A 72,089-nucleotide genomic window follows, 5' to 3' on the forward strand; every position below is an offset into this window, starting at 1 on the left:
CTCCTCCGTTCCGTTAGGGGATGTCACTCTTCTCATCACTCTCAACTCACACACTCACAAACCCATCACACATCCACAAGGCCCTCACTCACTCATTGCTGCTTCAAGCAACATCACCATTCACTCTCTCACACTCACCTTCATTGTCCTCACATAAGATGAAAGCAAAATATTGCGGGTGCTGGAAATCTGAACAAAAATAAAAGAAACAGAAAATGCTGGAAAAACTCAGCACGTCTGACAGCATCTGGGGAGAGAGAAACAGAGTTGATGTTTTGAGTCCGTATGACCCTCCAGAGCTACAGAGAAGTGGAAATGTGATAAAATTTATACTGTTTAAGGGGGGTCAGACCTGCTGGGTTTTTCCAGCATTTTCTGTTTTTGTTTCGGATTTCCGGCATCCACAGTATTTTGCTTTTACCTTAGTGTTTAATTCACTGCCACTTCTCTTCCAGGAACGCCTACCTTGAAGAAGTACCGCTCTTCTCTCCAACAAGATTTCCATTTGTGCCCTCATTAAACAGTATAGATATCATCACATTTCTACTTCTCTGTGGTTCTGAAGAAGAGTCATACAGACTCAAAATGTCAGCTCTGTTTCTCTCTCCACAGATGCTGTCAGACCTGCTGGGTTTTTCCTGCATTTTTTGTTTTTGTTCCATTGCCTTCATTCCATCCATGGGACCACTCACCACCCCCACATGCCAGGCACACTTACCATCTGGCCTGGCAGGTGTCCTGCTTACACTTTCCACCCCTACTCATCCAGGACAGGTCTGGCACCCATCAAGAGGGAGAGGTCACAGGACCGGTGGAGGAATGCCTGAAATCAAGTCCTCACGGACTTTGAAAACAGAGCCATCCAGCTGGCCGACGAGGATCTGGGCCACTCCTGTGCTGACAGTGAGGTTGGTGGTGCTCTGTCAAGTGAGGGTCCAGCAGTGCAACCTCCATCACACAACCATGCTGTGAGTGATGTGTCCTGTTTCACAGGCCACTGCCATGTACTAATTACCTCTCCTTGCTTCCACAGGCACATCTGGGAAACAGCCGATGGAGTCCACGACCCATGTCCTGAAGAAGCCTCTGAAGGGGAATCTGAAGGTACCCTCTTTAAAGCTCCATCACAGCGCTCACCCACACCCTCCACTAATGCAGTCACATATCTCAGGGGAACCTAGCTTTAGAGATGCCTTGGAATCACAATCTGATAAGCACATCGCACAGCAGGTGGTGGCAGATGTTTCTGTGGACCCTCGATGAAGTCAGGAATCTGTAACCAGCTGAGAATATAGGAGTCATGAACACTCCCTGGAAACCGTGCGTAAACCTGCACGTTGCATTTGTGATGGTTGCGCACCACTGCACATTCAACGCATGGAATCCCATGCGGTTGACATAATTGACCACTTGTTGCAACGGAGTTCTGAGCGCCATGTAAGTGCAGTCGATGGCCTCCTCCACCCTGTGGGAAGCCTGAGGTCTGGGCAAATCCAGTCGCTCTTGTATCCTGGCTCTCCTGGTCCCAGGCGAAATGTAAAAAGTCGTGTGCCCTTGCAAAGATGGCATCCATGACCTCATGGATGCATTGGTGGGTAGAGGCTTATGATATCCCACAGAGGTCACCTGTGGAGCCCTGAAAGCGCCGTGGCCACTTTCACGGCCATTGGCAGTGGATGCCCTCCATGTCCACGTGACGCCAAATCCTGCAGTAGCCGGCAGATGTGTGATGTGAAAGTTACTTGCCACTTGAGTGGCAAGTAACTTTTGCACCACACAAATCCCAGGCAATGACCATCTTCAACAAGAGAGAATCTAACCATTGCCCCTTGATGTTCAATGGCATTACCATCACTGAATCCCCCATTATCAACATCCTGGGGGTTTCTATTGACCAGAAACTGAACTGGACAAGCCACATAAATACTGTGGCTACAAGAGCAGGTCAGAGGCTAGGAATCCTGTGACAAGTAATTCACCTCCTGACTCCCCAAAGCCTGTCAACCATCTACAAGGCACAAGTCAGGAGTGTGATGAAATACTCCCCACTTGCCTGGATGAGTGCAACTCCCATAACACTCAAGAAGCTGGACACCATCCAGGACAAAGTAGCCCGCTTGATTGGCACCACATCCACAAACATTCACTCCCTCCACCACCGATACACAGTAGCAGCAGTGTGTACCATCTACAAGATGCACTTCAGGAATTCACCAAGCTCCCTAAGACAGTGCCTTCCAAACTCATGGCCACTTCAATCTAGAAGGACAAGGGCAGCAGATAAATGGGAACACCAACACCTGGAAGTTTCTCTTCAAGTCACTCATCATCCTGACTTGGAAATATATCACTGTTCCTTCACTGTAGCTGGGTCAAAATGCTGGAACTCCCTTCCTAACAGCACGGTGGGTGCACCTACACCACATGGAGTGCAGCAGTTCAAGAAGGCAGCTTACCACCATCTTGTCAAGGGCGATTAGGGATGGGCAATAAATGATGGCCCAGCCAGCGAAGCCCACATCCCCTGAATGAATTTTTAAAAATTATGTAAAGTCAGAGTTGAAATTGCGATTCTGTAATTGGGACTGTAGGGGTGAAATTCCTCCTGTTGAACCTGATATTCCAGCTAACTTCTAATGTTCTTCAAAATTAAAATATTAGTCCTTGCATACATTCATTTCCTTAGCTAACTAATGACAGTCATTTTGAATGCAAGAAAATTGATAATAAATTTGACCTTTAACATAAAACCTTCAGGAATCTGATAGTGCATTGTAAGCTTCTAGCAAATGGAAAATTGAATCATGGAACTAGTTAAGTTTAACATGCTGACAAGATTCATTACCAAACTACCTCTGTTCAATTGCCCATATCAATAAGCCATTAGTGGAACTGCATGGCACCCATTATAACCTTACCCACATTAGTGTGATTCAGCGACCTGCACAGATTAATAGAAAGAACCAAAAAAAACTTGGACAATTTGGGTTCAGAAGAATCAAAATTAAATTTTAACAAGGTGGCATTATTCTTTCATGGTGTTTAGTGGTGTCTTAAGGTTATGGTGTCCTACAAAGCCAGTAAAAACAGGAAAACAAATGGTACAGCAGCCGATGTCCTCCTTGCTGCGATTAACGTCGTTCGTGCTCTTCCACATTCATAGTTTTACAATTCTTGTGTCAGCGGCACTTAGGGAAAAGATTCATTATTATGCCACTGCACACCCAATGTTGCAATTCTGCACTTGTTCACATTATCACATGTTTAGTGAATGGGGTCCAAGTTGTTCCATAGGCAAGGTTTTTTGAACAAAGGACATAAGCTAGGAGTGACTGTTGGTGCTATTAATATTCGTATGACATCCTTCTCTCTTGAGATTTTAATTCAGGCATTAACCCATTCATTTTAAGCAGCTTATTTCTTCTATAAATGTCAGTGAAATGATATATGAAAAAATTATTCATTAATATTATGATCCCAATATGCAGGGACATACTTTGTTTTCACTGCCTGGATGGAAATTTAATAATGCATATCATCTGGGTGCAGTGGTATCGTGGTTATTTTATCAGACAAGTAATCCTGGGCTAAATTTCTAAAGAACAAGAGTTCAAATCCTACCTTAGCATGCTGATAATTTTAATTCAGGTTATGACAAAAGCCAGTATTGGTTAAAAAAAAAACAATCACTGCAAAGTTTTGTCAAGTGTCTTAAAGACCTGTCATCCTGATTTGGGCCTACGCATGAAGCATTTTTTTTATTCATTCATGGGATGCAGGCATCACTGGCTGGGCCAACATTTACTGCCCATGCCCACCCCTAATTTAATTGCCTTTGAGAACTGAGTGACTTTGCTCAGCCATTTCAGAGGACATTTAAGAGACAAGCACATTGCCATGGGTCTGGAGTCACATATAGGCCAGGTAAGGATGACAGATTTCCTTCCCTAAAGGGCATCAGTGAACCAGATAGCAATGGTTTCATGGTCACCATTAGAATTTCCATTCCAAATATTTTATTGAATTCAGATTTCACATGTTTTATTGAATTCAGATTTCACCACCTGCTGTGGTGGAATTCAAACCCAGGTCCCCAGAGCATTACCCTGGGTAGCTGGAGTATTAGTCCAGTGACAATACCACGACACCACCACCTCCCAATGTGATTGACACTTCAGTGCCTTTTAAAATTGTCTAAATGAGCCACTCAATTGTACAAGGCAATCAGGGATTGACGAGAAATGCCAGCCAATTTTCAGGCAATCTTTTTAAAGGCTTGAACGTCTTGCGAATCGGGGTCCTACACTGACTGCAGAATCTTATTGGCAACCTTTAGGTGGTAATGGGACGACAATATGTGACACACACTCCAGGCAATGAGCAATCTAAACAGATATCCTTAAAGGGACTGCTGATGCCTACCATAACATCCAAGAGATTGAGAATCACAACTGACACAATTTCACTCCAAATCCAATAGCTTGATTGCTAAAAGTTGGAACTAAAAAAAAATGCAATTATTTTAAGAGCTAAAAACAAAAAAACTGCGGATGCTGGAAATCCAAAACAAAAACAGAATTACCTGGAAAAACTCAGCAGGTCTGGCAGCATCGGCGGAGAAGAAAAGAGTTGACGTTTCGAGTCCTCATGACCCTTCGACAGAACTTGAGTTCGAGTCCAGGAAAGAGCTTACAGTTTTCCCCCTAGTTCATCAGACTAGGTTGACTGCAGGTTGATTGGATCCGATCTGACTAGGATCAATCTGCTAGGACTTCTCTGGTTGATGGTCTTGCTCCCAACGATGTCATATCAATAAGGGCTTCCAGCCTGATTGATACTTTGGCTGCACAGCAACTTCCTTCATGCTCAATCCTTTGGAGCCACTCAGTTTGTCTCCGAGGTGCGTGATCAGTCTTTGATTACAGTCAGTCCTCACTTAAAGTTGTGGTTGAATTCGTTTAAGTGAAACCATTTCAATTGAGACATTGGTTCCAATAGGAGTCAATGTTAAAACTGTAGTTAGGTTCAGTAGGACATTACTTATCAGGAAAAAAACAAGCATTAAAACATTATACCCTCTAAGTTGAAATATTTTACATTGCTAAATTCCTACATTGAAAAATGAAATAACTTTTAAAACAAAATAAGTTTGAAAATAGAAAATAAAAATGTAACTTTCTACTTAGAGTGCCTCCTGCTTACCCCAAATCATCCTTCCCGAAACTGCTCTCTGATCCTCAAGGTCACTGCAGGTCCTCTCCCTCCCCATCCCTCAGAGTTCTGGCCGCTCTTCCCCTCCCCAGCCTCTGAGTTGTGGCCTCCCTGAACCAACCTCTGGCTGAGCCTTCCACTCCCTGAATCACCCCCAGGCTGCTTCCCTCTCCTGCGCCTGTGTTTTCGTTTGAAGATCCAGATCTGATCCAAGGCCCGATCTCCGAAGTTGTGAAAGTGTGAGTCTCGATTGTGCAGACATGCCGAGCTGGGACAACCCATGGTTTTTCTTACAACAGTCCCAGCTCGGCACTTCTGCCCTATCGGGACTCACACTTCCACAACTCCAGGGCTCTGGCTTTGGATCAAATCTGGATCTTCAAACAGGGATGCAAGTTCAGGGGAGGGAAGCAGCGAGAGGGTGAGTCAGGGAGTGGGGGGTGTTTGACAGGGGGTAGATTGGGAATGGGTGGGAGGCCACAACATTGAGGTCAGGAAGGGGAGGGGCTGCAACCTGGGGAGTGGGAATGGGAAAGGCCACAACTTGGGGAGGGGCCACTCCAAAATGACACCATCTGAGTTTCACAGGAAACAACGTTAAACTGAATCTCACGACGCTCAACGAGATTGCAGGCCCCATTAAATTAATTTCTGATGTTAAAGTGAGGCACTGGGCAGAATTTTCTGTTTGACGTGCGGGTCCCAGGTCCCACACCTCAGCGCATAAAATGAGGCGCAGTGATGTCGGGCGAGCATCCTGACGTTACCGCGCACCATCGCGATATTTCGATGGGTGGGTGGGTGATGAAGTTTGACGTGCGCCCGCCATGAATTGACAGGCTAGTTAAGGCCCTTAATTCATCAGTCGACTGTGATTTTCAGGTGCCCATGCGATCATCGGGTCGGCGCACAGGCGCAACGGGGGTAAGAGACTTTTCTATGAGCCTCACCCACGAACGGGATGAGAGGCCTCAATGGGGTCAATTTGTTCTGTGGAGTATTTATTGGAGGAAGTATTTTGCCTATGTGATCTGTAGCAGTTCAGAATGAATTCCAGCAGCTTTCTGTGTACTTTGAACCTTCAGCTCAGCTCTCTGCAGTCAGGAATCTTTATCCAGCCTGCAGCTTTCCGGGGGCCTCCCTTTAGCCTGGGTATGGGTTCTGGCACGTCCACTGGAGGCAGCTCCTCTGAGGAGGAAGGAAGGGCTAGAGTGAGGAGGCCAGGAGTGCACATTCAGCCTCCAGGGGAGCCGCATTTAGGAGGACAGGCGCAGGCACAAGGGGTGCAGGACCAAGAAGCAGTCCAAGGTGGAAGGGGCCGCAGAAGATGCCACTATCCTGCTGCCAGGGTTTACAGGCGGCAAAGCAGCTACCTCAATATGACTGAGGTACAGTGCCGAAGGAGGCTCCGACTGTCAAGGGAGACAGTCACCTATATCTGTTACATGATTAGCCCTGAGATCTCCCCTAACCATGTGGACGGACACTCCATGCCAGTGGCTCTGAAGGTCACAGTTGCCCTGAACATCTATGCCTCTGGCTCTTTCCAGGGCTCGATGGGTGATCTTTACAGTGTTTCCCAATCAGCTGTACACACTTGTGTCAAGCAGGTTACAGACTCTCTGTTCAGACGGGCATTGACCTTCATCCACTTCCGTTGGGACCAGGCAAGTCAGACACAGTGAGCCAGAGGCTTCGCGGCCATTGCTGGCTTCCCCCGTGTCCAGGATGCTATAGACTGCACACATGTGGCCATCAAGGCGCCAGCAGGTGAGCCCGGTGCCTTCGTCAACAGGAAGGGCTTCCACTCCATGAACGTGCAGATAGTGTGTGACCACAGGATGCTGATTCTACAAGTCTGTGCAAGGTACCCAGGCAGCTCCCACGACGCCTACATCCTCAGACACTCCCAGGTGCCGGGGCTCTTCAGTGCTCCAGCCCAGCTGGATGGATGGCTGCTGGGTGACAAGGGCTATCCCCTCAGAAGGTGGCTCATGACTCCTCTCCGCCATCCAAGAACAGAAGCTGAGCAGCGGTACAATAGGAGCCAGGTCTCCACAAGGGCTGTGGTGGAGAGAACCATCGGTCTTCTCAAGACGCACTTCCAACGCCTGGACTCTCAGGGGGTGCACTCCAGTACTCCCCAGATCGCCTGTCACTGATAGTGGTTGCATGCTGCGCTCTCCACAATCTTGCGCTGGAAAGGGGGGACACAGTGGACGATGAACACATTGTCGCAGTGTCTGCAGCTGCACAGGATGAGTCCAGCAGTGAGTCTGAGGATGAGCAGGCACAGGGGAATGCTGAGGGGGTAGATGCTGACCCAGGACTACTCCAAAGAGGCAGGGACACCCGGGAGGCTTTAATCCAATGAACCTTCAGCTATCACTACACAAGTGGATCAGGAGGACCAGCCTTGCCTGGACCATCCATACTCGGCACCTAAGAGCTAAATCTGCCATGTCATCAGCTGCAACTAAAGGCCTTGGACATAAATTTGAATCTCCAAACAAACACTCATGATATTTTTCTTAAACATACACATGCAGAACAAACAAGCCACCCTCAGCCATGGTCACACATCTGAATTTTATTTTAAACAACAGATGTTCTCACAAATCCAAAACAAAACGTTAATCAAGGAGAAAAAAATTATAAGGACCGAGTCTCGGGCCAACACAAAAGCACCAGTGAGAAACCCGTGGAGTGTCTAAGGTGCCTTACGTTTCTGTTTCTGGGTGCTATGTCTTGCTGCTGCCCCATCGCTCAGAGTGACTTCTGAGACAGCCTGCTGACTCTGCTGTCCTGTTGGCATCGATGACCTTGCTGGTGTCAATGACCTTGGCAGTCATCCTCTGGCCCATGGAGCCTGTGCTGGCCCTGCCTGGGAGGGATCTGCCAGTTTCACAGTTGGCATCTCCCCAGTCATTGCAGCCTCACCAAGTGAAGCCGTCACTGGGAGAGGGGTGGAGCAGCTGGTGCCCTCATCTGGAGTGCCCTGAGAGGAGCCCGCAGATACAATGGGCAGCTGCTCCACCGACGTGAGGTCACCCCGGACCTCCTTGTTCACCATCGACGGATGGGCAATGAGCTGGGAAGCTTGAAGCCCACACCATCTCCCATATTGGCAATGACCAGCTGCGGCCACTGGCGCAGTGAGGGCTTGCAGGTCCGAGCGTATCCCCAGGAGAAGCTGCTTGTTCTCCTGGAGGAGCCTCTTCGTGAGAGTCACCACCCTCTCCATGGAGGAAGCATGACGCTCGGACATGAGGCTCATTGCATCAGTGATGCTCCGCGTAGACTCCTCCACCACAGACACCTAGCAAAGCATTGTCTCATGTATCACTCCCAGATGTTCCCACACACCTGGCCGCATTTCCTGCAGCTGCTGCACCGCGGACGGCTCTACAGGCACATTATCACGTCCTGACTCAGCATGTGCCTGGTCCCTACAGTCCTCCGACTGCTGGCGCCATCGGAACTGTCTGTCTCTGCCAGGTCCTCCTCCAGCGATTGTGAAGTGCCCTCTCCACTGTGCCCCAGGACACTAGCCAATGTTCCAATGCCCACCGAGGTGCTAGTATCTGTGCTGGTGCCTGCCTGGCAGAGATGGTGTGATGCAGGTGACACTTGAGGGCCCTCAGGTGTGAGAGGGGGCATCTGTAGCTCCTCCTGCTGGCCATGCTCTGATGATGCTGAAATGAACAACAAGGACAGTGGATCAGTTAGCGTCCACACGGTGACACACTTCATCCCTTTCTCCCAGGTTCATTATGCGCTCAACCTTCCAGAACCAATGACACTAACATTGTTGGGGTGGCAAATAGTGAGGAGGATAGCCTTACATTACAGGTGGATATAGACGGGCTGGTCAGATGGACTGATGAATGCCAAATGGAATGTTATGTGGATAAGTGCGAGGTGATGCACTTGGGCAGGACAAACAAGGCACGGGAATACATGATGAATGGTGGGACCGTGGGAAGTAAAGAGGATCAGAGGGACATTGCTGTGCATGTCAACAGGCCCCTTAAGATAGCGAGACAGGTACATAAGGTGTTTAAGAAAGCAAATGCCATACTTGCCTTTATTAGCTGAGGAATAGAATATAGGAACAGGGAGGTCATGTTCCAAATACAGAAAAAGCTGCCAAGCCCCAGCTATAGTTCTGTGTGCAGCTGTGAAGTGCACTTCACGGGAGGGATGTATGATTGGAGTGGAGAGAGTGCAGAGGTCTTTGACAGGGTGCATGCTGGGCTAGAGAGTGTGACTAATGAGGAGAGTTTGCATAGACTGGGGTTATATTCCCTGGGGCAGAGGAGATTGAGGGGTCACGTGATTGAGGTGTATAAACTTATGAGGGGCACAGATAGGGTCGACAGGAAGGAACTTTTCCCCTTGGCGGATGAGTAACCAGGTGGCATCGATTTAAGGTAAGGGGCTTGAGGTTGACAGGGGATGTGATGAGCAACTTGTGCACACAGAGGGTGTTGAGAATGTGGGATGTGCTGCCTGAAAGGGATGCAGAAACCCTCCTAACATGTAATAAGTTTTCCTTAGTTCTGTTGAAGAGCCATATGGACTCGAAACGTTAACTGTGCTCCTCTCCACAGATGCTGTCAGACCTGCTGAGTTTTTCCAGGTATTTTTGTTTTTGTTTTGGATTTCCAGCATCTGCAGTTTTTTGCTTTTATCTCAGTGTGAAAGTACACAATCCTGAGGAGATCCAGTAGTCATTAACATAGGTGTATAAATTTCAGCATTCAGAAAAAAATGTTTGAAATCCTCTTAGTGAACATTTTTTCAGTGATTTGATTGACTCCGTTTCTTCTTTGGCAGGTTTCTCCTGACTGGTACTGTAAGAAAAACACTTTCACAGGCTTTCAGTTTAAGAATAAGCCTTTCTATGTAAAATTGTTGGCAAAAGCAATTCTTCTGTTTCAAGGTTGAAACCTTGTTTATTTAGTTTGTCCTTGATGAATACCAGCAATGAGACACCCTGTTGTTGCTCTTATTGCTTTATGGGAGCGTGTCATGTAAGGTACTGTGCATTGAGGTCGTAAAACAGCAGGTTTCTAGAGTCGAGAAAGGGAATGAGATTGGCTGGAGCTCCCTCAAGACAGCCTGGAAGGAGTAAGGGTGATTATTCGTCATCAGCATCAGTTTCCCTTCATTATCGAGGTTGGCCATTTCCTGCGTGTGTGGGGTAATCTGTTGTGCATTTTAATGCGGCTGTGGAGCCTGATTGCAGACCTGCATGGCTTTCCACAGTATGGGCAAGGATAAATTGTCTGATTTTGTTGGGACTACCCTGTCTTTCTAGCTTACCTTTTATCCTTAGCCGCCTGTATTCTTTGTGCTCAAAGGAAACAACACCACAACTTGAGATTGTTCTCCAGGTAGTTCTTTCTTGTACATTTTTCTCACAGTCTTTAGTGGACATGTCACATCTCCTGAGGTTTTCCTTCAAGGAATCTTGGCCTACCTCACAGGTAGTGTACAATTTTAAGTTGTGCGTACATGATAGCCATTGGGATTTTCTCATCAGTCATGCGTACTACATGTCCGCTCCATGTGAGCTGGGGTCTGATGATGAGTGCTTCAATTCCTGAAACTTTTGCTCTTTGAAGTATCTCCTTGTTGGGCACATTATCCTCACATTCCATTTCTGTGATTTTCCAAATGTTTCTCATGTGGAATCTGCCCAACTGCTTAAAATGTCAGGAGTGGTCTCACATGTCTCACAGGCATTTAGAATGGTAGGTACTGCCACAGCTTTTTATACAGAGAGCTTTGTTGTAAGTTTGATACCTCATTTCCTCCTGGGCAAATGCTGAGTTTGCTCTGGCTATTCTATTTGCCACCTAGCTGTCAACGCAGACATTGAGATTGTGTTGTGAAGATAGTTAAAGTTATCTACAGCCTTCAGGGCTGTGTTACTGATAGTTATAGTAGGTGGAGTATAGTCAGCGTTGGTGGTGGCTGGTGAAGTTTCTCTCTCTTCCTTAAGCTGATGGTTAGACCATTGTCGGCCGCCACTTTAAAAACAGTCCATGATCCATTGAAGGCTCTAGGCCCAGACTGTGACACAAGGGCACAGTCATCGCCAAACAGCAACCCCCACACCATCATCCCTGTTACCTTAGTTGAGGATTTCAGCCATCTCAGGTTGAGGAGGTTGCCATCTGTTATGAATTGGATGTACATTCCATCACCATTTCCATCAAATACCCCAGAAAGCATGGCAGCAGAAAACATACTGAAGGGTGCTTATTATGGTAAGGAATATTGCCAGAGTGAGTTTGGACAGACTCAAGTGGTAGCAGTACCATTCAAGATTGATCACCTCGGAACATGTCAGTGTTATGCTTTTAATTGCGAGGTTGCATCTCAACGCCTTTATGCGTTATATTGCACTATTCCATTTTAATATCATTACTGCTTGATAAAACCTTTGTGCTTTGTAACAAAACTCCCTCTCACCTCTTGATACAGAAGACCAAATCTTATGTGAATCAGTCACAGTCGTCCAGATTAGATTTTAAATAATAAACTCTCTGTAATTTATCATTTTTTTTAACCTTTAATTCTTCGGCTGCTAGTTGCTAAAATTTTACTTCCGGCGGAATCGGCAAAATATAACATCGATAGCGTGGGTGGTACTGGAAGTGGATCTTGCGTTACTGGAAGTGTGTGTAGGTTGTTTTACACATAACATTGGACAGAAATGGATTAACCAGCCTGAGGATTCTTTTAATGGTCTTGGCTTATGTTTGATGCCATAAATCGGATATTTGTGCTGGGTTTATTCGTTGACAGTTTTCTGATATGCCAGTAACTTAAATTTGGTTCAATTGCTCAAAAAAATGTGCTTTATGCATTTGCGATCTTGTGGTTGTGAATCAAAACATCATCTTGCATTGCGTGTAGAAAACAGCAACCCCATTCGCTTCTGGGAACTAATGTCACATTGTTTAGTCTTTCTGTGTTACTCTCAAAATTGACATTTTGATGACTTAAAAGCATTTCTGTGACATTTTAATCACATTTGATAAGTCTCTACCTGGCAGCTGGCAGATTCTTTGCAAATGAATTTGCTGCGAAGCAAATACATATTTATAGGTCTATTTTTATGAGTGCCCTGAGACCAGGGCTCATAACCTAGGCTGACATTCCCAGTGCGGTACAGACGGAGTGCTGCACTGTCTGAGGTGCCGTCTTCCAGATGACACATTAAAACAAGGACCCATTTGACCTCTCAGGTGGATGATTTTGAAGCAGAACAGGGGAGCTCTCCATGGTCTCATGGTCAATAGTTAGCCCCTTAAAACAGACTATCTGGTCATTATCACATACAACTGCAATTCTTTGTGGCACTTGCTGTGCTGTGCACAGATTGACTTCCATAATCTTTACATTACAACAGTCACTACACTTCAAGAAAAGTACTGCAACGTGCTTTGACACATACCGAGGCAGTGAAACACTGTTACATTCTTTAATTCATTCTTTCTCCTTTTACCTCCTGATACTGTACCCATCTCTGTAAGCAAAGTTACTGCCCCATAATGCTGCTTTCCATTCCAGTTGGCAAAACAAGATCAGAATATTTAGGTTAATGATGACTCAATCAGTTTATTTTAGCTTTTTACGAAAACTTTACTGTTTTTCTCCATTCAAGTTTGCCTCAGCATAGGCCTGAATTGACTGTTTGTGTTGTAACAAGGTGCAGGCAGGTTTTAAGAATTACATAGGATTACATACAATATATGGCACAGAAACAGGACATTAGGCCCAACCAGTCCATGCTGGTATTGCTCGACTTCAGTCTCGTCCCATCTTTCCTCATCTAAATACCATTGTAACCCTCTTTTCCCTCCCCCCACTGCTTCGTTAGTTTCCCCTTAAATGCTGTCTTCTTGAACCACTGCAATCCATGTGGTGCAGGTACACTCACACTGCTGTTAGAGAGGGAGTTCCAGGTTCATGACCCAGGTCACCCCTCAGCCCTTTTTCAAGAGCAGAGACCCAGCCTGTCAATCCTTTCCTGATACGTATACTCATGCATTTCTGGAACCATCCTTGTAAATCTTCTCTGCACCCTCTCAGGTGCCTCCTTTTATAAGTCATTTTATAACATGGCAGCCAGAATTGCGCACAGCACTCTAAATGTAGTCAAAACAAGATTCGATACAGATTTAGCATAAACTCCCTACTTTTCAACTCTATCCCTGTAGAAATAAAGCTCGAGATGTATGGTTTGTTTTTATCATGGTCCTGCTAGCCTGTGTGTGGGTTTCTGTAATAGCATGTGTGTGTGTCTGTACGGTAGAAGTGTGTGCGTGTGTGTGAGTATCTGGAGAAGAGTGTGTGTGTGCATGTGTGTGTGTGTATGTCTGTTGGAATGTGTGTGTCCGTGTGTGTGCATTTGAATGTGCATGTGTGTGGATCTGAGTGTGTGTGTGAGTATCTGCAGGAGAGAGTGTGTGTGCGTGTGTGTGTGTGTGTTTGTGGACCTGAGTGTTTGTGTGAGTATCTGTAGGAGTGTGTGTGTGTCTGTCTATGTGTGTGTCTTTGTGTGTGTGTGCGCACATGTGTGTGTATGTGCATGCGCGTGGACCTGAGTGAGTGTGTGTGTATCTGCAGGAGAGTGTGTGTGTGTGTGTGTACATACGAGTGTGTGGACCTGAGTGTTTGTGTGAGTATCTGTAGGAGTGTGTGTGTGTGTGTGTGTGTCTGTGTATGTGTGTGCGCACACATGCTTGTGTATGTGCATGCGCGTGGACCTGAGTGAGTGTGTGAGTATCTGAAGGAGTGTGTGTGTATCTTTAGGTGTGTCGGCAGAATCATCCCAGATATGCACAAGGTGCGGTAGCGGGCGGGTAAAACGATATTTTACCGGTCGGCTGCAATGGCGACTTTTCACACCGTAACATCCCAAACCTGCCGCATTAATTATGCATTCCATTTTCGCCTGCCACACCACCATCTCGCTGCATCAGCATGCCGAGCACAGTAATTACAGTCCAGCCGCGCACACACATCTCAGTGCCGCCAGCCAATGACTGCTGCAAAGAAGACACGGTGCTGAAACACAGAAAGACTGCAGCCCCCAGGTTCAATGACGCTCCCCCCAGCACCTTTTGGACACATTGGAAGCTCGCCGTGATGTACTGTACCACCACTCCAGCTGCAGCAACATCACTAATCCAGCTTCAGAGGAGGTGGCAGAGGTGGTCTGTGCCAACGCTCTTCAAAAGAAGACAGCTACCCAGTGCCGAAAGAGGGTGGATGATCTCCTCCATTCTGCCAGGGTAGTTACTCTTCTCATCAAGTTCAACTCACACACTCACAAACCCAAATACACATCCACAGGGCACTCACTCACTGCCGGTTGAAGGCACATCATCTGTCACTCTCTCACACACACCTTCATTACCCTCATCCCATCCACTCACCACCTGCACATGCCAGGCATACTTATTATCTGGCCAGGCAGGTGTCCTGCTTACACTGTCTCCATTTCTATTCATGCAGGACAAGTTGGCACACAACAAGAGGGAGAGGTCGCAGACTGCTGGAGGAATGCCTGAAATCAAGGTCCTCATGGACTTTGAAAATAGAGCCATCCAGCTGGCCGGTGAGAATCTCGACCATTCCTGTGCTGACAGGAAGGTCGGTGCTGCTTTGCCAGGTGAGGATCCAGCAGTGTAACATCCAGCAGACAACCATGCTGTGAGAGATGTGTCCTGTTTCACAGGCCACTGTCATGCACTAATTATCTCTCCTTGCTTTCGCAGGCACATCTGGGAAACAGCCAAGAGGGTCCACATCCCAGGGCCTCCAATCAAGCCCCAAAGAAACCGAAGGGGAATCTGGCGACACCCGCCTTGAAATCACAGCACTCACCCACACCCTCCACTAGCACAGAGACACACACCCTCCAGGGGGGCCTAACTTTAGAGTAGACATGGGATCACAATCTGGTGAGCACCTTGCACCGTCTGATACACAGCAGGCGGCTACAGGGACTTCCCTGATTCCCAGCACTCGGAGGACTGTTGGAGGCCAGAAATTTGCTGAGTCCGAGTCAGATGACAAGCCTCTGGACTCGGTCATACCTCAGTTGCTGGAGCTGCAAAGGCAAGCTCGGGAACATCAGGAAGGGATGTCCGCTGCTCCTCAGATTGCAAGGCATGATGGAGGAGTCTGTCTGTCTTCAGGCTGAAGTGATAGCACCAGCATTGCAACACACTGAGGTCAACACTGGCAGGATGGCGGCCGCCAGCTAGACCTTAGTCCAGGACGTCGCTCCTGCACTGCTGTGTGGGATCAACTCCATTGCTGATGCCATAGTTGGCCTCCAACAGTGTGTATGCGAAAGGGGTGCAGGGCAGCTCGATCCCACTTCCCTTCTCCTCAAGGAGTCAGCCAGGGATCCTCGGGCACCCAGAGGGAGGAAGATCAGCAGGGACATCGATCCAGGTGACTCCAGGAGTATCTGGCTCATCCGATTCCCCTCTTCCTGTGACCTCAGCAGGTCCAGCTCCACAGGCCAAGGAGGGTGCAACTGTCACGCAGCACTTTGCACTTTGATGCCTCCTTGTTGCTTGAATGGGCAGATAAGCTAGACGCCTGACTCCAAGCATGTCAACGTGCCTGTGTCTGAACTGTCTCAGCAGCTGCAGAGGAATGGTCACTTTATACAAGGTGTCCCTAAAATCTGGTCGCTTCTCTTGTCCACCAGCTCCCACTCCACACATGCTTGTGCACTACCTTCAATCTCAGGGCACCCTTAACCGCCCCCCCACCCATCCCCCCAACAATGTGCCTCAACTGCAGCCCTTAACCCCCCCTCCAACCAGACGCCTCAGCCTTGAAGTCCAACAGGCGACCCAGGCGAGCGCTGCGCAACGTTACCGTGCACTCACCTCCGAGTCCCCCTCAGAGTGCAGCCCGCCAAGTGCACACCTTTTATCTGCCGTTGTGAAACACGTTGGTGTGCAATCACGCCAACGTGGGCGGATGATCCAGCAGCGGGGTTGATTCCAGCCGGCTGGCCTTATAACGATATGCAGATGCATTACAATGAGGTTGCCGACACCCGATGGCAGAAAACGCGGCATACCATCGGGGGTGGGGGGGTGGGGTGGTGGGGTGGAGCGGCCGATCGCAAACTGGTTTCATGACGTCTTGAAACCGATTTTTTGGCCTCTTCGCCATATTGTCCGCTCACCGAACACGCCTGATGCCAGCGGGCACGGACAAATCCACACTTTGCGTGTGTATGTGTGACTATCTGTGGGAGTGTGTGTGTGAATATGAGTGTGTGTGTGAATATGAGTGTGTGTGTGAATATCTGTAAGACTGTGTGTGTGTGTGTGTGTGTGTGTGTGTGTGTCTGTGTGGATCTGAGTGTGTGTGTGTTTGTGAGTTTCTGTAGGCGTGTGTGTGTGTGTGTGTGTGTGTGTGTGGATCTGAATGTGTGTAAGTGTTTGTAGGTGTGTGTGTTTGTGTAGATTTAATATTACACTCAAGGGCAACAAATAGTTAAATATTTGCATAACTAAAATATTACTCTTGAGCACTTCAATTGAAAACTCACCCTTGGTCTTCAGTGTATATTTGGGAGTCATTCTGTGTAGATGTAGAAGAGGGGCCAAGATGACTTCATCACTAGAAGAGATTTCATTCTCTTTTATTTTCTGTGTTTTCATCTGAGTTGCTGTTGTTAATATTGGCCTATCCTTGAAGTTGCACTCAAAGGCTTGGCTCCTGATCAAATAATTCAAGCCTCTCTCTATTTCCCTTCCCATCCCCTGTTTATCCCTGCGTCTCTATGCTACAACCCCTGGGGAATCTGTTCAGCAAGATGTCAGATGGGTTGATCCAACGAGCCAGTTACTAAGATTCGCTACATTTGCAACGTAGGTTGCCCACTGCTTCCACATTTATTATGTGAACAAAAAGCGCAGCAGAAAAACTGCAGCAGACTGCAAACGTCCAAAATGCCCAGAGAGGCTCGCAGCTGTTCCATGAGAAGGGAAGTCTTGGCAATGAAGCATCTGTCTCTATTATAGCTGTACTTGGCACGAGCATTATGTATAAAGACTATCTTTGTCTCATTCCTTTTCCCCTTCGCTTGATATTCACTGACTTGTTTGTTAAACTGCAATCAGGAAGAAGTCATGTTTAACTGTCTGAGACTGCATACGTTTGTGTGTGTTGAAAGACATTAATTACTGGCAAGGCTAAAGGTTTGAGTGAGGGTTGCGCTATCACAAGCCATTGATTGCAGAAGTGTTAAAAAAAGAGTGGAGCATCGAATGTTCAACACAGGACTGAAGCACAACTGTGGATTATGAATGTTCAGATTGCCTGGGTGTTTGCTGTTAGGAAGTCCAAGCAAGCATTACAGAGCCAAATAACATAAAACAATATACTATGAACAGAAAATGCTGGAAAACACTCAGTGAATCAGGCAGCATTTTTGTTTTGGGTTTCCAACATCCGCAGTTTTTTGCTTTTACCTGATTATAAGATCTGGCTTGACTGGCATTGAGCATGAACGCCAGGGGTTACTTCCGACACTAGAAGAGATCATCCTGTCTCATTGGATAGCTGTTGCATGCCACAATCTGGACAGCTTCCAGTCGGTTAGGTGCTGTCCCACCATGGACTCCTTGCTTCAATGGGTGCTTGGAGATTAGAGACTCATCTCAGTAGAGAGACAGGCGGGTTGCTAATCAATGCAGCAAGTGAGGCAAAATCAACAAAGAAGAGACCAGTCTTTCTGGAGCACAAGGACTGTGTGTCCTAACCTTACTAATGACCTTCTGCAGATTGATGATGCATGCAAGACAGCTGTGATCGGCAAAGCATGTACAAGACTCAATGTGGACATTGCTGCACTGCAGGATACCAGGCTCACTCAAAGTGGGTCCCTTAAAGAGAAATACTACATATTCTTCTGGCAGGGATAAACCCAAGAGGCAACATGTGAGCATGGAGTGGGTTTTGTAGGCAAAAATGTTCTACTCCTGATGATTGAACCCCCCCTCCCCCACAGAAGGCTCAGTGAGACTTCTTACGCTTAGTTTGTCAACAAGCGTGGGCTCAGTTAACCTTGTGCATCAATGCCAGGACACTCACCTCCCCCTCAGATGTCAAGGATCAGTTCTAACACTGAGGGACTATATAGTTTAGAGGACTTCAACGCAATGATGGGCACTGTTTTGTATGCATGCATTGGGTAATGGGGAATTGGAAAGGTGAACAAAAATGGACAGAGGTTGCTGGAGCTATGCTGTTATCATGGACTCTGTGGGACAAACAGCTGCTTCCAAACTAAGCCACGCCACTGGCACCTGTTGGACCTCATCATCACCAGACGTACCACCCTCAACTGTGTCCTCATCACTTGTAGCTATCAAAGGGCTGACTATGACGGTGACCACTCCCTGGTGTGTAACAAGGTCAGCCTTCAGCCTTGGAAGCTATAACAGCCCAAGAAAAAAGGTCATCTTCGGATCAACACTTGCCGTACCACTGGCCTAGAAAGGACCCAGGAGTTCCTCAACATCCTTGCTCAAGCTCTTTTGAACAACAATGCCCAAGGCCAGAGTGAGGTGTCAAAGTGGGATCATCTGCACAGCACCGTCTATACCTCTGCATTCACTGCATATAATTAAATTGATCAGAGGAATCCTGACTGTTTGCGGTTTACTGGACTGAAGTAGAGCCAGTTACTGAGACCAAGGAGAGAGTCCTCATAGACTACAAGCAGGTCCCCAGCAAACAAAATCTAGATGTTCAACAAACTGCTCAGCAATGCAGCAAGGAGCCTTCAGCACCTTTCCTGTCATGGACGAGTTGGGCAGCAAGTCCACCACAATAGAGCTCAACAAGGCCCCAGGAAACAATGGAATTCCACCTGAAATCATCAAAAATAGAAAAACAGCATCACCGCAGCATCTCCATGAACTTTTGTCTCTGCTGGAAGGAAAGATTTGTGCCTCAAGACATGCGTGTTGTAAAAATAGTCACCTTGTACAAGATTTTCTCACTTCAGCAATCACAGGAGGAGTGCCGCAAGCAACGTAGGTTGCAGTGACTGTAACAATTTTTTAAAAACGTATTCGCTCATGGGATGTGGGCGTCACCGGCTAGGCCAACATTTATTGCCCATCCCTAATTGCCTTTGCTCGGAGAGCATTTTAAGAGTCAGCCACATTGCCGTGGGTCTGGAGTCACACGTAGACCAGACCAGGTAAGAACGGTAGATTTCCTTCCCCAAAGGACATCAGTGAACCAGATGGGCTTTTAAAACAATCAACAATGGTTCCATGGTCGTCGTCAGACTTTTAATTCTAGATTTTTCTATTGAATTCGAATTTCACCATCTGCTGTGTGGTGGGATTTGAACCCAGGTCCCCGGAGCGTTACCTTGGGTCTCTGGAATAGCTGTCCATACTATCCCCATGCCTCCCCAAGGAGGCACATCCTTGTTAAGTATTGTGAGGAAGGTCTTTGCTCACATGGCTTTGACCAGTTTGCAGACCCTCTGGCATCACTCATCTAACCCTGAGCCTCAGTGCAGCTTCAGAGCTGGCAGGGCGACTGTGGACGAGATTTTATCACTTCAGCAATTGACGGAGAAGTGCCGCAAACAATGTAGACCATTCTACACTGCATTCACGGGCCTCACCAAGGCGTTTGACCTTGTCTGCAGAGATGGACCCTTTAAATGGCAGCAACAAATAGGCTGCCTGCCTGACCCCTGGGCGTTGTTTCTCCTTTCCACAAGAACATGCACAGTTCCATCAGTTACAACAGAGCATCATTGGAGGCTTTTTAAGGTCAATAACGGGTAAAGAAGGTCTGCATCCTGGTGCCAACTCTCTTTGGCATTTTTTCTCCATGCTGCTATTGTACATTTTCGGCGACTGAAATGAGGGTGTCACAGCGACAGTGAGCTGTCCAACTTGGCAAGTCTGCATGCCAAGACCAAAGTGCGTAATATCTTAATTTGTGATTTGTTGTTTCCTGATGACATCTCATACTGAGGTTCACTTACAACAACTTGTAGATCAGTTCTCCTGGGCCTGCAAGGAGTTTGGACAGACTAATCGGCATCAGGAGGACCAAAGTTATGGGCCGGGATGTATCCACTCTATCACCCAGCAACATTGACAACCTCACTCTAGAGGCTGTCCATAGCTTCACATACCTTGGATCAACAATTACCAGCAACCTGTCCTTTGATGCTGAAATCAGCACCAGGATTGCCAAGGTCACAGCTGTCATATCAAAGGTGAGAAGTCAAGTGTGGACTAATAGCAAGCTAACCGAAAATACCGAAAACACCAGGATTGTGTCCTCGGCACCCTCCTTTACAGTAGCGTAGCTTATGCCAGCCAAGCAAAACAGCTGAAGAGTTTCCATCTCTGCTGCCTCAGAGAAACATTGGGCATCTCCTGGCAAGACAGAGTGTTGAATATGGAAATACATCAGCGTGCAGGGATCCCCAGCGTGTTTGCCTTCTTGAATCAGTGGCGACTCCGTTGGTTGAGCCCATGTGAGCCACGTGGATGATGGCCACATTCCCAAAGACATGCCCTATGGCGAGCTTGCTATCGGCGCGTGACCGACAGGTCACCCACGTCAGTGATACAAGGATATCTGCAAGCGAGGCTTCAAGTTGACCGGGATCAGAATCGATAAATGGGCAGTCCTCGCTGCTGATGGGAGCGCCTGGAGACGAGCAGTCAGGAAGGGCGTGGAGAAACTACAGGGCAAAATAATGCCCAGATGGCAGAAAAGAGAGCCCACCAGAAGGGAAAAAAACAGCAGTCAACCTCGGGCCAACACTATTCATCAGTGACAGCTGCAGGAAGGAGTGCCACTCACAAATCGGCCTCGACAGCCACAACAATGTTCAATACAGAAGCGATATAAACCCCAGGCACAGTCCATCATCTCCCGAGATGGACAGATGCTAATATAGAAGATTGAGAGCTGATCTAATTGAGATGCTTAAAATGATGAAAGGAGTTGATAGATTTCAACAGAGACTATTTCCTCTGGTGGGAGAGTTACAAATAAGGGAACAGAATGTTAAATTAGGCTTTTCAGGGCATCCCATGGCTCCACAGACAGGAAATTGTGGAAGAAAGGCTGAGAAAGCCCGCATCCTGCTTCGTTTGCATCAATGAGATTGCCTTCTGCACCTATTGCAACACAGGCACAAATTCACCCCCGCAGGGAAGCCCCAAAGAGCCCAGCCCAACTTAATCTAAGTGGAGGTCCAGCCCCTTTGACCTGACCTTTATGTCTAGAAAAATGGGTGTTCCCTGTTTTGCATGATCAGGAAAGTCAGGCCCTAAATTTCTCTGCAACACTGGCCTGGCAGCAGTCTCTAACATCCACTCTAACGCAGCCAAGAATGATTTTGTCTTTTAAACAGGAGGGCATCCAGTGAGCTGTTGTTTGTGTAATTTCCTGGACAAACTAAACTATCATGCAATGAATTAAAAAGCAATATAAATACTGACAAGCTCATTTTCACGCATGGTCCTTAATAGTCACTTTCCTTTTATCCATCCCCGAAAGCAAGCTCAGTTAGTCACTCATTCCTTTACTTTAATGATTGTATCGTTTTGTCCTTACACCACATAATAGTCACAACACTTCCTTTGCACTGACGAGTTAAGAGAAAACTGGGTTAGAACACAATGCCAGGATGATTTACTGTATTCAGTGCGTCTGAAGTGCACCACTCGAGAAGTTAGCCACTGAGGATTACAATTACTATTTCAGAAAGCACAAGGATTCGAGCACTATTTAGTGTGAGATGTTTTGCCTATTAAGAAAATCTAATCTGCTTCATATTTTTGCATCTTTCTTCGTATTTTCTTAATAGCCCATCAAACACCGTAAACTGATGGTGCTGGTGAAAAGCTTTTCTGTTCTGCTGATGTGTATTCAAGGATAGATAATGTGCTCTCTGTCCAGCTCTGTGCCATGCATCATACAAAACCTCTCTTTCATTGTGGAAAGAAAGGGTCTTAAATGACTGAAATAATGTGTTGGGAGCTGCAGATTCCCCTCTACATACAAATTTGGATTCATTGACCTGCATTTGTCAGCTCAGCCACAATTCCCAAAGGACATAATTTGCACACATCTTCTGTTTATGAACATGGAAAAGGAACAGAGTGGTAGACAATTGCAGAAGGTTGATGAATTGTATTCCCAGGAAAGGATGTTGTGAATTAATGACCAACTTCCTGAATTCTATGAACATGCTTCCGGCATTGTTTGGAGGTTCTGGTAAATGGATGAGGTAATCACAGGTCTAACCATATCCTTCCTGTAAAGGTGGGAATCATGTGGGAAAAAGTAAAGACTTTAAGGCCAAGGTGTTTGCAATGTGAGGCTACCAATGTAAAGAAAGAAAGACTTGCATTTATTCAGTGCCATTCACAATGTCATGACATCTCAAAGCACTACAGCCAATGCAATACTTTTGAAGTGTCACCACTGTTATCCTAACGTGTCAGCCAATTTACAAACAGAAAACTCCCACAAACAGCAATGCAATAATGACCAGATAATGTGTTTTGGTGATGTTGGTTGAGGGATAGATATTGGTCAGGACAAGGGAACTCATTGAACTTGAAATGTCCCACTTGATGCAAAAACAGATTGGAGAATCGACATGGCAGAGGTGGGGATGGGTGTCAATCTCCAGGAAATTAGGGGCATTGTGAATCGGCCATACTTACCTGTGTATCACCATTTTCACTCAATGCTCGGCTCTGTGTTACAAGTGGCACAAAACTTACTCGATCTTCAAGCCTGGTTCTCCCACCGCATCAGGAGCGGTTTCAGAGACTTACCCTTAATGGTAACCTTGTAGTTCTCTGTTCAACTTTTTAAACTCTTTCTGTCATCAGTTAGATTTCTCAGTGGGCGGGGGGGTACAAGTCAAACAAATATATTTATAAAGAGTATGGGTGAAAACGATCACATACAATAAGTGATAGTTAATCAGCGTACTTTACACCCACTCCTTTATCCCCATTGAAACCATTGAACCCAATGGAAGAAAGCTCAGGTTGCACGTAGAGTGGTTGCAGATTTGCTGGCACCCTTTCTGCGCAACTATCCAAGTCCAATTTCAACCATCCAGTGCTTATATTCAGTGCAGAGTTGAAATTTCCTCCTAGAAATTAATTCAAGAGGAAGCTCAGTGCATTCCTGTGGGAAAGTATTCAGGAATATGGTAAAGATAAGAAATCACGATATGGGAAAGAAAAGGGATAATAATATGGAGAAGGCAGGAGGAGAAACTGTTAAAGGGGAACATAGTAGCTGCACTGAGATAGACATGGGTAGAATAATGAATAGTTTTCCAGCAGCAACATTTGACAACTTAAGATTTGATCAACAATGATCAACCAGGGCAATACGGGGTGCCAATAGCAGCTTGGTGGGTAGCAGCCTCACTGCTGAGTCTGAAGATTGTGAGTTCAAGTTTTACCCCAGGGCCTGGGCATAGAAATCTAGGCTCCCACATTGACGCAGTACCAAGGGAGTGCTACATCATTGGAGATGCCATCTTGCAGTTGAGACCTTAAACAAAGGTCTCATCTTCTCTTCTATGTGGGTGTAAAAGGTTGCCTAGCATTAGCTTGAAGAAGAGCAGGGAGCCTGCCCCAGGATCCTAACCAATATTTATCCCATACCAACATCAATAAGATTCATATTATCTGGTTATTGTCTCATTGCTGTGTGCAGCAGCTTGCTGTGCGCGAATCCAGTGCCATGTTTCCTACATTGCAACAGTGACTATCCTTCAAAAAGTACTTTATTGGGTGTAAAGGGCTTTAGGACACCCTGAAGTCATGAAAGGCGCTACATAAACTCAAGTATTTCTGTTTTTCTTCCTCTTCCATTTCCACTTCTCACCATTTTAGTGAAGATGTCACATTTTTCTGCAGTTAGGAGAATTATTAATGTCCAGGTTTAGGGGACTGTCAGACATGGTTGAGAGTTAGGAATTGGTAATCAAACTGACCTCCATGATTATAACTAATCATAGAGCAAAATGGTTCCTAAGATAATCAAAAAATACAACAGGATACCTCGGCATGGAAATATGTGACTGGATGGTATCAACCGTGAGTCCTGCGATTAATGTATAACTCCTGGGACTAGTGTGATCGACATAGACAGAGGCATCAATTAACTATAGGATAGTGGGAACATTTTGGGAGATAGGCCATGAATAAAACTAGTCTTCAAAGATTCCAAGAACAGAAGGTCAGAACACATTAGTCTGAAAAATATAATTGAAATAAACAATTGAGGCATTTGACGTAGGCAGACTGTTCCTTAAAGGATTCAAGAGAAGATAAATCATGAGCTCTTATCTGTAAAATATACCTTTCAAGTATGCGAACTGAAATATAAAGGAAGGTAGTTTTCCAGAGTTAGTTGGAGAGCTCAAAAGATAGAGAAACTGAAAATTACTCTCTTGTACAGCATAGATTGATCACCTGGACTCTATATGAACAAAGCCAGTTCTGTACACATCACCAGCAAGTATCTTGTGCTTACTTGAAGCATGTCACTGAACCAGAAAAGGAAGGAGGTTGACTGGCAGTTGATCCAATAGGGACCACTACAAGAAATCCCAGAAAGCAGTGAAAAGGGCCTGGAGTGAATATGCATATGGTCTTCTTTTGCACTGCACACAGAGCATTTACCCGGTGCTGCAAATATTTCAATGCAACCAGGAAATGTAAAAAAATATATTTTGCCTTCCTTTCATTGTGCAAGATTTTGTGGTCCCATTTGTGTGAAGAATGTGATGCCTACAGCCCCCCTCCCCCCCACCCCCCCAAGAGAGTTCCAGCTTAAAATGCAGGCAATTGAAAAAGAGATGCCACTAGGTGAGGAAGGACTTATTTCCTGACCAGAACCCAGTGTGGAGATGTTTAAATTTGAACAAGCTCTTCTAAAGATTGAGGAAAGAGATGTGGAAGCATTCTTTATTTCATTTGAGAAGATAATTAAACAGATGAAATGGCCACAGGAGAACTGGACATTGTTGTTACAATCCAAGTTGGTGGGTAGAGCACATGAGGCTTATGTTTCACAGTCAGAAGAAATGTCGGTGAACTATGATGTGGTAAAAATAGCAATTTTGAGTGCATATGAGTTGGTTCCTAGGGCATAAAGGCAGAAATTTAGGAATATGAGAAAACACCTTGGACGAACTTATTTTGAGTTTGAAAGAGTAAAACAAAGTAATTTTGACCAGTGGCAGTCGGATCATGTCTCAGCAACTGAAAGCAAGAGGGATGTGCACCAGATTGTTATCCTGTTAGGGTTTAGAAATGAGATTCTGAGGATTGCTCATGAAATTCCAATGGGGAACATTTAATAATTAGGAAAACACAGGAAAAAATACAGAGGGTTTTTTTTTGGCCAGGATTGCATAGGGATGTAGTCAAATGTTGTAGAACCTGTTATAAATGTCAAATATTGGGAAAACCACAAGCAATGATTAAGTCTGTGCCTTTAATCCCAAAACCAGTATTGGAAGAACCTTTTACCAGGGCCATGATTGATTGTGTAGGACCCCTCCTTAGGACAAAAAGTGGAAATCAGCATTTACTGACAATAATGGATGTTTTGACCAGGTTTCCTTAAGTGATACTTTTAAGAAATATTACAACTAAGAAGATTATGGAGAAGTTAATGTTTTTACAAGATATGGTTTACCTAAAGAAATACAATTAGATCAGGGGTCAAATTTCACGTCATATTAAGGAAGTAATGAACAGTTTGGGGATAAAACAATTTAAATCAACAGCTTATCATCTGGAGCCACAAGGAGCTTTGGAAAGATAGCATCAAACTTTAAAAACTATGATGAAAGCATACTGTCATGATTATGCAGAGGATTGGGATATGGGAATTCAATTTTTGTTACTTGCTATTAGAGACACAACTAATGCAGCGACTTGTTTTAGCCTTTGAACTAGTTTATGGTCATGAGGTAAGGGGACCACTGAAATTGATTCATGAAAAATTGGGGGTGCTTGAAAATTTAAATGAAATATTGAGTTACCTTCCAAGCAAGTGTCAAAATGATTTGGGAAAGCTATTGCAGACACACAAATCTATTTGTGTAAATAAGCTGGAAAGGACAAATTTAGCTATACATGATGTACGTATAGAAATGTCATCTTCAATAAGGCAACAACCTTATAGATTAAATTCGGCAAAGTTATCACAAGTACAGAAATAAATTTATTTCATGCTTCAAATTAATATCATTGAGTCTAGTTGCAGTAACTGGAGTTCACCTGTTGTACTGGTACCAAAACAGGATGGAACACAAAGACTGTGCGCAGACTATCGAAAGATGAATGCAGTGACAAAAGAGGATTCATATCCTATGCCATGATTGGAAAGCTGCATTGATAAAGTGGGACAATCGACATTTATTGCAAAGATTGATTTGCTAAAAGGTTATTAGCAGGTAGCATTGTCGGAGAGAGCAAAGGAGATATCAACTTTTGTAATGCCAAGTTGACTATGTTAGTATAAAGTCATGCCATTTGGTATGAAGAATACACCTGCGACATTTCAAAGACTGACAAACAAAGTAATTATGGGTCTTAGCAATTGTGCTGTTTATATTGATGATATAATTGTTTTCAGTCAGATGTGGGAGAAGCATTTACAGCATCTGGAAGAATTATTTACTTGACTACAAGAACTCAATTTGGTAATGAACTTGGCTAAAAGTGAATTTGCAAAAGTGTTAGTTACATATTTAGGGCATAGCATTGGACATGGCAAGTTGGATCCGAGAGATGTGAAAGTCAAGGCTATTGTGGGTTTCCCAGTGCCTACAGCAAAATGAGAAGTTTTGAGATTTCTGGGCATGAGTGGGTTTTACCGGAAATTTGTACCAAATTTTAGCCAAGTGGTTGCTATTAAAAAAGAACAAGAAGCTTCAATGGACGCTGGAGTGTCAGAAGTTATTTGATAGTGTGATAACTGTATTAATATGACACCAGTTTTGGTAGTACCCAATTATGCCAAGCAATTCAATTTGGCCATTGACACAAGCGAAAAAGGCATTGGGGCTGTACTGTTACAATAAGATGACACTGGAATTGAAAAACCGATGGGGTATTTTTCACAGAAGCTGAATGTACAACAGAGAAGATATTCAATGATTGAAAAAGAGACTTTGAGTTTCGTGTTAGTATTGCAGCATTTTGAAATTTATGTTGCAAACAAATCATCAGAAACAATTGGTTATGCAGACCATAGTCCTTTGAAGTTTTTGGACAAATTTTGAGACAGGAGTGCAAGATGGAGTTTATTATTACAGCCATTTAACCTACAGATTATACATGTTGCTGGAAGACAGTATCTGTTCGCAGATGCATTATTAAAATTTGAAGCTTAAAGGAAAAATTGACATTGTTAAAAACCTGGACACTGAACTGGAGTGATTTCTGTTGATACCAAAGACTTGTGTATACATAATGGTCTGCTAATGCATGCATCTGGTCATGTAATAGTGTAAAAAGTATAGGAGATAATGTGAGATTAAAATGAAGCCATCCTTTAGAATTATGACTGTTCATTTTTAGATAGGGAGAGGGTTGTCATGAAGCTATTAATGTATATAATGTTACTGGAATTGTCTTTAAATAATGGGTTAGTCTTTGGGTGTGCCTTAATTGGGTTAAAGCCAGCTAGTCTGGGTGCTTTGATGTGTACTAGTTTTGAGGTGTAAGAGAGGTAGAGTATATTTGCATTTTTTGAATACAGCATTCAAGTAGGGGAGTGAATTCTGGCACCTAGCTAGCATAGACCAAGCAATATGTTTACATTACTAATAAAATTGTTACAATGAAAGGGATTTTGTTGTTAGAAGAGGTCGAGTGCAAAGGGGCTGGTGATACAATGATAATTTACATTCAACGAGCTGTGCTAGGTATAATAGGCAATGGTTTTCTGTGTGCAGGGCAAAGGCAATGTAAGATCAATGCAGCTGTAAGCCTACAACTGTCTTCACAGGAACCAAAGTGAAAGGAATCTCATTTTGTACTTGTAAGGTGAAAATGCTTTGCCTGGTGCCTGTTGAAAGTCTATGGGTTACTGTTGCCTTAATGGAGATTAGTTTGGGAATTTGTTAAAATTATGACAGTAGTAATTTGTAGCCATGTGTATATATTTAGCTTGCGTAAATTAATAAATGTCTCCTGTATTTTGTTATAAGGCCTCTCGAGAACTGGTGGTCTGATTCCTGAATTTAGAATTGCATCTCAAACGTACCACTTAAAAATATAGGTTATGAAAGTTGTTTAAAGTTTCCCTCTGGGATTTTTAAATAACTCAGCTTTACCAATTGTTGGGTCATAACACTGACAAACAAAGTAATTGCAGGCCAGAGTAATTGTGCTGTTTATATTGATGTCTTGATAGTTTTCAGTCAGATGTGGGAGGAGCAATTACAACATCTGGAAGAATCATTTACTCGATTACAAGAGGCTAACTTAGCGATGAACTTGGCTAAAAGTGAATTTGCAAAAGCGCATGTTACATATCTAGACCGTACCATTGGACATTGTAATGTGGCTCCGAGAGATGTGAAAGTCAAGGTTATCATGGATTTCCCAGAGCCTACGACAAAACAAGAAGTTTTTGAGATTTCTGGGCATGAGTGAGTTTTATCAGAAAATTGTACCAAATTTTAACAGTATGCTTGCTCCACTAACTGAACTATTAAAGAGGAACAACAAGTTTCAATGGACACAGGAGTGTCAAAAATTATTCAATAGTTTGAAAACTGTATTAACTATGACACCAATTTTGTCAGTACCCAATTATGCCAAGCAATTTAAGTTGACCATTGATGCAAGCAAGATAGGCATTGGGGTTGTTCTGTTAAAAGAAGATGACATTGGAATTGAAAAACTGTTAGGGTATTTTTCATGGAGGTTGAATGTACAACAAGAAGATAGTCAACGATTGAAAAGGAAACTTAGGGTTTGGTGTTAGCAATGCAGCTTTTTGAGATTTAAGTGACAAACAATTTATTAGAAACAAATGTTTATACAGGCCCCAATCCTTTAAAGTTTCTGGACAAATTTTGAAACATAAGTGCTGGTTATTCAGATGGAGTTTATTACTGCAACCATTTAATTTACAGATTATACATGTTGCTAGATGAGAAAATCTGATTGCAAATGCTTTATCAAGAGTTTGAAGGTTAAAGGGAAAACTGGACATTTGAAGCCTGGACACTGAACTGAAATAATTTCTGTTGATTTGAAGGGTTTATATATATATTATGTTAATGAATGCATCTGGTAATATAATTGTGTAAGTATATGGATAAATATAGGAGGTAGTATAAGATACATTAATAAAAATGAAGCCATCTTTTTAAATTATGATGGTTCATTTTTTTAATAAGGAGGGGGATGTCAGGAAGATATAATAATCCTCTGTTATTGCAATTTATTGTAAAGTAGTGGTATTTGTGTCTGTATATGTGTGTGAGTGTGTGTGTGTGTGCATGTGTGTGAGTCTTAATTGGATTAAATGCAACTGATCTGAAGGCTTTGATGTAAATATGGTAAACATAGGGAAAGTGTAGGATGTAAGGTATAAAAGGACATCTGCAATTTTAAATAAACCAGGCTACATTGTTTTCAAAGGAGGGGTGAAATGCACCACCTAGCCAGGTGGAGTTTAGAAACAGTGGTCGATATTTTCCAGCCCCATCGCGGGTGGGACCTGCTGTGGGTGAGGCCCCAGCCAGAGGTCCATTGACTTGCGGAAGATCGAGGTGGCAGAAGGGTGCTGAAAATCCCGCCGAGTGTGTTTATTTTCCCCAAAGATTACTGGTAAAGCTTAGAGCTATGAGAGATTTTTATTATCAGAAAGATAAAGCCCAAAGACTTAGGGCGGAATTTTCCCAAATTTGCACTAAGTGCAGTAGCGGGTGGGTGAAACGACGTTTTATCCACTGGCCACGATCGCTGGTTTTTGTGCTGTATTGTCCTGAACCCGCCTCATTATTTACGCACTCCCAGGAAACACGCTGTTTCCATGGTGAGCGAGAACGCATTCACCAGGCGCCATGTTTAAAGTCCAGCCACGAGCGCACACCTCAGCGCTTCCAGATCACCTCTACTGCACGGAAGACATGGCCCTGAAACTGAAGAAGAATACACCCCCCCGGTTCAACGACACGTCTCTCAAGTGACTTTTGGATGCCGTGGAGGCCAGCTGGGATATCCTCTATCCCCCCTCTGGCCACAAGATGGACAGCAACAGCACTAAACCAGCTTGGGAGGCTGTGGCAGCAGTGGTCATTGCCAATGCCCTGCAAAAGAGGACAACCACCCAGTGCCACAAGAGGATGGATGATCTCCTCCGTTCTGCCAGGGTAAGTCACTCATCTCATCACTCAACTCACACAGTCACAAACCCATCACACATCCACAGGGTCTGCACTCACTGCCATAACACCATCTTCCTTGTTGCCTCATGCTAGTGAGGCAGAATGCACACTGCCACATTCATTATTATCAGTAATGTCCCTGAATGGTGGATCTTAATAACACCACCTGGATTGGAAGTTGTACAATGTAAAAAAGTAGACTTGCATTTATATAGCACCGTTCATGACCTCAGGATGTCCCAAAGCATTTTACAGCCAATAGAGTGTCTCCTTTTTCGAAGTGTTTTAATGTAGGCTTTTCACACACAAATCTCCACAAACAGCAATATGACAATGACCAGTTCACCTGTTTTTAATGACATTGGTTGAGGGATAGTTATTGGCCAGGATGCCAGGGATAACTCCCCTCCTCCTCTTTGAAATAATGCCATGGGATCTTACACACCCACCTTAGAGAGCACACAAGGCCTTGGCTAAACTTCCTATCCAAAAGACAGCACCTCACTCCTGAATACAGCACTAGAGTATCAGCTTAGAGTTTGTGCTGAAGCTTCTGGAGTGGGACTTGGACCCACAACCTTAAATGCAGTAAGGGCTTTTGAAGGGTGTCACAACACAATGGTGATGCAGCACTAAACCCCTGGAGAGCCCGCTGAGTCAAAAAGCAATCAAAATGGTTCATGTACCGTTCGTCTTCATTTCAAAGGGACTGCAATGCAGAGGGAATGAATTTGTGCACCTCATCTGTCAGCCTTGCAGGGGCGCAGTGCAGATCCTGCAGAAGGATTCCAGGGCTTCAAGTCTTAATTTACACTGGATGATATAGGATATAGTGCAGAAACAGGCTATTCGGCCCAATCAGTCCATGCCAGCATTTATGCTCCACTGTTGCCTTCTCCTGCCTTCCCTCATCTAACTCTATCAGCGTAGTCATCTGTTCCCTTCTCCTTTATATGCTTATCCAACCAAAATCAGGAAGCGCTTTCACAACAGTGGATAGTGGAAATCTGGAATAAAAACAGGAAACGCTGGGAAAAGTGAGCAGGTCTGGGAACCTGGAATTCCCTCCCCTAAAATGCTGTGGACCCTGGGGGACAATTGAAGCTTTCAAGGCTGAGGTTGATAGATATTGATTAGATAAGGGCATCGAGAGAAAGGCCTTGTGAAGCAGTGGCAATGTCCATATATCTGAACCTGAAGCTGCTACTTCAAGCCCTATTTCAGGACTTGATTGCCATGGAAGGTGTGCTCTGTGCTAGTGAGTTTCACATCTCATCACTCTCTGGCTAATACTGTTTCGTCTGGATGCTATATTTGACTTTTTGGGAACTATCTTACACAGGTATTGTGTCTCAAATCCAACTATCCGTAAACCAGGCATTTTTATAACCTGCCATGCATGAATTTTAATTCTTACAAAATTAGTAAAATAGCTTACCAGTTTGTTCAGCTAGGTGCTGTATTGGCATGGTGGCATGCCTCGCTAGTTATCGGCTTCGCACGGTAGTCTTTTCCTGCGCTCCGACTGGTCCAAGCGATCCTTGACCCCAGCCGACCTGGCTCAGCCTGATCTGACTGGCCTGACCAAAAAGCCAGCAAGGTGTGAAATGAAGGACAGACTGGATCCTGAGTTTCCTTTTTTCTCACACTGTATCAGTACTGACGTCCCCCTGGGTATAGTGTTCCCCACAAGTGGAAACGTTTTCTCCATGTCCACTCTATTAACACCTTTCATAAATTGAAAGGGCTCTATTAGATCATCCCCTCAGCCTTCTCAAAAGATATGCAGCCTCTTCCTGATAAGTATATCGCTGTATTTCAGGTGTCATCTTTACATATCTCTCTCTCGCACCTTCTCAAGCACCTGTATATATCTTCTATAATATGGAAATCAGAATGTTATGCAGTGCTCTAGGTGGGGTCCAGCCAAGGTTCAATACAAGTTTAGCACACCTTCCTTCCTTTTCAATTCGAGTTAAGAGAGAAAGTTGAATAAACTTGGCTTGTACTCCTTGGCAGATAGAGGATCGAGTAAAGGAATTTGATGGAGCAGATGGGGAGACCAAGAACAAGGGGACGTAAGCTTAAAATTAGCAGAAGGCCTTTCAGGAATAAAATCAGGAAGCACTTTCACAGCAGTATAGTGGAAATCTGGAATAAAAACAGGAAATGCTGGAAAAACTCAGCACAGCTGGAAATCTGGAATCCTCTCCTCTAAAAAGCTATGGACGCCGGCGGAATGCCGGCGGAAATTGAAGCTTTCAAGACCGAGACTGATCAATTTTGATTAGATAAGAGTATTAAGGGAGAGGCCTTGTAGTGCATTGGCCGTGTTCATATCCCTGAGCCAGCAGCTCTGTGTTCAAGTCCCACTTCAGGTCTTGATAACCATAGAAAATGAGTTTATAATGTGGCCAAATAGGTTGATCATCAGCCTCTAAATCTTTCCAATACACCTGATGGCAAACAGTAAGAGTGGGAGAGTATCCTGGTCAGCATACTGCAGCAGGCAACAGCAAACCACAGCGGTGCTTTGCCAAGCATAAGCATGGACCGATCCATGGTTGCCAATGTCCCCTTAGGGCATGGTAGCGGAAGGAGGAAGAAGTGTATCAAGAGATTATGTAGAAAAGGCAAGAAACTGGAATTGAAGTTCAATTTGACCCTCGATGCGCACCTTTTACTTACACATATTGTGCTATATTCTGTGCTGGGAGAGAGCAAATGTCAAAGGAAAGGTATCAGCATTTCGAACCGGACTCCTAACTTTTGTTGTGGAATCAGCCAATATATTGTAATCCAAGATTTACAATTCAATTATGTCTTCAACATTAAAAACTATGTAAGTAAAGATGGCCATATTGCCCATTGACTTAAAGTGAGTTTAGATGTGGTTATCAGGGCTGGTGCATTAGTCTGGTTCCTTATTGGATTTTTTTTTCAATTAAGCTCACTACCCTACAGACAAATCATTGTTTCATTTAATCAATTTATATTCATTAAGATACTTTATCACTCATCCACTGTCTCATTAGCCTCTACTTGACATCTATGTTGCCTGAGCAGTTTACATTTAATCTCTCTGAGTTTACTCGATGAGTGTTCTTCCCCACTTGAAAAAGAAACAGGATTTCCATTAGTGTACTTCCTTTTAGTGTCAGGCCAGTCCTGCCATTAGTAACTGTTCACTTAATAGCTTCTATCGACAACATAATTTGGGAAGACAGAGATGAGGCAATAAATAGTCAAACTGGAATTTAACTTCATTTTGTTGTTATCATGGGAAATGTGTGCAACTGACACAATCAGAAGTGATATTTTCATTTTTAAACTCTATTCATTTCTCAATTTCTCAATTGCCTCTTATCATGATCGTTTATCTGCTGAGGATTTAAGTTGGGATCTTCACCTTTTTGTTAAATATCGATCTAAGCTAGTAAAACATTCAGGTTTTGTTTAGGCATATTAGTGAAATTTGGTCATGTTAATACCAATTCACATGAAAATCTGATTGGAATCACAACTGAATATAACATTTGAAACAAGCTGCATTTATAAAGCATCTTAAATGTAATAACACACCCCAAAGCACTTCACAAAGGAGAAGTCCCCTCCTCTTCAAAATAGTGCTATATAGGCAAACAGGACTACAGTTTAACATCTCCGAAGGACAAAGCCTCCAACAGTGTAAGTCTTCATCAGTACAGTGGTGGTGCAGTATCAGCTTAGAGTTTATGCCTTGAACCCACCAATCTGCTGAAAGTCTTTCCCACTGAGCGACAGACAGAGTGAGTTTCGCTGTCCATGTAAATACTACAAAGCATGAACATTCTGTTTTGTACTTCTGTGTGGGATTCTTCATCAAGCCATTTACTAATCCACTCATTCAAATCAAAGCCCAGGTTCAAATGAATTCCTGCATTGTTTTAAACTTCCACCTTTTAATCACTTAAATGTCAAAATCAATACTTCTTTTAATGCCTCAAGCAAAGGTTCCCAGACAAACTACACAGTACTTCATACACTTATACAAATTTAGAACAAATGTCAGAAACATATTGATCAATGTCCAGGAATGTGGTAACACTTTAAATTCCTGTACCAAACACAGAATTCTTTGTTAGAGAACAGCACTTTTGCTTTTGCTGTGGGACTGATGTAGTGATAAAAAAAGAAAGTTGGAAATTTTGAATAAAGACACAAATTGATCCTCGAAACAAATGCAAAGGAGACCAAATACGACTGAAAGTTTAACAAATCACATGTGGAAAGTCCAGTAACTGGATTGGTAATTATAGCCTGTAGATCCTGCTTGGTAGAGTAGATGTAGTTCGCAGGAACAGCAGACCACTGCACCCCTGGGGGTGGTTATGATCCTCCTAGGAGCTGTTAATGTTTAAAGAGGAAATCCGAACACCCATCAATTAACTGACAGAATTACGCCACAAGCGTTCACGTTTTTAAACAAAAACTCACTTCACTGTATACAAAAAGAAATTAAACGAAGCAAGCGCCACTAACCTAACACCATAGCTTATAAAGAGTTATGTTATCAACTCGGTTCTACTTTTTACTTGCCCACCAGGGTTCCCTAGTGCGTTACATGAATCTTGAAGGTTCATTCACTTCTTCTCTAGGACCAAACCAAAGTTAAATCGCAGCTCTCTGAATTCACTCTGATTTCTCTTCAGTGTTCCAGCTATTCTCCAAGGTACAAGATTCCACGGGGATCCCCCTATTCGCTTTTGGCTAAGTGAACCTCCAACTTCTTTACTGAACTCATGGCTCTGGATTCCACAGCTCAAACTCATCCGGGCATCCCTCTGACTCTTGCACAGTGGCTCAATACATCAGAAACAACTTTGCTTTCTAGTAGCCCACTGCTATGGTTTCAAACTGCAACTAAGCTGATTACTTCCAGAACTCAAGCTGCAACAAGGTTAACTGCCTTTCACTGAGAGGATTACTGTAGATTTCTGCCTTTAGCTTCAAGCTAAACAAATCCTCCTAACATTTTTCCCCTTTCCAAATTTGCCTTATACTGAATGCCAACTCCCAATTGCAGACTATGTCATGGACGTTAGATCTAGCATTTACTCCACCTCAGGTGTAGGCCTGGCTTTACCTCTCAGTTGCCAAGGAGCTGCAAGCTACACAAGAGCTAAACCTGACAAAGTCACTCATCTGCTTTTCCAAACACTAACCAGTCCTCTGACTGCTGGCTATGCCATAACTGAATTCTCAGAAATAAACTCAAAGCAAAGGATCTCACTCATCTCCACCCATCTCCATGACAATGTGAGACACACAGCCCGTTCCAAGGTAAAAATGCAAGTTTACTACTTTTTAGTTCCGAAGCTTTCCTTAATCCTGGGTAACCACATGAATGACTCATCCTTTACTGAAATAACTGCAAACATCACATGTGTCCAGATCTTTAGTTAAGTAAGGCCAGCTGCGGTTTCATGACCTTATCTTTCTAGCTGATAGCCTTTTCAGTCAACATGGCCCCAACCTTTTAAGTGTAGTAAACTCCGACCTTGTTTGAATTGCATTTAATTCAGGGTTGCTTCTACCAGATTCTCAACCAGACACTCCCCATTTTCTACAGTTAATACTTTAATTCCGAAAACTAAAATTTATATTTTAAAGCATGTGAATCGTGAATTAGATATTCGCAACACGGTACTTTATTTTCTATTCATTCGTGGGATGTGGTCAGTGTTGGCAAAGCTAGCAATTTTGCCTATTGCCAGTTTCCCTTGAGAAGGTAGTGGTGGACTGTTTCTTTGAGCTGCCACAGTCTATGTGGTAAGCTACTCCCATAGCGCTGTTAGGTGGGGAGTTCCAGGATTCTGAATCAATGACAATGAATAAGTGGTGATATATTTACAAGTCAAGATGGTGTGTGACTTGGAGGGGACTTGCAAGTGATGGTGATCAAAAGTGTCTGCTGCCCTTATTCTTCGAGGTACTAAAGGTGTTAGGTTTGGAAGATGTCTTCAAAGGGGACTTCATGAGTTGCTGTCGATGGTACACACTGCTGTCACTGTGTGCCAGAGGTGGAGGAAGCGAATGTTTAAGGTGGTGGGTGGGGTGATGATTAATTGAGCTGCTTTAGCCTTGATCATGTCAAAACTCTTTGAAATGATATTCGCGAAATCTCACTCAAATGTAATTTTACTTTTCTTTGTTTTATTAATGAACACAAATATGTTGACAATTAAAAATCATTCAAAAAGAAGAAATAATTTGGTGGAATATGGATGGACTGAAAGTTGAAAAGAAAACAAGTAGAATGTTCAATAGTGAATATATACACACTCCTGTGGCTTTGTAAAAGGGCAGAAATGTCAGTACCATGGGTACCAGAGTATTCGTTGGTAATGTATTTTACCAAGAGGCCATGCTGTTGCTACTCCGCATCCCTCAATAAATGAGGAATAATTAACGAAACATGTGCACTAAACATTATAATGCTCCACTATTGGCAGCTACACCTTCAGCTGCTTCAGCCTTAAGTCCTGAAATTCCCTCACTAAACCTCTCCGCCACTCTGTCCTCCTTTAAGATGCTCCTTATAAGGTGTTGCACTGTTGGGACAGTCTTCACCTGAACCATGCTGGGACCAGTCTTCTGGCAAGTCATATGACTAGAATGGTAGAGAGGGCTTTAAAGTAAATAGTGAGGAGAAGGGATCATGCAAGAGGAGATGCAGTAAATCAAAGGGCATCATTGAGGTAAAAAGGCAGAGTAGTGATTGGATGGCAGGAAGGGACAGAGAGTACAAACTTAACAGTGCCCCAGCAGGTAAGCCAGAGAGTGAAAAAATGGCAAAAAGGTTGAGTTGAGGCTCTGTCTCTGAATGCCACAGCATTCATAACAAAATTGATGAATCATTAGCGTAGATATAAATAAATATGTATGACGTGATAGCCATTACAGACACATGGTTGCAGGGCAACCAAAGCTGGAACCTGAATGTAGAAGGGTTTTGACATTTCAAAAAGGTAGGAAGCCAGGAAAAGATGGCAGAGTAGCTGCTCTCTGAATTAAGGCTGTCATTAGTACGGTAGTGAGAGATGACCTTGACGTGAAAGTGCAAGATATGGAATCCATTGGGTAGAGTTAAGAAATAGCAAAGATAAGAGGTCCATTGTGGGACTATTTCAGAGGCCCCCTAACAGAAGTTACACTGTAGGACAGTATATACAGGAAGAAATAAATGAGGCATGTAAGAAAGGTTCTATAATAATCATGGGTGACTTTAATCTACACTTAGATTGGGTAAATCAAATTGGCAAAGGTATCCTGGAAAATGTGTTCATAGTGTGTATCCTGGACAATTTCCTGGAGCAGTATGTTCTAGAGCCAACTAGGGAGTAGCTATTTTGTACCTAGTAATGAGCAATGAGACAGGATTAAGCAATAACCTCATAGTAAAGGAACCTCTAGGCAAAAGTGGTCATAACATGATTGAATTTCATGTCCTGTTGGTTCGGGGGAAATGTGAGTCGAAGTCTAATGTTTTGAGCCTGAATAAAGCTAATTATAAGGGTATAAAAGCAAATCTAGATAAAGTGAATTGGGAAACCAGGTTAAAAGATATATGAGTAGATGTACAGTTGAAGACTATTAAGGAGATATTTAATAACTCTCAGCAAAGATTTATCCCAGTGAGAAAGAAAGACTCTTTGAGAAGGATGCATCATCTGTGGCTGAATAAGGAAGTTAAGGATAGTATTAAATTGAAAGAAATATTGTACAAATCTGTAAAGGTTAGTAGTAGATCAGAAGATTGGTCAAATTTTCAGAACCAACAAAGAATCACTGAAAAATTAATGAAGAGGGTGAAAGTAAAGTATGACAGAAAGCTACCTAGTAATATAAAACAGAAAAGGAATAACTAAAGCTAGTGTTGGTCCTTTAGAGAGGGAGTCTGGGGAACTGATAATGAAAACGGAGAAATTTCAGAGGCACTGAACAAATATTTGGTGTCTGTCTTCACTGCAGAAGACCGAGAAAACTTTCCAAAGATATTTGAAAATCAAGGCCAGAGTTTTCAGCTCGGTGAACAGGGGTGGGGCCCGCTCACCGAGGCATCAAATGGCCCAGGGTGATGTCAGGCGGATGTCCCACTGTCATCTCGCATCATTTAGATTTTCAGTTCGGCGAGCGCGTAGCTGAGTCGGCTGTGTGCACACCGAACTGTGAAAGGCCGATTAAGGCCTGTTAAAAACGAATTAAAATAATTAAATAAGCTGCCCATTCAACCTTAAGGTTGGCGGGCAAGCAAAGAGCCCAGGCGGCCTTTGCATTTTTCATGGGACCTCATCCATGCGCTGGATGAAGTTTCAGGAAGTGTTTATAAATTAAATAAATTTTGTCATTAATGTTCCTTGACACATCCCAGCTCATGTGACCCTGTCACATGAGGGGACATGCCTTAAAATATTTTCTATTCTTTATTTAGATGTTTAAACCTTAAACTAATCCCTTTCACCAAGGGGTGAAAGCGAGGGTGGAACTTAAAACAATCACCATCACTAGGGAAAAGGTGCTGGGAAAACTATTAGATCTAAAGGCTGACAAGTCCCCAGGACCAGATGGCCTGCATCCTAGGGTCTTAAATGAAGAGGCTACAGAGATAGTAGATGCACTGATTAGAATCTTCCAAAATTTCTTAGGTTCTGGAATGGTCCCAGTGGATTGGAAAATAGCTAATGTAACGCCTTTATTCAAGAAAGGAGGGAGACAGAAAACTGGAAACTATAGGCCAGTTAGCCTAACATCTGTCATAGGGAAATTGCTAGAATCTATGATAAGGAGGTTATAGCAGAATACTTAGAAAATCATAATTTGATCAAGCAGAATCAACATTGGTTTGTGAAAGGGAAATTGTGTTTTGATAATTTATTAGAGTTTTTTGAAGAAGTAAAAAGCAGGGTGGGTAAAGGGGAACCTCTAGATGTGGTAATTAGATTTCCAGAAGGCATTTGATAAGGTACCACATCAAAGGTACTACACAAGATAAAATTACATGGTATAGTGGGTACCATTTTAGCATGGATAAAGAATTAGTTAGCTAAAAGGGAGCAGAGGGCAAGGATAAATGGGTCTTTTTCAGGTTGGCAAGCTGTGACTGTAGTAGTAGAGTCTGTTGCATACAGGGTTAATGTGGGACTGAGTACAGTACTGCCCACGCAGTGATGTAAGCAGGCACATGACCCAGAACCAGGGTCAGTCTAGAGATGGACAGAGATGTGTAAAGACCTATGATATGGAGTCAGATCCATAGCTGTTCCCTGTACTGTATATATGTATATAATATTGAGTTGTTAAAAAGAACTTGATTTTAATATAATCAAGACCACCAAGTCTACTTCCTGGTGTCTGAAGCAGGATTCTTCATGATGGCGGCCTCCAGATCAAAAACCCTTATCCTCACAAGAATGCAGAAGAACTAATTAAAAGGTTACCTTCAATAGATTCTGAACTGAAACAGCATCCCAGCTGAAGCTACAGGTGCAGAGAAAATTCACCAGAAAGAGAAAGCCTGGAGAGAGAAGAACCAGGAAGCAAAAAGGTAGAGGTTTTACTCCAGCTTAAGACGCCATTGAATTTCTCTTGGAAGTCCAGCTTCAGGAAGCAGGACTCACAGCCTGCTAAGGTGAGATATCTTTTTTTAAAAATTCCAGGCCAACAACTCCTGAGAAACCCCTTTTCAGTCATTCATTCAGAAACGCCATTTGAAAGAAACCTTTTGCTAATCCCGATCCCCAGCTCCAAGTCTCAACACATGGCTCCCCAATTCAGCAAAGAGAGAAGAAATAATAATTAATTTTGTCTATTTCTGGTACCTCGTGACCATCTGATTTGCTGTGCAGTGAACCTGTGGTTCTTTTCTACGTGTCCCAACTCGCAAAGCTATACTGCTGATTAAATTAAGTCAGTAGCCGCTGACCCACGCAGCCATTGTGGACCCTTCTTCTTCAGGCAGAAGTGTGCCGCTGCCATTTTGGAAAGTCCCCCAAAAACCAGCAAGCATAAGAAGATCCATTGGTTGGCAGTGAACGGCGATGCACTATCTTAGAAGCCTGCAATCTCTTAAAGATGTACCCACACTTTTGAAAATCTTCAAAATGGATCACAATTCCACACTTCCAGCTCCACTGGGATTCACCCACGGCCTAGACCAATCACAGAATCACCACCTTTGGAGGGCAAGGTTTTTAAGATACAACATTGCTACAGGCATCAATGAAAAATCAGAAGCAGAACAAATCAACACACTTGTTTACTTGATTGGGCCGATTGCAGATGACATAATTGCATGACAAGCTATCGATGAGTCAACTGCCAATTTTGATTATGTCTTAAAATCCTTCGATGTTTATTTCAAACTGAGATCCAGTTAAATATTGGAGAGAGCCAAATTTAATAAGAGAGTCCACTGCCCGTTGGACCTATTGAGCCCTTCATCAATGATCTCTACAGGTTGGCAGAGGGATGTGAATATGGAAATTTAAAGTCTGAGCTCATTCAAGACAGAATCATGATGGATGTTGCAGACAATTCACTCTCTGACCTCCTACAAGCCAAAGATGATCTTAACCTAGACAAGGCAGTCCAGCTAGTTTGACTGTCTCGGCGACATAAGCAACATAAGGACTGTCCTAAGGGGAGAGAACACTAAATGGGGCAGAAACCAACCATCAGTCCACCAAATCATGTCATGGTAATGCAGGCATCATCCTAGCCAAGGGAAGCAGTTCCTGAACTGCTGGGCAGCGCGACCTTGCTAGTGCTGTGGTGTGAAGCGCCCTCAAAGGAAAGATTAGTGCCCTGTGAGCACTGCTCAATGTTTCCACAGCAACAGACAGGGGCACTTTGATAAACTGTGCAAGCCAAAATCCCAGCACTGTGAAGATATCCCAAAGGTAATACATGAGGTCAAGACTGAAAACCCTGAAGTCATATTGTCATGCTTTTTGACCGACATCAGAGAACGCTGCTCTTTGTTTCAGAATGTTAACATCCTGGTAAATGGTCAATTAACAATTTTTAAATTAGATTCAGATGCCAGTATGACATCCTGTTAGATGAGGAACTGTGGCTCCAAGGCCTTTGGATTTGAATGACAGAGGGACTCTGACTCCCGGTCATCGCATGATCCTTGAACCACTGAGGTAAGGCAACAAACAGACCTTTGAGCTGATGTATGCTGCCCAGAATCAGCCTTTCTCTCTCCTGAGAAGGGGTGCTTGCGTTGCCCTTGATCTCCAGGCAGCAGAAGATGCCAAGATGACCAGTGTCGTTAGCCAGCCAGAACAGCACGGTACTGAGTCCTCAAACTCTAAAGAGTATTTAGACTCTGATTTCACCTGTGATCTTGCTTCTCTTTTTGCAGAGCAGTTTTGTCCATCGTCATTCCCCAGTGGTCAGACCAACCTACCACACCCAAGATACCATAGCACCAGTGGAAGTGGTACAAGAGAAGGATCAACAGTCCGAGGAGCCTCTACCTGCGACTATGATGATTGTACAGTTGGTAGACACAGCAACTACTGTGCACACACTGCAAATTGCAGCCAGCGTGCCAGAACCACAAGGGATCCTGGAACCTCGTAACTGTCTTGTACCATAAACAACGAAAACCAGAGGTGAGCACGCTACTCAATCTTCTTCTGGTCGCAGGAATGCTCTTCCTCAGCTTCAGAGAGTTTTCCGATGGCCCAAATGGAAACAGAAGAAAAGGCACCGCCCAGCAGACGCATACAATTTTTGTCCGCCCCAGGAGAAACGATCAAGAGTAACGACAACCGTGCACCACCAAACCGGCCGGACCAACCAGGCATGGTTTAACATCAAGCATTGGAAGAAATGGATGAAACCAGGCGCAGATGCCAATCCAACCTCCAAGCCAACAACACGAGCTAGAACCACCCAGAGCCTACCACTCTCCCGACAGAATGGTGAACGAGATGTGGAAGCGCTATCAGGTCTCCCAGACCACCTGAACTTCAAACTTCAAGGACTTGAATTGGGGAGGTGGGGTAGTGAGAACTTTGTTAATGTTAACATTGTAATAGCAATAATGTTGAAACAATAAGATAAATGCACAAGACTTATAACAAGGTAAGATTTGAAGTAAACTAAAGTAACTCTATTTCCATGGGATAAAATCTTGGGCGAGGTGTAGCAGCAGGGTGTGGTACATACAGGGTTAATGCGGGACTGAGTGCAGTACTGTGCACACAGTGATGCAATAAGGCACACGACCCAGAGCCAAGGTCAGTCTAGAAATGGACAGAGATGTGTAAAAACCTAGGATGGAGTCAGCTGGAGCCTCAATTATTTACAATCTACAGCATGATTCGGATGAGGGGATCAAATGTATGGTAGCTAAATTGGCCAATAGCATCAAGATTGGTAGGAAAGTAAGTTGTCAAGAGAAGGTAGAGAGTCTGCAAAGGGGTATGGACAGGTTAAGTGAGTGGGCAAAAATTTGGCAGATGGAATATAATGTGGGAAAATGTGAACTTGTCCACTTTGGCAGGAAGAATAGAAAAGCAGTATACTATTTGAATAGAGAGAGATTGCAGAACTCAATGGTTACTGAGGGATCTGGGTGTCCTGGTGCGTGAATTACAAAAAGTTAGTATGCAGGTACAGCAAGTGATTAAGAAGGCAAATGCAATGTTGGCATTTATTGCAAGGGGAGTGGAATAAAAAAGAAGGAAAGTTTTACTGCAGCTGTACAGGGCCTTGGTGAGACCACATCTGGAATATTGTGTACAGTTTTGGTCACCTTATTTGAAACAAAAGATATAATTGGGTTAGAAGCAGTTCAGAGAAAGTTCACCTGCCTCATTCCTGGGTTGAGGGGATTATCTTATGAAGAGAGTTTGAACAGGTTGAGCCTTTACCCACTGGAGTTTAGAAGAATGAGAGGTGATTTTATTGAAACAGATAAGGTCCTGAGGGGATTTGATAGGCTAGATACTGGGTGGATGTTTCCACTTGTGAGAGAGACTAGAACCAGGGGTGACAGTTTAAGAATAAGAGGTCAACCACTTAAGGTGCAGATGAGGAGAATTTTTTTTCTCTCAGAGGGTCGTTAGTATGTGGAATTCTCTTTCCCAAAAAGCACTGGAGCTGGGTCACTGAATTTTTTCAAGGCAGAGATAGACAGATTTTTGATAGAGAAGGCAGTCAAAGGCTGTGGGGTACAGACTACAGAGGGGAGTTGAGACCATAACCAGATCATCCATTTTCTTATGCAATGGTGGAGCAGGCTTGAAGGGCTGAATGGCCTGCTGCATCTCCTAAGTCCTATGTTCCCATGTTAAAATCTTTCTCTTTGACCAAAGTTTTGGTCACCAATCCTAATGTGTTCTTACCATGGTTCAATGTCAAATTCTATTGATAGCACTCCTGTAAGGTCCTCTGGCCAAAATTTATCCCTCAACCAACATCAGTAAAACATATGATCTGCTCATTGTCTCACAGAGCTGTTTGTCAGAGCTTGCTTTGTGCTAATTGGCTCCCATGTATCCAACATTACAATTCAAAAGTACTTCATTGCACAGAATTTTCCCAAATTTGCACTAAGTGGGTGAGTGAAACAACGTTTTACCTCTGGCCACAGTAGCAGGTTTTCATGTAGTAACGTCCTGAACCTGCCACCAGCCTCATTATTTATGCACTCCCAGGACACACGCTATTTCCATGACAGGTAGGCTCTCATTCACCCACCCGCCTGTTGCATCACACCAGGCACCATGTTTAAAGTCCAGCTGCAAGCGCACACCCCAGTGCTTCTAACTCACCACCTGATGCATTGAAGGCAAGGCCCTGAAGCTGAAGAGGACTGCAGCACCCAGGTTCAGTGACGTGTCCTTCGAGTGAATATTGGATGCCATGGAGGCCCACCGGGATGTCCTCTACCCGCCCACTTTGGATGGGCAGCAACAGCACTAACCCGACTTGGGATGGTGGTCAGTGCCACGCCCCGCAAAAGGGGACAGCTGCCCAGTGCCGCAAGAGAGGATGAATGATCTCCTTCATTCCACCAGCTTAAGTCACTCATCTCATCACTCAACTCACACACTCACAAACCCATCACACATCCGCAGGACCCGCACTCACTGCTGGCTCAAGGGACGTCATCACTCAATCTCTCACAGTCACTGTCATTGTCCTCTTCCTGTCCATGGGACCGCTCACCACCCACACAGGCCAGGCATACTTGTTATCTGGCCTGGCAGGCATCTTGCTTATACTTTCTCCTTTATCCATGCAAGAAAGCTGGCACACAACAAGACACAGAGGGCGCAGACCGGTGGAGGAATGCCCAAAATCAAGGTCCTCAAGGAGTTGGAAAACAGAGGCTTCCAGCTGGCTGGTGAGGACCCGGATGGTCCTGTGCTGACAGTGAAGTTGGCGCTGCTCTACCAAGTGAGGGTCCAGCAGTGCAACATCCATCAGACAACCATGCCATGTGTGATGTGTCCAGTTTCACAGGCCACTGCCATGCACTAGTTATCTCCCGTTGCTTTCGCAGGCACATCTGCCAAACAGCCAATGGAGCCAACAACACAAGGCCTCCAGTCAAGATCCAAAGAAACCTCTGAAGAGGAATCTGAAGGCACCCTCCCTGACATCCCATCACAGCGCTCACCCACACCCTCCACCTGCGCAGAGACACACACTTCGGTGGAACCTAGCTTCAGAATAGCCCCGGGATCACAATCTGTTGAGCACATCACACTGCCTGATCCACTGTAGCCAGTGGCAGGGACTTCCCAGATCCCCAGCATTTGGAGGACTGGTGGAGGCCAGAACATTGCTGAGTGCAACTTAGGTGATGAGCCTCTGGACTCGATCATGTCACAGGTGCTGGAGCTGCAAAGGCAAGCTCGGGAACATCAGGAAGGGATGTCCGCTGCACTCCTCAGATTGCAAGGCATGATGGAGGAGTCCGTCTGCCTTCAGGCTGAGGTGAAAGCGCCAACGCATTGAGGTCAACACTGGGAGGATGGCAGCCACCATGGAGGCCTTGGTCCAGGATGTCACTCCTGCACTGCTGCGTGGGCTCAACTCCATCGCTGATGCCATAGTTGCCCTCCAAAAGTGTGTATGCGAGAGGGCAGCACAATCTCACTCCAGCTACCCCTGCTCCTAAAGGAGTCAGCCTGGGGCCGCGGGCACCCAAAGGGAGGATGATCTGCAGGTGCAGATTCCAGGCCCATCCACCCAGGTGACTCCGAGAGTGCCCGGTCCATCCCACTCCCCTCTTCCTTTGACCCCAGCAGCTCCAGCTCCACATGGCGAGGAGGCTGCCACTACCACACAGCAGGACCCTGAAAGCAGGCCGGGGCTCACCAAGTCTTGCCCCTCCACAGGACGCCCGACAAAGTCATCACAGACAGGACATCACAGTAGGCAGGCTGCCTCCAACTCCACCGTGGATGACCGGGGAGCAACAAGACAAAGTGGCAGAGTTCGGACAGTAAAGGAGAATTAATTGTACAGCATGGGCACGGGTGTTAATCACTTGTACATAATGTTCACTATTGTCAATAAACTCCTAAGAATGTCTCCCTGCCTGTGGCTCCTTGTTCTGATGAGCAGTGTTCATGTCACTCAGATGTGAAACCTTTCTGCACAAGATAAAAGGCAGGTGTCTCAGCCCAGGGCCTCTTCCCTGTGCTCTATGCAACCTTCAGACCACAGTGACGGTCCGGCCTTAGATTCCCTGGACACATTACTGATGCCTGCACCTCGGCGGTGCTGGTCATTGCTGCCAGAATGTAGTGGGCAGGCACCACAGAGTTCCCTCATTCTCTCGGTGTGCTTTCAGAATTTTTATGAAGGGGCTGTGACCCATCCCTTCAGCATCTGTGACCAGTGATGCTGTGCTCCAGCTGCTGAAGGGCTCAGGTGCTGAAGGTGGACAAAGCATAAGATTCTTCTAAAATTTCACAGTTGTGTCTCTATGATATGACTCTGATCGCTGAGCGCAAGCAAGCTGCCCGTGGCCAGACAGGAGTCAGGCATTCTCAGAGGCTGTGTGAAGATCTATGGAGTGTCCTCACTGTATGTCATCATCATCCTCCTGCAATTGAGTGACTATGAGGGCCTCAACTGCAACTCCATGACAGGAGCATTCTCACAGAGGGTATTAACGCTGCCATAGGCCAGACTGGACTCAAATGTTCACAAATGTGATGTGAGGATCTATGGGGTCACCTCATTGCATGTCGTTATCATCCGCCACAAATCAATGAGGGTTCGGGTTAGACTATGAGGGCCTCCCGAGGGACTCCTGAGTGCACCTGCCAATCTGGCCAGTGCACGGGCCTCAACCCCATCATTGTCACCTCTGAGAGCATCCTCAGCCTCATCCCCATTGGCATCCTCCTCATCGGAGGAGATGTGCAGCTCCTCCCTCTCCTCCTCAGCCAGCTCCTCGCCCTGTTGCAGTGCCAGGTTGTAAAGGGTGCAGCAGACGATGATGATGTGTGACACCCTCTCTGGACTGAAGTGCAGGGCTCCACCAGACCGATCCAGCACCGGGACCTCATCTTCAGCATCTCGATGGTCTGCTCCAGCAAGTTGCAAGTTGCAGTATGAGCCTCGTTATACCTTGGGTCTGCTACAGTCTGCTACAGTGTCATCAGCCACACCCTCTGTTGTTAGCCCTTGACTCCGAGGAGCCATCCCTGCAGCCTCTGTGGAACCTTGAAAGGCTCCAGGGGTCTGTGACTGACTGAGGGTATAGGCATCGTGCACACTCCCTGGAAACCATGCACACACCTGCAGGATGCGTTTCTGGTGGTCGCACACCAGCTGCATATTCAATGAATGTGGCTGATGAAGTCCACCGAGGAGACTTGAGTGCCACATGAGTGCAGTCAATTGCACCATGCACCTGTGGGAAACCTGAGATCTCAGTGAACCCAATCACTCTTGCATCCTGGCTGTCCTGGTTCTGAGAGAAATGCACAAAGCTGTGTGGCTCTCGCAAAGGTGGCATCTGTGAACCCATGGATGTATTTGTGGGTGGCAGCTTATATCCCACAGAGGTCACCTGTGGAGCCCTGAAAGTAGTCACTGGCATTGAAATTGAGTGCCGTGGTCGCTTTCACAGCCACTGGCAGTGATGCCATCCATGTCCCCTTGGTGCAAAACCTGGCAGTAAATGGCAGCTGTGAGTGACCAATTCCCTAAACATGCACAGTCATGGTTCTCGGTCATCTGCAGGGATGAAAGGCGGCATCCATAGGCCCTGGGTGTTGCTAGGCGCAGGCCTGCGACAGTTCACTGTGGCTCTTGGGGCAGTGTGTGCAGGACCCCGAGAGGCCCCTTCTCCCTGAGGTTGCTGCTCCTGGAGCAAGGAGCCTCAATCGCTCTCTCCTCCGTCTTCTTCGCACTCTCTAGGCCCTCAGGCATACAGCTAGTTCACCAGGCTCCATGATCCTGATGTGCTCCTCCTGCAGGATGGAAGAGAGAGACACATGGTTAGCATGGGTGCACTAAGAACCTGTCCTGGTTAGTGTGATGGTCTCTTAACGCTTCCTGGAGTGTGCAGGCCACCACTTGGATGACCAGAGATTAGTGTGCTGCATGGCTGCCCTGTCAACCTACGACATGGGGGAGACTGGTTCAAACCAGGATGATGACATTGCAAGGGGCTGTAAGCACCTCCACCAGTGACTGCTCCATGGCCAGATTTAGCAAGGAGATTGTACAACATATGCAGTCCCAAATGCTCTTCTGTCCACTAAAGAACTCATGAATAAGCATTCTGTGCTGGAGGAAGTGAGGGGGGGTGTTATTAGAGGAAGCGGGGTGAGAGAGCTCTGCAGAACTTGGTGGCACTTTGATGCCTCTGTGTTGCTTGAGTGGGCAGATAAGCTAGGAGCCAGATCCCAATCATATGAATGTGGCTGAGCCTGAATTGATTCATTTGCAGAGAGATGGTCACTTTCTACAGGTTTCCCGAATGCGTGGCCACTTCTCCCACCCACCCTACCCACCCCCCACCCTGAATGCTTGTGCGCTATAACCAACAGCAGGACTGCACTTGCTCCCCCTCACAAGTCGCATCAGGGGCAGGGTTGCACTTTCACCCTGATTCCGCTCCCCCTTGCCACAAGTCGGGCAAGGCAGCACTTTACCCTTTCACCTCTTCGGTGCCCCGAAGCCTGCAAAGAAACAGACAAACCTGGTGAGCTCTGCAGAACGTTGCTGTACGCTCACCTCCAGTTCAGCCAAAGTGAAGGCCGCCAAGTGCTGGTGTGTTTTGCTGCTGACATGGATGGACGATCCAGCGTGGGTGCAAGTGCCTGGCGGCATGGCCTGCTAATGATACGCTGACGTGTTACAGTGAGGTTCCCGATGACCAATGGCAGGAAACGTGGCCCGCCGATGGCAGGCTAAGCGACCAATCGCGACCGGCCTTCCCACCATCATGAAACCAATCGCACCATGTTGTCCACTCACAACATCTGGCACACCTGCTGCCAGCGGGCACGGAAAAGTCCGCACATTGTCTGTGAAGCATTTTTTAACCAAATAAATGCAAAGCTTTTTAAAAAAAGTTAACGTTTACAAAAACCAAATCACCCCTCTTAATAAAAGTGCTTGTTGCTGCTCTGAATCAAATTCTTGCTTATCTGTGATGGTATGCTTCTAGTTACAAATCTGCTTTCGATAATTCATGAGGAGTGATATATACACTCTGTAAAAGTATCTTCTGTAACCTCTGACTGCTGAATAATGGAGCAGTCACCAGTTAGCACTTAGCATTGATTCCTTTTTTTTTATTGCACAGGGCCTAAACTCTGTCTAAACTGCATCTAACGGGAACTGATTGCTATTCAGGAGCTCAGGTTCAAATCTTTGTATTGATTAACATTCAAGTTGCTATACCTCAAGAGGAAAACTTTGGCTGGTTATCAGGGCAGGTTGTGGAGGGTCCTCTCTCAGGTGAGTTCACCTATCTTATCCTTCTGTGTAAGGATTCTTTTATTGACAGAGAGGCTTTGGCAGTGTTCAAGGTCTATTGCAACAAGGAATCCTTTTTTAAATATTTTTTTCATGGGATGTGGACATTGCTGACAAGGTCAGCATTTGTTGCCATCCCTAATTGCCCTAGGAAGGTGGTGGTGAGCTGCCTTCTTGAACCACAGCAGTGCATGTGGTGTAGGAGGGGATTCCAGGATTTTGACCCAATGATAGTGAAGGAACGGGCTTTGAGGGGAAATTGTGGGTGGTGATGTTCCCAAGCATCTGCTGCCTTTGACCTTCTGTGGTAGAGGTCTCATGTTTGTCAGGTACTCTCAAAGGAGCTTTGGTGACTTGCTGCTGTACATCTTGTATACGGTACTCAGTACTCCCACTGTGCTCTGGTGGTGGAAGGAGTGAATGTTTAAGGTGGGGTGCCTGTCAAGTAGGCTGCTTTGCCTTGAATGATGTTGAGCACCTTGAATGTTGTTGGAGCTGCACTTATCCAGGCAAGTGGTGGGTATTTGCTTCAACAAACACTGCTACAAGTAATCGTAATTTCAAATCATTCAGTTATAGATTCTGATAGTAGCTGCCACATCTGAAAGTCATTCTCATGGTGGGTCACATGTCTGTCTCAACCAGAGTTTGATTAGATTAAATTATAACAGAGGATAAATAATATGAGATTCTGTTTAAGAAATAAAGCTCTTGACGGTACATAATACGTACAGCACAGAAACAAGCCATCCGGCCTAACTGCTCCATGCCAATGTTCATGCTCCATACGAATCTCCTCCCACCCCACTTCATCTAAACCTATTAGCATTACCTTCTATTCTTTTTTCCCTTGTATCTAGCTAACTCCCCCTTAAACATATCTGTGCTATTCACCGCAGCCAATCCAAGTAGACCCCTGTACCACATTCTAGCCACTCTCTAAGAAGTCTGTCCTAAATTCGCTGTTGGGTTTATTAGTAACTGTGTTATATTTATGATCATCAGATTTGACCTCTTGCAAAAATAGAAACATCTTCTCTATGTCTATCAAACTCTAACAATCCCCTCTTGAAGACCTCTATCATGTGATGAATTTAAGTGCTGGTGCACTGTGTAGAGCATGCTACACATTGATGCTTTTCAGCCAGCTGCTTAATCTCTGTCAGTTCTTACTGATCATATACCACTTTGTGTTTTCAGCACTTGGAGTGATTGCGTCTGGGCCCATGGGTGTTATTTGAAGGAAAATCCAATAGGAATTTGAAATGGGAAAGTGTAAGACTTCTGAAAATAAGGCTTGCATTTAAATAGCACCTTTCACAACCTCACATACATCCTAAAGCTTTACAGCCAATGAAGTTGAGGTGTATTCACTGTTGTATTGATGAAACATGGCAGCCAATTTGTGCACACCAAGCTCGCGCAAACAGCAATGTGACAATCATCAGACAATGGCTGCAAAAGTTAACCATGTTGTGCCACTGGTTTCAATGCTGCAGGAACCTGAAATACAAAAAAAATGCACCAGGTTCAGCCCTATCGACTTCTGCTGTTGCCCCATACTGAGGACCATGTTTCGAAGGCATGCATCAGAAGCGTGTAGAGTGGGCGTCTAATCCTCATTTAGTGCCCAACCTTGCCACTTTGGACCTCGCGGGCCCTGCTAATATCCTCCTTTAAATGCATGCAGTGCATATCTAGGAACATGGGAACGTAAGAATGCCATTTAGTCCCTCAAGGCTGTTCTACCATTCAATGAGATCATGGCTGATTTGCAACCTAACTCCGCATACCCACTTTTACTCCATATTCCTTAATACTCATGGCTACCATAAGTCTATCAACCTCTGATTGAACATTTACAATTGATCTGGCACCAATTGCCATTTTCAGAAAAGAGTTCCACCCTCTGCATGAAGCAATATTTCCTCAATTCACTCCTAACATGGCTGGCTCTAATTTTTAAACTTGATGCCTGACTCCCCGGGGCTGAATTTTCCGGTCGAGCCCGATAGGCCAACGTGTAAAAATGACACGTGATGATGTCGGACGTGCATCCTGACGCCATCGCGATATTTCGCTTGGCGGGCACCGCACCGGAGTTGGCTGCACGCCCTCCGAAATGTTAAGGGCCCGTTAAGGCCATTGAGAAATGAATTAAAACAGTTATGAACGCTGCCTTACAATTGGCGGGCAGACGAAAAGCCCAAGCGGCCTTCACGTCTTTCAGGGAACCTAATCCACGAGCGGGATGAGGTTTCCTGGAGCTTTAATAAAATAAGTAAATAATTTTTCCCACCTTTACAAACATGTCCCAACTCACGTGACATAGTCACATGAGGAGACATGTTGGAATAAATTTTAAAATTGATTCTTTCATTTTTTTTCAGATGCGTTCAATCTCCCTGAGGCAGCACCGTGCCTCAGGGAGATTGCTGAGCTCTTTCCTGTGCGTGCGCAAAAGAGCACAGGCCCCAACTCTCCCTCCACCCCCTCCCTACCCCCCCCCCCCACACCCGCACAGGTAGAGCTGAGCACTACCGGCCATGCATTATGCTGGGCGGGGCCTTAATTGGCCCGCCCACGTAAAATGGCGGTGCGCAGCCGATCGTGGGTGGAGATCAGCTCCCATGTCCGCCCTCGCCCTTTCCCAACCAGCCTGCCCGCATGGGAAAAATCCAGGTCTTAGACTCTTTGACCAGCAGAAATATTTTCTTCCTATCCACCGTATCTATTCCTCCTGACAACTTGAAAAATTTGATCAGGTCACCCCCTTCAACTTCTAAATTACCAGTTTGTTTAATCTCTTCTCATGGCCTAACCTTTGGAATCCTGGTAACGTCCTATTGAATCTACCCTCCAAGGCCAATACATTCCTTCCTAGGTTGTGGGCCTAGAGCTGGTCACAATAACCTCACATCTTGTCAGCCCTTATTCATTTAAATGTGGGATTTTCGGGTAAGTTCTGATTGACTTCCGTTTCCTGCTGCAGGATTAGTGGGAGCGCTGTGCGCTGTATTTTGGGGAGGAGATCACACACGAATCCCTTCGCCCGCGTTTTCACTCCCGAGGTGGGTGTCCAGAGTTGGGAAATTTCCTGGTTCGGCGCACCTGCCCTGGGAGAAACGGCCTTGAATGGCTGGGTTTTCATCCTGGGGTTGGGTGGATGGGGGGGAGTGGGGGGATGGTTGGTGGGGAGCGGTGGATGTGCACGCGCTGAAATCGGCCAGGATGCACCTGGAAACAGTTCAGAGGCAGCTCTTTCAGAGGGGGTTGCCGAGTGCCAAGGCGGACTGCGTAAAATGCCACCTCGGTGCTCTGGGATTTCTTTGCAGTTGTAATAAAAGCAGTTAAGACCATAAGACATAGGAGCAGAAGTAGGCCATTCGGCCCATTGAGTCTGCTTTGCCGTTCAATGAGATCATCGCTGATCTGATAACCCTCAACTCCACTTTCCAGCCTTTTCCCCATCACCCTTGATTCCCTTACTGATTAAGAATCTGTCTATTTTAACCTTGAATATACTTAGCAACCCTTGCTCTGCAGCCAGATCTGGTAAATAATTCAAGATTGACTACCCTTTAAGAGAAGAAATTCCTGCTCATCTCTGTTTTAAATGGCCACCCCTTACTTTGAGATTATGCCCTTTAGTCCTAGGCTCTCCCATAAGGGAACACAACCTCTCAGCATCTACCCTGTCAAGCCCCTAAGAACCTTTTTTTGTTTCTATAAGGTCACCTCTATTTTGTCTAAATTCCAATCAGTACAGGCCCAACCTCTCCTCATAAGAAAATCCCTCCATACACAGAACCTTCTCTGGACTGCCTCCAATTCCAATATATCTTTCCTTAGATAAGGGGGCCAAAATTGCTCACAGTATTCTAGCCATGGTCTAACTAGTGCCTTGTAAAGTTTTAGCCAGGCATCCCTTTTTATACCCCATTATACCCCATTACCTTTGAAATAAAGGCCAACATTCCACTTGCCTTCCCTATTACCTGTTGAATTTGTGTGTTAGCATTTTGGGATTCATGCACAAGAAGTCCCAAATCCCTCTGTGCTGCAGCTTTGTGCAGTCTTTCTCCATTTAAATAGTATTCAGCTCCTCTATTCTTCCTGCCAAAGTGCATAACCTCACATTTTCCCGCATTATATTCCATCTGCCAAGTTTTTGCCCACTCAGCCCTCTAGACCTCAATCTTCCCATCCCCTCACTTCCGAGCCCCATCCATGCCATTTTATGCCGCCGCCCAACCCCCAAGCCCCATCCATATCAACCCATGCCCCTACACCATCCCATGGCCTCCATACCCTCCATGCCGACCTATGCCTCTCTACCTACTCCCACTCGTACTACTACCACTACCTTTTGCTTTTATACCCTCCATGCAACTCACCCAGTAGTCTACCATTGGCAGACCTCAGGATCCATGTTGGGATGAAATAAAGTGCTAAGTATCTATTACAGGCTTCACTATATTAAGAAAAAAAACTCTCGTTGATAAAATTCTCTTCAATATATTCAAATCCCTTAAGTAATTAATCCCTTCTAAAAAAAACATTTGTAATCATAGCCCCACATCAAAGACAGTTAATCCCTTAAAAACATCTTGTATTTGTCAATCAAACTGTGAACTTGTAACTCTCTGTTGTGATAATGACAGGTTATGGAAGCCGTCAAGCAGAATTAATGATATGATGACAGTCTTCTGCCTTATGTAAACAAACAGCTATTGAAATTGCAAGAAGCAATTTTTTTTCATCTCAGAGGCGCAGAATCTAATCTTTACATTTAATCTAATTTTTACATCTAATCTTAAAAATCTTAAGCCACACTGCGTGAAATGGACCAGCAAAAATGGGGTCTGCTTGGACTCAGCTCTGAGTTCAAGTGGTCCTGCGGATTTGGGTTTCCCCCCCATGTGTGAATCACATCCCACCCCTTCCCCCCACCACCACCCCTCCCCAACCTGGCAAAATTAGAATGTGCCGTAAATGGGACTGGGATTTCCGGATCTGGTACCATTTTGGATAAGGTACAGAATCTCCATGGCCCTGTGAAAACCCAGGCCCTTGAGCCAGAATGGAGTGGGGCTTGGATGAGTGGAGTGGTTTTAAAGGCCTCTGATTAGGTTACTTGTTTTCAATCATGGGGGCAATAATTGCAGTGCCTCCTTGGGCTGCAGTGCAACAGAGATAAGGAGCTGAGCCAGCAGAAAGGGGACATTGTGCACAGTTGGAGGAGGGGAAGGGCTCTCAATGGAAGGCTTGTATCTACCTAGGGTGCCCAGAGATCACTCCCCTAACTCCAACTCAGACAGGAGCAGAGCCTGAAGTGGCTATGCTTCATTAAGGTGATCACTAAAATGTGCCACCTCCTATACTGCTAGTAGCTGTTAATTCCACCATTGCCCTCAATTTCTATGCTCACCTTTCAGGTGAGAGTAGGTGACATGACCAACATCTCTCAGGTTGCCATGCACCCCTGTGCACAAGGAGATGGACTTTCATTATTCTCTCTCTATTGGCAGAGAGAAGCAGGAGGAGCAGACACCAGGCTTTACCAGGGTGGTGGGATTCCCAATGGCTTAGGGAGCCTTCGACTCATGGCTCTGCAGGAGCCACATCTCAATGGGGAGATTCAACAAACACAAATGCTTCCACTCCCTGAGTCTGAAGTTGGTGTGTGACCAGGCACAGAGCATCTTGTTGGTGAATGTCCAGGATACAATATCCTGAGAGCACCAGGCAGTCGTTCCTGCTATCTTAAAGCCATCACATCAAATCAGGTGGTTGCTCTGTGATAAGACCTACTCGCCCTACACATGGCTCATAGCTCCCTGCCTGCCACTCGACCACTTCAGACTCTAGTTCCTGTGAAAAATCCCCAAGATCACCACTGATCCACATTTGCCCTCCCCTTTGCCACCCCTTTGTTATGTACCATCACAGTACCATCCTCCTGGCCACCATCCTGAAATTAAAGGGAACACAAACCAGCCATCCCATCATGACTTTGTCTAACAACAACTCCAATAATACACACAAAGCTTCACCTTTACCTTTGTGCATTCCTGTAGTGCCTGTCTCAGGTGTGCCTTTGCCTGCTCTAGTGCTCCGACACAGTGCTGTCTCAGTGGCTACAGCATGGCTGATGGAGGGTTGTTGACCTTTACTGGGGAAAGCTTGCAGGACATCCCCCAGCAGCTCTGGCTTCAGGCTGCATCATCTCTCCATGGCAAGTAGCAGTCTGTTCTGGCTGGCTGAGAGGCAGCAGCAAGGGCACTGGCAGCAGTGGGAGCATGAACAGCATCTTCTCGAGGGAGGACAGCAGGTTTGTGCTCCACTGTGCCACTGCCACTCCCTCTGGGTGGCAAATCAGCAACCCTAGTGATCTGCTAAAGTACAGAGTACTGGACTGGTGTGAGCACCTGCTGTCGTGTTCAATGTTTCCATGTTTGATTATTTGAGTCTGGTAACTGATCTATGCTCACTGTGCTTGATTGGTTAAGCCTGGGTGTGGACTCAGAGAAAAGTAAACAAACTGTAGAAATTACTAGAAAGACCTGGAAACCTGACGTGTAAGCATGGGTGCAGACACCTTGAGACTGCAGAGGTATTTTAAAGTTTTGTAAATAAAGTTCTTGTCAGCATTGCTCTGAGAAAAATCAAATATCTAAAATATACAACATCTGCAAACCCCTTTGAGCACCAGTATCCACAGCAATGATGGTCCGGGGACAATGGAACTTTGTCATCTTTTCACCAGAGCTACACTACAGCTGAAAGATTGAAATTAAGAGGATAGTTTGAATAGTTAAAAATTAAACAGAAAATTCTGGAAATATTCAACAGGACAAGTCGCATCTGTGGAGGTAAATAGAGTTAATGGGCCGAATTAGTGTAGGTGTCAGGGGTTTAGCACACTGTTGGGAGAAGAGTGGGAAGCCCATGCTACCTCTCCAAGAGGCACTCAATGCAATTTTAGTGCTATAACGATCTAGTGAAGAGGGATCAATTGTATTCCCTCTTTACCCTCTCCTTACTTGACTGCAACAGGGTTTTGAAAATGATACACTTTCCAGTTCAATGAGTGGTTAACTGTTTACAAGCTGTGATCATAAAATACACAAGCATACAGATTTGCTTGAGTTTTAGCAAAGAAAAGAAGATAGACTGGGTTAAGTACAATAAAAGCTAAGGAAAATAATAAAATACACTGACTTTCGCACACAGACAAACATACACCTACACACCCACACACACACACGGACCCACACACACATGCACACATGCTCCCACACACATACGCACACACATACGCACACACATGCACTTGAAGTTCGCACACACACAAATAGACTGCAGAGTGCGGAAAGATGGATTAAGCAAGCCCAGTAAAATTAAAGGGCTATATAGTTCGTGGAGTTTGGTGGCTTGGTTTTGGGTTGAATTTGATGATCCAGCTGCTCTCACTCAGTTGTCCTGATAGTTCTGGCTTCGAGGTGATTTAGAGATGCAGATGGATGATTTATCTGTTCTTCTGGAGACATTCATACTTGGTTTACTTCATTCCAAAAGCCCTGTCTTTGGCATCTGGAGTAGTCACAATCAGCAGATAGGGTTCAAAAACTTACAAGTTGCATGGGGAGAAAGAGACAAAGAAACCCGCCCTGGAACTTGTTTCTTTGGTGTCTCAGCTTCTTGTCTGGTTCTGCAGCAAGGGCAGGTGCTTAACGCACACAAAAGCAGGTGCTTAACGCACCTTTTTTCTCCAACTACCCAGGCACCCAATGAGGTCATGGCTAGTTTATTCTGAATGTAGCTTGATTAGATCATGTATGGGAATCCTTCTGTCAGTCGGGGTCCCATTGTCCAATTGATTATGTCAAATGTTTTGACCACACCCAGTTGAGCACCCAGATGACTGGACACTGTGCTAATGGATCAGGGGATGTGGTTCATTCACATTCCCTTAAGGTCAGCGTCTTTGGTGGGTATTGGCAGATAGGTAGACTCCCTCAGCAACCATGGTCAACTTTGCCAGCAGCCTCCCAGGAGGGGCCCCTCTTTCCAAAGCACCTATTGTCCATTTGAGGAACCCAGCATTGGGAAAGGGGATGCCTGCTGAGAGCACCCCGCTCTGTCCCCTCACCGGCAAACCCCTCCCCATGACTCCCAACCCAGTGACAATACCACTATGCCACCATCACCCCCACACCCAAAGCAGAAGAGCAGAAAGCTCACCCCCAAGAGCTGCTGGCAGTTCAGAGGCTGACAGATCTCCATGGCCAGCCTTGCCACTGGAGATGGTAGCCACTCTCGCCAATTCAGTGAGGCCTTCGATGAGGATCATCGCTGGTTCCCTGGAGACAGGAGAGTGTGGGTGGGTTGGAGGTCATGGCAGGGGTCACCGGTGAGGGGAGGGAGGGGGCTGGCTCTCAGCAAGCTTCCCCTTCCCCAATGCCAGGTCCCTTAATCAGGCAATAAGTACTTTGGAAAGAGGGAACCCTTCTGAGAGGCTGCTGGAATACTTGCCCAGGGTTGCTGGACAGCCTTCAGGTGGAACAGGAGACCGGGGTGAGTTCATGAGAATCCCTGAGCCGCGACTAAATCCCAGCGGGCCCAGGCATAATGGCCTTTAAGTGGCTCAACATTGAGCCTCATTGGCCAGTGGGTGGGCTCCACACACCAGCACATTTCCACCACTGACAAAGGTCAGGCGGGAAAGGACTATGATTACTTGGGACCACTGCCACTGCCTTAACCTGCTTCGGTGGGCTCCATTAAATCCCAGCCGTATTTCCAGTCATGACTCATCACTGCTTGAACAAAGTCTAGACTTGTATTTCGTCAAGTGTAGAAGATTAAGGCACAATGTAATCGAGGTATTTAAGATGATGAAATGATTTGATAGCGTAGATAGTGGGAGTTTATTTCCTCTGGTGGGTTGGTGCCCAGAATAAGAAGGCCTAGTCTTAAAATTAGAGCCATGCCGTTCAGAGTTGATGTCAAGAAGAGCGTAAAATATTGGAAACATTCAGCACGTCACACATTAGGTCACAGATGCTACCAGGTCTGCTGAGGATTTCCAGCATTCTCTGCTTTTCTTTCAGATTTCCAGCATCTGTAATATTTTGCTTTTTGTGTTGCGATGTCAGGAAGCACCTCCTCACGCAAAGCGTTATTGGAAATCTAGAACTCTTCCCTCCTCCTTAAAAGCCGCTCTGACCGAGGGTCAATTGAAAATGTCAACACTGAGGTTACAGAATCAAGCGGACGGGTTTGGGGGAGGGGTGGTTAATGGTGTTAAGATACCGATCAGCCATGGTCTAATTGAACGGTGGAAGAGGCTTGATGGGCTGAATGGCCTTCTCCTGTTGCTATGTTCCTCTTCAGAATTGAACGGCTTAAGAATAAGAGAAAAGGTCAGAAAGCTAGCCAAAAATAAAAAGTTTGGACAACACAAAACCTTGTGTAAGGGCTTTGAGAATAATTTTGTAATTTGGATGTGCTGATATAATGATTATAAGTTGAAAAAACCTCCTTGTGATTTATGAATGCCCCATTTAATGGATGATTGTACATGATAAATTCTGTGCTACCAATCTGTGCTTGAAGTTGGTGAAGAATTGCAGATAGTCTGTGGGGAAACTTAGAAAACTGCAGACTTTTTTAATAACACAAAAGAAAATCAATTATCACAAATTGCTTGCTAGTTCATATTGTTCAGGAAGCATAATGTGCGCACATCCATAACAAATTTCTGCAGCAGTGGGTGAAATGTGTTGAATAACATGCCCATCATGACAAAAATACTAAGAAATCAGGTACCTTAATTGTTTATCCTATTAACTCTCAGGACGTGGGTGTCATTGGTAAGGCCATCACTGATTGCCCATCCTTAGTTGTCCTCAAGAAGGTGCTGTTGGACATTCTTGAACCATTGGTAAAATTTTGGCACAACAAAGCAACATGATAGATCAACTCAATGGATGGGAAATTAAGAGTTAACCATAATATGAGATGGGAGTTGCATATGAGCCCAGATTGGGTGAGAATGGCAGGTTTCCTGCCTGTAGTGGAAATTAGTGAACTCACTGGGTTTTTAACACAGTCTGACAGATTCATGGTCACATTTTTATTAAATCGTGGTCTTACCTGCTCTCTTTGATGGATGTAAAATATCCCATGACTGTTGGGGAGTTTTCCCCAGTCGATATTTATCTCTCAATCAATATCACTAAACAACGGGTTACCTGATCATTACCACATTCCTGTTTGTGGGAACTTGCAGTTTGCAAGTTGGGTGTCACATTTCCTACATTGCACTATATTAGTATAAGCAGCTGTAAAGTGCCCTGGGATGGACAGAGGCCATGGAAAGCACCACATAAATGCAAATCTTTCCTTCTACTGTGAAATACTGTAAATGCTGGAAATCTGAAATAAAAAGAAAACGACAGAAACGGACAATTTACATCCCTTCTGGACATCTCCTGTGTTTATTTCGTCCCATTTACAACCCTCTTTTGCCTTGCACTATCATACCTTTTGTCATTGAACTACTCCTGCCCTTAGCACTATCGCCTTCCCCTTTCTTTCATTTTTTTCCCATTCTCCTTCTTTCTGGGCTGGCACTTGCTTAAAAACTGATAAATCTTTAATTTCTTCCAATTCCGATGAAAGGTTCAATGGCCTGAAATGCCAACCCTGTATTTTTTCTTCCATCCCTGTAAAAGGTAAAAGTGGTCAACACAACAAGATGGTTTCCTCTAGTATCTTGGAAAGCGTTCTCTAGTGGCATTATTAAAATTGAAGGTGCGGTAACATTAACAGAAAAGGAGATAGAGCAGAAGTTGTGAATCCCAGAGAAAATTTCACTGTCCCATTGAAATGTATAAAATCCTGCCAGGGACGGACAGACTGGATACAGGGATGATGTTTATTTACCTTGGCTGGGGGATCTAGAACAAGGGGTCACAGTCGCAGGACCTATGTCTTATGGTCTTATAGGTTACGGGGAGAAGGCGGGAGAATGGGGTTGAGAAACTTAGCAGCCATGATTGAATGGTGGAGCAGACTCGATGGGCTGAATGGCCTAATTTCTGCTCCTATGTCTTATGGTTTTATGGTCTTATGGATACAGGGTAGGCCATTTAGGACAAAGACGAGGCAAGATTTCTTCGCTCAGAAGGTGGCAAACCAATAGAATTCTCTACCACAGAAGGCCAAGTCACTGAATATATTTAATAAGGGAATAGATTTCTTGGCACTAAAGGAGTTAGGCGGGTATGGAGAGAAAGTGGGAGTATGGCGTTGAGATAGAGGATCCACCAGGATCATATTGAGCGGTGGAGCAGGCTCGAAGGGCTGAATGACCTACTCCTGCTCCTATTTTCTATGTTTCTTTGTCTGGAGAAATAAAAGTAAAAGGTTACTGTTAGCGGTTCCTGGAGATCTCATTAATTCCTCTCCATTGCCACTGCCCTTTCATGCATCTTGACAGACCAGTTGCCTTTGATTAAACTCAGTATTGTCACTTCCAGATATACGCTGTCCTTATGATTTTGTCAGGGCTTTTAATTGTAAATGTAGCAGGCAGTTTGACTAGTTAGCATCTTGGACGTAAACAAAGCTACAGATAGGAACATCGGTGCTTGATGGAGCTGAAATTACAAAGGGAACCTGAACCTATTATATTTCAGTTAATTATTTCAGTGAACCAGAGGTAGCTCAGTGACAGTATTTTCTAAAAATATATAATGATGAGAAGTAAAAGGTATTAACTAGAAACAAAGATGTCACACTTGTTCAGCAAAGGGTGACCAAGAAATTGATGAAGAGAGGGAAAATCGAATCTGAGAGTAAACAAGCCTGTGACATTAAAACAGTTGTCAGCCGGAGGGTTAGTGCTCTTAACCTCTGAGTCAAAAGGTTGTGGGTTCCTGCTGCTGGATCTGAGCACAAAAATCTAGGCTGACACTCCAGGGTATCACTGAGTCAGTGGTGAAGGTGCAGGCTTTTGGATAAGTCGTTATACCGAAGCCCTACCTTCCCCCTCATGTGGACATAAAGGTCCCGTGGCACTATTTTGAAAAACAGCAGGGGAGTTACCTCTGGAATGCTGGCCAACATTTATCCCTCACTCTCATAAAAACAAATTACCCCTCCTTTGACACATTGCAGATTGTGGGAGCTTGCTGTGCACACATTGGTTGTTGCATTTCCTACTTTACAACAGTGACTACACTTCAAAAGTACTTTATCAGCTGTAAAGTATATTGAGACAAACGACGGTTGTTAAGAGTGCTATATGAATGCAAGACTTTCTTTCAGACTGTAAATCTTCTACAGATATGTGAAAGGAAGAGATTAGCAAAAACAAATATAGCTTTCTTACAGGCAGTGACAGGAATGAATTGGGATAAGGAAATGAGAGAGGTCTTAATTGAATATTTTGCATTTGCCTGTATGGTAGAAAACATGAAAAATAATTCCAGAAATAATGGGGAACAAAAGATGTCGTGAAAGGGACTTAAATAAATTAGCATGAGTAAAGAAACTACTGGAAAAATCAATGGGGCTAAAAGCCAACAAAACTCTTAGACCTGATGGCCTATGTCTTAGGTTTTAAAAGAGGGGACTACAGAGATAGTGGACGCTTTGGATTTCATCTTCCAGAATTCCATAGATTTTAGATTGGCCCCTACTGATCGGAAGGCGACAAGTGAAATATCGCTATTGAAGGAAGGAGAGTGAGAGATATTAGTAGCTGGGAAAATGCTAGGTAGAATCTGTAATGAGGGACCAAATAGGGCACTTAGACAATCACAATATGATTAGCCAGGGTCAACAGGGGGAGTTCTCCCATCCAGGACTAAGTCTTGTGGCAGGGGTGGGGACGGTGAGCGTTTCCCATCATGGGGGCTGACAGGAAATCCTGAAGCCTCATTAATTATGCAGCCAGGGGTTTCCCAACATATTGCACGGAGGGGCAGGTTGGGTGGTGTGCGCATCGCTGTCATATCCGGGCACCACATTTAAAAGGCACTTCTGGTATCAACTTACTAACAAGGTCCATAGAGGTGGTAGGAATGGGGCGGGGACCTCCTCGCCTAAGTTCAGTGACTTATCCGTAGGTTACTCCTCAACCAGGTGGAAACCAGGACGGATGTCCTGTACCCAGCTGTTGGGAAGAGGAGGCCGAACAGGGCGACTAACCCTGCATGGGAGCTGGTCGCTGCCGCAGTCCGTGCCGTGGTGTCCGGTGCAGCTCAGCCTCCAATGTCGGAAGAGAACGTGCAACCTCATCCATGCTGTCGGGGTAAATAAAGCCTCAGCTGCTCAGCGTGGAAACAATGAATGAATGTCAGGGACATGGGCCTCAGTGGCAACGTCATAAGGTGATGCCTCATTGCTCCACTGCAGTCTGCCCACTCTGCGGGTGGAGTGACCTCTGTGCCTCCTTAACCCTTCCACACAAGAGCTCACAATCCTGTCTGGAAAAGGGGGAGCCAGGGATGGGGGAAGGCTGAGGTGCAGAGGGCACCAGCCAGCTCCACAGAGGACACGCCTTCTTATCCTTATGTGGATGGGCTCGCCATTCTGGTGGGTGCTGTGCCTGAACCCTTCTGGGCAACATGCAGTGCATTAATGAAATGCCACACCAGCCAGTGAGTTACCTGTAAGACTGGAAGTATGGAAAGAAATATGAAATTGCAATGTAGAAATTGATGCTAGATACAATTCTTCAACCCCGTCTTCTCTGTTCTCTTTGAGCAGGACAAGTTAAACCATAACCGGTGAGAGAAGGGGAAGACGGGAGAGTGTCGGCCACACCTGAAGGAAGTGGCTGAGTTCAAGGACAGGGAGGCCCAGCTGACAGGGGCAGAGGTGAGACTGGGCCATTGGAGATGGGGAGACTGGATTTAGGCCTCTGACCAGTAAGGATCTGTCCATGGTCTAGAAACCTCAGGTCCAAGGGTGCTCCATGTTGGAGGCAGCTTATGTTGTCATTGTTTCTGCCCATCCAGCAACCCCCCCTTCATTTTCCTGAGGACACCCCATCCCCCAGAATGATGCACCTGCAGAGAGGCGAAGGTGTGTGCCAGGGCTCTTGTGAGCCATGTGCAAGCACACTCCCGCATACTGAGCCTTTAGCCTTCAAACTGTTATGTGTCCCAGGGCCCCAGCATTGCAAATATTACATGCTGGGCTTCACTTTCAGTTGTCCAGTTGAGGTGACCTGCATTTCTACCCACCCCTGATAATCCACCTCCCATGCAGTATCTCAAGATCCCTCCACCACGATGCACTGCATAGTTGCGATCAGACCGGCAATGGTGGTAGTAACATTTTACCTATGCTCCAACACCTTCACCCTTCTCCCAGTTACACACACACTATCCCCCGGAACCATTGACCCCCCCCAAGTATTACTTTCAACCTCCTCACCATTAACTTTCAACTCCCATCACCTTTTGCAGTGTGCAGATAAACAGTGAACTCCCCTTCCTCCCCGAGAATCCCACCCCCCCGTTACCATTGACTTGCGATCCCTCCCTCCCCCCTGCCCACCCCCCAAGTCTATACATATCTCCATGTCCGCACCGACACTTGGCGCCCCTTCGTGTGGCATCGTTGCACCCTCACCCTCCCAACCCACTGGCTCCCTCTGCCCCTTTTAACCCTCACTATTTCATCTTTCCAGGGCTACTTTCAGTTTTCATCCCAGGAGTCCACCATTGCCTCCACCTCCCTGTGAACACCTTCACACCTCAAGATCATCCCATCGCTCTTCAGGACTCAACACTCCCCCATGCCCCTTAACACTGTAGAATACTCACCCCACCCGCAGTCCACCCTGGCCTTTCCCACCCCCTGGCTCCGTCCATCTGACTCCCTGAAAGAGACCCCTGATGCCTTCTTTCCCCAGCACCCCCAACCGTCCACACCCTACTGTAGGCCTGAACCCCCGCACCACCTTCTCATTCCTCTCCCATCCTGCTTTCTACACACGCCGCCCAACAGTACCTCCTGCTCCCTTCCGCCTGGACAAGCTGGACAATCCGCTCCTTTGGCAAAGTCGCTGTGCTGAGAAGTCTCACCTCTTGGATGCTGCTTTGCGGAGAAGATCCACGTGGTTGAAGCTCCACCCACCCAGTGCTGCACGTGGTGTTCCAGGTTCCGGTCACTGGAGGCCTCCAGCTTCTATCTGGATTTCCATGAGCTGCCCATGGCCATCTTAAGGTAAGTCCCGACTCTTGCCTGCCTCATTGGTCCAGACGTGTCCCGGATTGGCATGATTTCCTGCTGGTCATGTATGATTGGTTGTGGGGGAGGGGGCGATTCTGCTTGGGCCTCCATCTGCATCCCATGCTGACGGGAGCATGGGAGAATTCTGCCCTACATGAATAGATGGATAGGGAAGTCATTGACAAACCTGGTAGAATTTTTTCAGTAAGGACCTAGGCAGGTTAAATATAGAGGACACGGTGAATGTAGTGTATTTGGATTTTCAAAAGCACTTGATAAGGTGTCACACAAGAGGTTATCACACAAAATTAGTGCTCATGAGAATGAAGATATTATACAAGCATGTATTGAGGATTGGTTAATGGACAGAAAAGAGAAAGTAGGAATAAAGTAGGGTTAGTATACTGTAATTTGTGATATACTGCAAGGATCTCTCCTTGGGCTTTAACTATTAATGACTTAAATGAGGACAGAGCGTAATGTATCCAATTTTGCTGACGATACGAAGCTAAGTGGTAAAGTAAGAGTGAGGAAGACTTAAAGAGGGTGAGAAGTGATACAGACAGGTTAAGTGAGTGGTCAAGAATTGGCAGGTGGAATTTAACTTGGAAATATGTGAAGCTTCCCATTTTGGGCGAAAAAAAAAAGCAAAAAACAGAATATTTTTAGAACGGAGAGAGGCTACGGGGATTAAGGGCAATGGGGATCGTGTGGGAAGATGGAGCAGAGAGAAGATCAACCATCATCTTATTGAATGATAGAGCAGACTTGAGGGGAAGTTATGCTCAGCCTATTAGACCACACTTAACAGCACGGTGTGCAGTTCTGTTCGGTATATTATGAAAAGAATATAGAGGCATTGAAGAGGGTGCAGAGAAGATTTACAAGGATGATACCAGAAATGTGTGGGTTTACATATAGGGAAAGATTGAGCAGCTGGGTCCCTTAAAACCAACATGAATAACTTCACTCTTCCCTACATTATACTCCAATTTACAACCAATGAAAGACTTTAGAATTGTTGTAATGCCAGGCAGTGCAGCAGCCAATTTGCTCACAGCATGTGCCAGAAGTACCATTGAGATAATGGCTGATAATCTGTTGAAGGGTCATGAGGACTCGAAACGTCAACTCTTTTCTTCTCCGCCGATGCTGCCAGACCTGCTGAGTTTTTCCAGGTAATTCTGTTTTTGATCTGTGTAAGTGATGTTGTTTAAGGAATAAATATTGGCCAGGATACCAGGAGAATGCCACCGCCCTTCAACATAATGCCATGAGATGTATTTTTATGTCTACCTAAGACAGGGCCTCAGTTTAACAACTCAGCTGAAAAACAGCACCTCTGGCAGTGCTGCACTCCCCCAGCACTGCACTGCATGTGTCAGCCTAGATTATGTGCTTAAGTCTCTAGAATGGGGCCTCACCTCAAAACCTTCTGACTCAGAGATGAATTTGCTACCCACTGGGCCACAGCTAACCCAGGCCTGTAATTTTCTGTTCACTACTCCCTCTGATTATCACTCCACATCAGGATGCCGAGTCAAGGGATCATGCTGTGCAAGTCTCTGTGGTCTTGATTTGCAAATCATTTGAAAAATCAGACAGGGTGAATTTTAAAGTGAATCTCCCAACAAGTGTATTTCCTCAGCAATAAGAAGTTATCCCCATTGTTCCTATAAAAATGATTTACTGATGTTTGGCATTCATGGCTGAGCAGAAGCCTTGATAACAGTAACTTGGTAACCTGATAAGCATGGGGTAATTTAGGCAAATGGCACTGATGCTTTTAAGGGAATTTTAAAGGGTATGAAGATAGAGTTAGATGATGTTGGGGGGCGGGGGGGGGGGGGTCGCGGTGGATGAGGCTATCTTGTGGAGCATAACCAGCACAGACTAGTTGAGCTGAATGGCCTGTCCCTGTACTGTAGATTCAATGCAAATGATGCATATACCTGTGACATCTGGAGCCATTTCAAATGATATTTAATAAATCTCAAAAATGTCTACTTATATTTTGGCTCAAAGGATGCTTCGCATAGAAATCTGTCACATTGAAAGATCATATTCCAAAATAAAAGGTGGCAGCATTTTCCTTAAAATGGGGATGTTTACAAATTTTTATAAAATAGAACATTTGCTTTTTTATTCATCACATTTTACTGACATCTATTTCAGCTGGTGTTTCACCACACTTGATAAAGGATAATAGCCCACAATAAATTAGGAGCGTTTAGAGCATAGTTTAACTTGCAGTCTCGTTGAGTTTATAAATTCTTCCACTCTCTTTATAGCTTTGTTTTTTTTTCACAGATGAAATATAGTTTCTAACTGACAGCCCTCCGTGAGCTGCACTTACAGTTATGAGTTGAGAATGTTGAAACCGGAGTTTGGCATTCCACACAAAGTGAGATACACAGCCTTTTCTCAAAGGCTAAGGTTGCAAAGAGTATTTGAGATGCATGTCAGTTAACGAAAGAGTTTGGTAATATTATTTTTTTTGTTTTTTTTTTCAACAACTTTGTTGCTTTTGAAAACAAATTGTATTTTTAACCACTATTTTAACTTCCTCCCATTTCATACCATTTAGGTAAATGACAGTTAATTTCTAAACCCAAAGCCACTGACACTTACGTAAAGATTTTATGCACTTTTGTAGTGGCTTCCATGATTCAGGACATCACAAAGTGCTGTACAGACAATGCAGTGCTTTTTGGAGTGTAGCCACTTTTGTAATGTAGGAAACACAGCAACCAATTTATGCAAAGCAATCTCCCACAAATGGCAATATGATAATGATCAGATAATCTTTCTTTGTAGCTTGACGGGGATAACTATTGACAAGGGCAGGGGTAGCTGCTCCCCTGCTCGTCTTCAAAGTAGTATCATGGGATCTTTTGTGTCTACCTCCCACAAATGTCAAACTCCCACAAACAGCAGTGGGATAATGATCAGATGTTTTTTTTTCCCTGAGTGATATTTGTTGAGACATAAATATTGGCCGGGACACCTATGTAGTCCAGGATGCCTGTGGGCTGTCACTGACACTTAAAAATACCAGTCACTAAGATTGATCTATTGTGCCAGTCGACACTCAGAAGAGGTTAGAATAAGCAAAGTGAAAGGGGGCAAAGGAAACAAAGGAAACCAGTAATTCATGTTTCTTCATTCCCTTTCAAAAGTACAAATATATTTGCTCATTGTTGCTGTTGTAGCACAAACAGTAGACTGTAGCTAACCTTGAACTTCCGAGGACCAGCAACACTACTTTTATATTAAATTATAATACAAAACTATGGCTAATAACATTTAAACTGGTAGCTCTTATTTGCCAGTTTATTTTAGTCCAATTGATCTTAAATTTATTCTTCATTGCTATCTGTTTTGTACCTTGACACTATCTTCCTTTTCCTCCCTATTCTTCATACTTCCAACCTGTCTTCAGTCTTCATGAAGAATTACACACATGTAACTTAACTTATCTTCTTATTTTACATATTCTTACTGACATCCTGTGTTTTTCCAGCATTTCCAATTTTCTTTGTGCTCTCTCTATTTCTGACTAAATTGTTTATTTGTCTACTTCATAAATTGCAGTTGATTTTCACTGGAGTGTTGCCTTAGCCTGCAAGGCTACTTTTCATGCACTATTCAGGGAGAAAACATGACCTTGGGTTTTGATGGACTACCAGAACCGCATACCATTTGTCTTTTAGACTTTCATTTTCTCCAAGCCCCTCTGTTTCTATTTTCTCAGGACCCATCTCTTTCAGCAAGCTTTCAATCCATTCTCACTGCTCTTTCACCATGGTTCATGGTTCATTCCTTTCTTCCCATTACCTATTTATTTTATCTCCCCCGCCCCCCCCCCCCCCCCCCCCCCCCCCCCCCCCCCCCCCCACACAACCCTGTAAACTTCCTTTTACATATGAGGCTCTAAATAGGAATGTAGGAATTGTTGGATGCAAAGAGGCCTAGACCCTTGTTCACCTTCTCCCAGCCTGTCAGCCTCATGGTACAACAATAATGGATTTGTCCACTAAACGTAGAAATCCATCACTATCAATGAACCTGCAACAGACTCAGAAAGCACACAAAGAAACTCCCAGTGGCAGACAGCTTTGGGAACCAACTGCTCCAAGTTAATTTCTCCTCCTATATACTCACCACATGTCACGTCTCCAATATAAATGTATCATTGTTGCAAAGCACTAATATGGGCCGGAGTGGCTTAAGCCAGATAAGATCATTTAATAATGATGAATCTGACATTTATATATGCAATTATATCCTAGAACCCATCAGTGATTTAACTCAAGTTGCTCCTCACACACATGCCTGATATCCCAGGCTGGTAGTGCAGTGTTTCTGGGTCTGGTCTAGCAGTTTAGAAGTTGGGAGTTCATAGCTTCTCATGGCAATTAGTTTCAATAAATCTGGCAATTTACAGATTGGCATGAAAACCACTGAATGCTGTGAACCCCAACTGGTTCACAATTGTCCTTCATCTCTCCCTAGTCTTGCCTGTGCCCAGTTCCCACACAATGCGTTTGTTTCTTACATAAGGAACTTAGGAACATAGCACTTAGAGGGAGGAGTAGGCCATTTGGCTCATTGACCCTGTTCCACCATTCGATAAATTCGTGGCTAATCTGATTGTGGTCTCAACCCCACTTCCCCGTCTGCCTCCCGTAACCCTTGACTCCCTTGCCTATCAAAAATCTATCTAACTCAGCCTTGAATAAGTTCAACGACACTGCTCTCTAGAGAAGACAATTCCACAGGCAGATGTTGCCCACATTTCAAGAACAATTTTTTAAAAAAATATTTTGCTCTATAAGGCATTGACAATAAAACACTTAACTAATCCTTCTCCTGACTGATAATGCATATGATATATATTGCACCCTGTGTTTATCACGTTGACTAGAAGTTTAAATAAAAAAGCTAACTTTTTGATTGCTATATTTATGAGGCAGATTTGACAGAGCATCTTTCACTTCAGCTTCAATACTGTAAAGGTTTATCACTGCTATCAAAGTGCAAAGATACTAGATAGCAGTGGAGCACTAATATATCTGAGACAATGAGGCAACTTTGGAAAAGAAACATCTTTGATCGTAAAAAAAAAACCTGACAATTATTCAGAGTATTTGCTTCAGATCATTGGTCCCAATATCATTGACAGATATAGATGAACTTTTCTGCACAAATCTTCAAAATGATGTTCTGGGAAGTCGTAAAACCAAATCACCGCAGATGCTCGAAATACAAACTACAAGCAAAAAAATGCTGACAACATCAGCAAAGTGATAAAAACAAAAAACTGCAGGTGCTGGAAATCCAAAACAAAAACAGAAATACCTAGAAAAAACTCAGCAGGTCTGGCAGCATCTGTGGAGAAGAGCAAAGTTGACGTTTCGAGTCCTCATGACCCTTTAACAGAGCTAAGTAGAAATATTTCACCCCTTTCCTATTTCTACTTAGTTCTGTTGAAGGGTCATGAGGACTCAAAATGTCAACTTTGCTCTTCTTTGCCGATGCTGCCAGACCTGCTGAGTTTTTTCCAGGTATTTCTGTTTTTGATCAGCAAGGTGATGGAAGGTGTAGTCAACAGTGCTATAAAACTGCACTTAATCACCAATAACCTGCTCACCAAATGCTCAGTCTGGCTTCCGTCTGGACCCTTCAGATCCAGACCTCATTATAGCCTTGGCCCAAACATGGACAAAAGAGCTGGATTCTAGGCTTGAGGCAAGAGTGACTGCTGTTGGCATCAAGTCTGCCATTGACTGAGCGCAGCACCAAGGAGCCCTTGCAAAACTGAAGCCATTGTGGGTTGGGGGATCCTTCTCCAGTGGGCTGCAGTCATACAACAAATCAGGAAGATGATGCTGGTTGTTGGAGGCCAATCAGCCCCAGGGTATCGCTTGTGTGCTCATATGTCTATACAAGTCAGGCAGCACCTGTGGAAATAAGATGGTGGGGTTAACTTTTTGAGGGATCGGACAAAGGGAGATTGACCTAAAACATCGAATCTGTTTTTCCACCAAGAGGTGCTACTGTTCTGATGAGTGTTTCAAGCATTTTCTCTTTTATTATATTTCTTTTAAGTCCTTGGTTCATTAGAAATGGTGGGGGTGATGGATGCAGATGGATAATTGCACAGATCTTTCGGATGAAGGAGCAAGGCTGTGATGCTTAAAGCCAATGAGTGAAACTATTTTAAACATTGAAGAGCTCAACCTTTTCCCAAAAAGTAAAATTCCCGGTTCGCATATAATTAAACGAGTTCTGTGCTGTGACTCACGGAGAGATGCAATGCAAAATCATTTGCGGCCTAAAACAAAATCTTAATAATATACTCCAAGGCCTCGGTTTTGTGTTGTGCTCAGCAGCAAAAGTGCAAATTGTACTAACACCAAATCACTAAAAACCCTTTCCCTGCACGGGTGAAGTATGTATTTCCAATCATGCCTGAGGTACTCCTAACCATCAATTTCCAGCAGTATCAGGGAGCAAGTCACCAACAAAAGCCTTTTTACTGCTCGAATTAGTTTCTCACTATTTACTCTTGGAACACCTCCATTAAATCTTCCCTTAACATTTTCACATGCAGTCTTGTATTTTAGACTTTCTTGATGGACTTTCTTCAGATGTTCAAGCCCAAGATTCGATCTGCAGTATTTTGTATACTTTCCTCCAAGGCAGTGGCACATATTTTAGTCCAGCACACATTCAGCACCTTGGTCTTGCCTGTAACTCGCTGCTCTGGCATTGCTTACTGTATCTACGCGGGCATGTTGTTTTATAGTGGACTTTATCACAGGTCATAATGAGGTCAGTTCCTTTTGGGCACGTCAGGTAAAGCATGGGTTGAGTTTTATGGCGACAGGGTTTTACCTTCCCACCGAAGTCAATGGAGTTTAGAACGCCTCGCATATTTTATGGCCCCATCCCCACCGTAAAATTCCGGCCCATATTTTTTTATGTTTAGTTATAGATTAGCATACAGCAACAACTTGCATTTATATAGTGCCTTTAATGTAACATGACATCCCAAAGGGCTTCACAGGATCATCATCAAGCAGAATGTGAC

Source organism: Carcharodon carcharias, chromosome 9 (genome assembly GCF_017639515.1).
Source record: "Carcharodon carcharias isolate sCarCar2 chromosome 9, sCarCar2.pri, whole genome shotgun sequence".
Taxonomy (NCBI): Eukaryota; Metazoa; Chordata; class Chondrichthyes; order Lamniformes; family Lamnidae; genus Carcharodon; species Carcharodon carcharias.